The 64,078-nt window shown below is 41.7% G+C and overlaps 2 protein-coding genes across 2 annotated transcripts; both read left to right on the top strand.

The window, feature by feature from the left end:
* The first annotated feature begins 8,729 nt into the window (after positions 1–8,729).
* Positions 8,730–27,665, top strand: CHIC1 (cysteine rich hydrophobic domain 1). Its single transcript, XM_059824507.1, has 6 exons — positions 8,730–8,893; positions 16,111–16,165; positions 22,975–23,130; positions 25,916–25,972; positions 26,237–26,296; positions 27,099–27,665. Exons 1-6 carry the CDS (start codon positions 8,730–8,732, stop codon positions 27,147–27,149), a joined length of 543 nt encoding a protein of 180 aa, XP_059680490.1. The 3' UTR covers positions 27,150–27,665.
* An 8,428-nt stretch (positions 27,666–36,093) lies between these two features.
* Positions 36,094–63,770, top strand: LOC104264557 (pre-mRNA 3'-end-processing factor FIP1). The gene is made up of 16 exons (XM_059824365.1): positions 36,094–36,187; positions 37,067–37,106; positions 40,101–40,185; positions 41,479–41,585; positions 42,632–42,690; positions 43,750–43,860; positions 46,350–46,480; positions 47,261–47,385; positions 49,032–49,137; positions 50,581–50,779; positions 52,750–52,776; positions 55,304–55,361; positions 55,912–55,967; positions 57,349–57,547; positions 59,517–59,675; positions 62,462–63,770. The coding sequence occupies exons 1-16, from the start codon at positions 36,094–36,096 to the stop codon at positions 62,592–62,594; spliced, it is 1,689 nt and encodes a 562-aa protein (XP_059680348.1). The 3' UTR covers positions 62,595–63,770.
* The last annotated feature ends 308 nt before the right edge of the window (positions 63,771–64,078 follow it).

Raw genomic sequence — 64,078 nt, 5'->3', positions numbered from 1 at the left:
TAACACCATGCTGATATCAAAAGAAGATTCTGCAGCACACAACTGTCTAATTCCAGCAGCCGGCAAATCCCTTCTGACATTTATTTGAATCATCTTTATTCTTATGGGAGTACTGTAGAGGTGCCAAAGCTTTGGGAACAATTGCCTTTCTCAGTCCCACTATCTATAAATACTTAATCAAGCAGGAACACTTTACCACAAACTGTTCATGCTGAGACTCAATGCAGCAGCACAGTGATTTGGCTTCATTAACTAACTTCTAAATATTGATCTGTGGGAGAAAATACAGAAAATTACAGATGTATCTGTAGTTACAGTAATGACACATATTTTAGATTAGAAATTGGAAAGGACCCTATTATAATATATTTTAAAAATTGTGATTTACAGGGAAGAGAGCGTAACTTAAACCCCTAATCGGCTGCTTGCAGTAGTAATGCAGGTCAAATAAAAACCTGGATCAGAAACTTGAAAACCTCTTGAAACCAAGATTACTTTTGAAAATTGATCTACCTCTACATTAGGCATTTTCAGTACAGGCAGCACAGAGCTCCATACCCCTGCACAAAGCCAAAAACCTTCTAGACATTACAAAATATTTGTATTACAAAAACAGTTTCATTAAACCTTTCACATCACTCTTGACTTGCCTTTCTTCAACAAATGAACATATCCAAATTTGCCTAATGAGTTACACACTTCTGTTTCTAAACAAAAGAATGTGAACATGTAATGAGATGATGGATGCACCTGGAAAGGGAGAAAGAATTCTGCTCAATGCAACAACCAAACCCACAGAAATTACGGGGGTCTTTTTCTCATAATAAATTCCACAGCATTAAACAGGATCACCTATACATTGGTTACGGTTCCCAGTCAGAAGTTATGCTTTTATTTCCCCAAGAGGAAACCAGTAGGTAATGCTAACATTTTGGGAGTTATTTCAAAAAAGCCTCAGGTCCTTATCAAATAATGTTAAAATGTGTGGTTAATATTCTTTTTAAAAGAAAATATTATTTGCATTGAAGGAACAATTTTTATTATTCCATGGATGCACTAAACACTAGTGATCCCACTGAAATTATCTGCAGGATATGGTATCATGCCCTTTGGGCAAAGGTTTCATAAACTGAGAATGAAAAACACTACCACAGGTGAATGGCTCAGCAGAGCGCTGAATGCTAGATGGCCAAGTTGTAATCATGGATCTGAAACCCATTATTACCTGCTGCTTCTCAAGTGCAATTGAGGTTAAAAATGTTTGAAATGCCTATCAACTCTTATCAACTTAACATTTTGATCCATTAACTGAGACTCCCTAGAGCCTGATATTCTTCCTATTGCCCCAGATATCAAAAGTAGAGCAAATAAAATACGAAACATTGAAATTAGTGAAAACTTAGAACACTGCCTATGGATACCTCAAAAAGAGACGGGCTATAGAACAGCAGGCCAGTAAAAATCTCAACATTTCACATGGTTGTTTTCTACAGGTTGCAGGATTCCTCTCTGAAACCCCTTATCAATACCAGTTTTCAGGCAGCCAGTGCAACTGTCTCTGAATGAGGAATAGTTCTGCCTCAAGACCCTGGCAAGAACATGCGTGATTTTAGCAGCATGCATTTGGCTGATAGCTGTAGCTCTAAAATCCAAACACTGCAGCATCTAACAAGGCTGACTACAGTAACCAGAGCAGCAACAAACACATTGTCCCCATCTCACTGCACGGCTGAACTAAGAGGTAACAAGAACATAGTGAGGATGAGAAGGACGAAAATAATTCAGACACATACCTTACAAAAGGGTCTTAAATTTTCAGTGTTTGACACAATTCCAAGCTGAGTGATGCAGCCATGCAGGTCTTCCAAATGCCATTATGCATCAGAAGCTATCAAAGGGAACAGTCCAGCTTCTTAAGGTTTCTCCCCATTAAACCCTGATCTGTTTTTCATGGAATAACTTCAATCAGATTCATTTCTCGACTTGGGAAATTAGCTAGTATTAGTGAGAAAATAATACTTCAGGAGTATTTTGGAATTCCAAAATGGCTAAAAACATGTTCACGGACATCTGGGCAGAGATTTCCAGTACTGCAGAGCTGGTTCATCAGCATGAGTATTCCTTTATCAGTTCAGAAGCACAAGTGTCCCAACTGCATCAGTGAAAGTCATAGAATCATATCCCTCCTGCAACAAGGCTCAGAATCAATAAATAAAAAGAACTTCTGATATGAGCTATCCTGTTGTTTAAAAGCTCTTTAAAAATGTTACTAGAAAAAAGTTACGAGGTTTTCAGTGATAAAGATCGTAAAAACATACTTGTAATCACTTTCTATGCCTTAAAATTCAGTGTGTAATTAGAACCACCCTAAGCTTAGTTATTGGTAAACTCATTTCCATGTTAAAAACTCATCGGTTAAGTATGCATTACTATGTTCAGGAATAAACCTGCCCTAGGTCTGAAGTAAAAGGGTGACCTAGAAAAATTGCCATTTATGGTAAGGTTTATACACTGCGCACTGGCAGAGTTAGAAGCAGTTCGATATGAAAGAGGACATTTTTAAAACTGGGTATGCAAGGAGAAGCTGAAATATAGAAGAAAACAATTCAGACCTGGACGATAAGTACATAGATAGAAGTGTTCTGAACAGAGAAATACACCACTGCCACTGGGCAGGCATTTGGTAGCGATTCTTTGTACTGAAGGTAAGAACAAGACCACGTATTCCCAGGGCCGCGGGCAGCTTGAAGGCTCTAAGGGGCAGCAGGCTGCCTGACAATGTGATGCTATCATACAGTATTCAGTTTGGCTTTTAGGGGCTCGCAGCCTCCAAGAAAACCAAACAGACTCTGGCGTTTTGGCACAAACCCATACGTAGTCATTGACCTCGGTCTTCCTGACATCTAGTTCATCATCCACATCCAACACAAAACACACCTTTATGTTCAGTCATGTGTAAAAATCCTGTCCAGTCCCTCATACCACAGAGGGATGGCTGGAGCACAGCTGGGCTGCCAGGTTTGTATTTAATACACTTGCAGGCCATTTTCAAGCTTTGTTTTCATGCAGTTCTGTACGCATTCTGCTACAGAGTTATATGATATGTATACATGTAATATATTTATATAATACTGCTTACTGCCATGGCAAATTCTTCAAGTGTGATGCGAGTTCTGTGCTCAGATAGGACCATTTACTGCATCTTCCTCTCTTGGAAGAGGAGAATGTGCAAAAATCAATTTGGAAGGCAATATAAGTCACCAGCAGCTTAGCATATGCAGGACAGCCAAGAAAACAGAAAGCTTAACTGAAGCAGGTTTGAAAGCAGCACTGAAAGAATGTGGCTGTTTGCCAAAACACTATAAAGCATAAACACAGATGTTCTGACACTACCACAGCTTAACTTGCTCCTGCATCAAGTTAATCCTGATTCCAACTGAGGTAAGTTCTCCAAAGTTGCTCACGTGTCACATAGGTGGAAACAGTTCTTATGAAAACTGCTCTTTTTACATCACACAATGATTTTACATCAATGGAAATAATTTGTACCAAGAGACATCTCATTACTAACCACCACATCCTACCAGCTGATTTCTTCTACAAGTTTATTTCAATCTTTCCAGAACCTTTTATATTAGGAACTGAAGAAACAAGCTAACCAGGCAATAACAAACAAAACACCAAAACCCCCCAAAAAATCCCCCAACACCCCCCACCAGCAAAAAACTCTCAAGAGCTTGTATTCGGAACTCTCTATCAAAGGAATCAGTAATCTCAGCTTGTACAAACTGACTCAGGAAGGCGGTACCTTACAGGTGAGGTCCAATACAGTTTATTCTGTTCACTCTTTCTGAAAAAGAGAATACTTCCGCTGTATCAAAACTGAGGCATTCACATCTCCAGGGAGGCCCTTCAGGGAGGCCCTGAAGTTCTGAATCCCCTCCACTTCTTGAGCCGATGTTGATCAAGAAACATGATGGTTCGTCCACTAGCCTTAAAATACATTCTCCAAACTCCAAGAGTATATTCCTATTATCTAACAACCTCTTCCTTTGCGGAAACACCTAAGTGTCTGAAATGAGTGAATTATGACAGCCAACATGACACCTCTTGTTGCATATTCTTCCTTCTGAATAACGATTCTGTGGTGGAGATTTATATGGAACAAAGAAGGAAAAAATATATTGGAAGAAGACTCAGTATCTCTCAGGCCCACACTAGCATTCACTTTCCATGTTCTCTCAATAGTGCTTTTATTTAATATTGTGCTTTGTTTTAACTCCTGTCTTTCCTGCACTCTCTTTTCACGTTTCACACTTTATATAAGAACACTTTTTATTCCAGGAAAGGAAGCGATTTGGTTGTACAAACATTGTCAGAGACCATCATCTCTCCACAAATCATTCAGTTTTTATGACATAATCGTTTCTTCTAATAAACAGCATCCTAAAAAAAATATTGAAAATAAGGCATCTGAATACTTCTTCCTGTGAAGCCATAAAGTTTGATAAAAAATTCCATAGAGTCTGAATCTCAATACTAAGCAGGCATTCTTCAAATACAGACATGGGTTACAAAAGGTGTTTTTCTAAAATGGTCTATTTTTACTCCAGATAGTAATCATCCCTGACAGGAGAGAACACCCCCCCCACCCCCCCCCCAAAAAAAAGTCTACTGATACTTCAGCTGAACTTTGACTTCAACCTATTAATTAAAAAGCGCAAGATGTTAAATATGAAGCTAGTATAGCAAAGTACCTTTTTCAATTAAAGAGACTTCCTTTCTTGGTTTGCTAATACCTCAGACACTCATTATAAAGAGGTCATGCAGTATATTGTGCCAGAACTCCACACTTCCTCATTTTATGCTTCAATTCAGCAAATTATTTTACCACCTGTTTGAGCACCTAACAGAATCCATGCCTTAATTCTACCAAATGCTCACTTCTGTCACAATGTCCATTGAAATGTCTGTCACATTAGCTTCTTTATTAAATTAGAACACAAGTTGCATTAAAAAGTAGGCTTTTCAATCAAACATGCATGATGCTGCTGCTGGATCTCTCACTGTTCACCACACCTTTCCCTACCACCTGCATCTCATCATTGTCATTATCTAATGTTAATGTTGTAAATCCTTGCAGAGAAGTATGTGGTTTCTTTATTTCACTTTACAGCACACATGCTGCTTGCCTCTCATTTTTTCATCCTTCTAAAATTGTCAACAATTTTGTATTTGAAGAAAACTGAACACACGCAAGGAACAGGAAGTGGGCTTGGCTTTATGGCATCCAAGGGGGGTCCTAAGCGCTCTAAAATAATCTAGCACAAATCTTCTTAAAGGGCTTGATCCACATCCCAAGTCGGTGCAGCAGCGCTTATCCCAGTGAAAGCTGGATCATGCCAGTAGGGCACAGTGCTGTGACCATGTGAAATCCCAAACTACAACCCTCACAAGTTGCCACTTTCGCACAAGCAGGCTGTGGACTGCTCCTTAGCCACCTGGAATCATCTGTTCCCTGTGGTTTACCCTTCTCCCTTATGTATCTAAGTGTTATGCAGAGCAATGCGCATAAATTGTCAGACCAGGCTGAAACAGGGTTAACTCCCTCACCCTCCCTACCTCTGTGCAGCATGGAGCCAGTTTTGCCAAAAGACAGTGAGGCATCTCAGCGGCAAACTTATTCACCCTCTTATTCCAAACAATTTACAATCATGTTGAAAGCACTTACAGCTGTCGGACTTCATTAGTAATCTTTCCTTGTTACAAGGATTGTCTTTATCACTGTCTTTTGTTTTCTGTCATTTAACTGGTCATTAAGCTATCCTTCATCTCAAAACAGCTTAGTTTCAGCAGTTTTCATCTATACGGAAAACTATTCCGAAATCCAAATACCCTGTATCAATGGAATCACCATGAGTGTGATTTTAGTTTTATAAACACACGCGCGCGCGCAAAACTGCACATCCTTTAGCAGATAGGGACAGGATCTCTCAATTCATAAGGTTACAGAGATGCTGTTACAAGCGGTCAAGAAATCTTCAGTATTTCTTTCAAGGCCAAGAAATCTTTGCTACTGATGTACTCACAATTCCATTAATGGGAGTATTGCAAAGCCACGGTGCAGGTGAAATAATGATGATAATCAAGAAGTACAGACACCAACAGTTAGTTAAACACAGAAAAAGATGCCAAATATCTTTACAAACATGCCTTAATCTAATTATTTAAGACAACACATTTTACATCTATCTGGGTAAGAGTTTTGGGGTTTTTTTTTTTTTAACATGGAAACCCTGCCTGTGGCCCTCTATTCAAATTACTCCTTTGAGTATGGAAGCACCTATAAAAACTCTTCACTTGTCAGCTTAAAATATTCTAAGAAATAGAAATATACCAGCAAGGTTTATAAAAATCAGTGGTCATACAAAGCTTTGAGAAAACAAGAAGTATTGTAGCACTGTGAAGAAGATAAAGCAATTAAGTTTTCACTGTTTTATTCAGCATTCTGCACGGACAGTGCTGGAAAATGCTTCCGTAATAAACTAAGAACATGTTCCATGGATTGCTGTGAAATAGTCCCAGAGCTGTCTGACTTCTGCTCAGCAACAGTGCACAGCCTTGAACCCAAGAGCTTGCGTTTAGCTCTTTCTCATAGGAAATGCTGGCCAAAAGGACAGCAGGTTACATCCCCTGCAGTTATATTTTAAATGTAATTACTTTTCTCATGGACAGTTCACCAAAGCTGTGAAGAACTAAAATAATCTCAACTAAATATTAAAGCCTGTAATGTCAATGCACTGCATCAGAATTATCATTTCTTAGTGTTCTCAGGTCTGATTATAAGTTTTATCTTATTTTGACTTTCACATCAGTTAAAGCAGACATCCTGAATTTAATTGAGAGTAAAATAAAAGCCAGTACCTTATTAGTAACCCCATATATAACTTCATTTCAGTGGTTTCAAGACTTTCTTTCCATCGGTTGAGAATGGCAATCATGTATATACAAATGAAGACGAGTGGAAAAAATATTAGATCCTCAATTATAGAATTATTTTCTTTTTTTTTTAATGTTTCTAAACAGTACATCTTTTTAATGTTTGGTCAATGACAGTGAGATATATTCTATCCAATACTTACTTTCTCTGCAATTTATTGACAATATTCATCACTAAACATGAAAAAAATATTTTTACAAAAATGGGAGAACATAGAACATGTATTTTAATTTCATTTTATAACAACAACTTGTCCCTTAGTTATGACTTTGTTTTTATCAAGTCATTAAGAGCGTGATTTACCTTCAACTCCACATAAGTTGGATAACGTGCTGAAGTAAGAGTATGTGGCACTGATAAACTGTAGCTCATACAATTTTGCTTTCGGAAGCAGCAAAAATTTTCACAATCAGGTCAACTGCATTTTGCTGCAGTCTAGAAAGTCCTGAAAAACAGCAAAGACGATTTATGAGGGAAGTCTTTTCCTTAAAACAGCAGACAGGGATGGAGACCCATTCTTCTTTTAGGAGGAGGTGAGTTCCCTTCCTTAGAGTAGCTATGGGTCAGGAATTCAGATTTGGCTACATGCCAGACCCAACACATCACTTTAAGGTAGCTACACAAATATTTAAAAAAAAAAAAGAAGAAAACAAACAACCCACAAAGCCTCTCGGAATTTTGTTTCTGATTCCTATATTGCAATTATTAGCACCAGTACTTTTTTGGCTTACTTTCCATTTGCAGTGGGTGACTAATGAGGTGCTTAAACTTACCTCAGTAATATTTTACACCTGTGTGTGGGGAGGAGGGGGGGATTTCTCTGCTCTAAACTATTCTGAGAGATTTTCCTTCCCCAATTTTGGTTGTCCTTCTACATGGACTTTCTTCCCTTTCACCACTCCATTACCCTGCACGGAACTCAACTCAATTCCCAAATCGACTAAGAAACCCCAGACAACCACCTCAAAGCTTTGGGAAAATTCAACAGCCACCGGCCTCGTCATGAAAATCGTCCCCTCCTCCCTCACCTTCACCTCGGCCAGCCCGGCGAGAGGCGCGAGCACAACCTAAGCAAGCAAGCGACAAAAAATGAGAGAGGAAGAAGGGAAAGTATCTACCCGCCTGTTTTTATTAAAAACGCCACAGAAATACACCTGAAAAGGGGTTAAACCGAGAGGATTCACCTGCCGCGCCGACAGGCGGGCGGGAAGCGCTCTCCTTCCCTCAGCAGCCCCCTCGCGCCGGCTCGTGACCCCCGCCCCGCGAGTGGGGGGTGGTCAGGAGCCTCGGCACCCCCCGCGGTGCGGCGGGAAGGGGCGCGCGCCCCTGAGGCGCGGCGGCAGCCTCCTGTCAACGGGGCCGGCAGCAACTCCTCCCCGCGCCCGCCCGCCCGCCCCGGCGGGCACCGCCTCCCGAGAGACCGCGGCAGCTGCCGGGGACACCCACGTCCCCTCAGCAGGCGCTCCCGCCGCGGGCGGGCGGGCGGGCGGGCAGCCCGGCGCTCCCCCTCCGCCCCGCGTGGGGAGGCTGAGGACGTGCCCCCCTCCCCCCCCGGCGGGGGCGCGCTCCCCTCAACGCTCCCACAGACACACGCGCGCGTGCACACGCCGCCTCGGACTCCACTGCGCTTGCGCGCCGGCCTCCCGCCGCCGGTGGCGGCGCACGGGGCTCCGCCCCCGGCGCGCAGTGCGCAGGCGCGCGGCGAGGCCGCGCTGGGGGAGGGCTTGAGATGAGCGTACTACTCCCCAATATGGCGGACTTCGACACTATCTATGAGCTGGAGGAGGAGGAGGAGGAGGAGGAGTCCGAGCCTGTGGTGCGGAGCCAGGAGCTGCCCCGGCCCCGCGATGCGCCGGATCCCGTAGCGGTACGGGGCGCCGGGCACATCACCGTGTAAGGAGTGGGGGCTGGCGGCGGGCACGAGGCAGCGTGACAGGCCGGTGTGGCGGGGCGGGGGCGGTGGAGGCGGCGGCCGGGCGGGAGCACCGTGCTGCCGGCGGCACCGTGCTCCCGTGGGCACAGTTGCCCGCTGGCGGTGCCGGGAGGGGGTAAGGACACGAGGAGGACTGTGCCCATCCCATTGTGCCCCGAGCCCCCCTCCCCCGCGGACGCGAGCTGCCCGCGGTACCGCGAGCTGCAGCCCTGCTCCCTCAACACCCCCCCCGCCCCCCCTCCCCTCCGTCAGCTGTTTTGTGAGGGGAGTTTTGCTTTTAACGTGTTAAAAGGGGAAACTTGGTATTTTCCAGTAGCTCGAGGCAACCCAAAGTCACGAACAGCTGAAGTTCAGTTGGCTGTTCGGTGCAGAAGCAGCAGCTAATCAGCCCTGACAGTCCTGGGTGTACTTCTTTTTCCAAACAGTCTGTTAGATAAAATGTAAACGCCACACGATGCGAGGATGAGCAATCTGTTCAAACGATTTCACCGTGACCCTTCTGTCTCAGCTGAGCCGTGGGGCCCCCACACTGCACTGCAGAGGAGGCACATGGCTGCTTTGTAGTTTATCTTCTCCAAACTTGTTGTGAGTTTGGTTTATGTTAAGTGTTTTTATCATTAGAATGCAACATGAGCCAGAATGTTTGCTACTCATTTAAATAGTTGGAACAGAAGATGAGCAAATTGTGTGACCTTATATGTAATGTTTACCCGTAGGGATTTTCTTAATATTCTTACTCCAGCAAGTGAAGGAATTAATATAGCAAAGTACATCCGTAACAAGTTGTTGGTCGTTACATTTATTTTCATGGCAGGGAGGGAGGTATTGAAATTTTTGTATTGCAGAGATCCATCTCAAGCTTGTGTTGCTTTGGGTCTGTCTTTGGATTGCATAAAAGAATGGACGCTTCTCTCTGTAAATAGGTGCAGTGTGATCTAGCTATCTGCAGCAAAAAGGCTCTCTCATCCTAAGAAAACTAATGTTGGATTTGATTCTGGGTCTGTCATGTAAGTCTAAATCAGGTTTGCATTGAGCTAGTGCCAGTGAATAGTTGCTCTGCTGCATCGCAGTGTACTTGCTTGTGTTGATGGAATTTCTTTCTGTCCCGACCCCGAATAGCATGCGGCCTGACTAAAGGAGGGATGTAACACAAGCAAAATGATCAGAATACCACATAACCCCTTTATTAGTTACCTGGTTTTAAGCGCTAAACTGGAAAAAATGTTACACACTTACTTGCTTTGTCTGCTGTGATGCTTTTTGTGTATGAGTGATGTTCCTTAAAGTTCCTTCTTGGCTCCAGCATCTTTTGGGGATGGGCAGGAGCATCTTCAAGAACTCTGTCAACTAGCGATGTCTACATCAAAAGAAAGCAATACTTGTAAGTGATGTGGAAATCATGAGCTAGCGTACATGCCCTTCTAACTACCTGAACTGAATTCCCATCCGCCTTATTTTCCTTTTCTTCCACTCCTCCCAGCTTTCTTCCTGTAACAAGTATACCTACCTGAATGGTAGAAGGCAGCTTTTATCAGTTCATGATGTATTTTTAAATCTCCTTATATTAATAAAAACAGTTAGTGGATGTTATCAATAAAATACAAATAAACCCTGGACACTATAGTATGTAATCCTAACGTCCTTACTAAATGGGAAATATTTTGCTTCCTAAAGAGTTTCTGGTTAGTATGTATCAGCTCTGAAATTCTGTCACTTTTTGATCACACAGATGCTGCTGCTTTTGAAATCAGTTGGCTTCAGAAGCAGCCTGCTCTAGTTACTGAAGTGAGATACATCATCGAGTAAAACTTGTTTTCTGAACCTGTCTGGAACATTGCTGATAAAAGTTTCTGTCCTGACAAGTCAGACACTCTATTTAAAAAAAAAAAAAAAAAAAAAGAAAAAAAAAACCAGTTATTTTTAAAAAGCTGTTTTCCTTGGATTTTTGTTTCAGATGCCTTCTGTACCTGATTTGACACTGGTCTTCTTGGATAGTTTTGGTATATAGAAAAGGGATAATTCTCTAATTCCAGGGTCATCTTCTGGTCCAGCTTTTCATGTACAGTCCTCTTATAAAACTCCCAAGTTAGTAGATTCGAACTACTTATTCGTTTCTTGCACGAGAGTTTTTATTCTTATGACCTTGTCAGTGAGCTGCTGACCCTAACAGAGTTCTACTGCAGTATCCAACAGTACTAAATATAAATTCCAAGAATCTTCTGAGGGTTTTTAGCAGGATCTTGCTTTTTCCACTGACTATTTTGCTAACCCTTTCACCCCTGTGCATGCTAAGAGTGGTCACGTAAAATGTATTTGTTTCACTTTACTCACAGAGAGAGAGAGAGAGAATATATGTGAGAGAGGTTAGCAAAATTGATGCTCATGTTGTTCAATGCTCTTTCACTCTAGAAGATTCTTACTTTGAAAAAATTAACTACCAGTCATATTTATTGTTTTCGGAAAGCTTTTGAATTTTAGCACAGAGAAATTACTAGGACCAAGTAAATGCCTTTTCTTTCCTTCTGAAATTCCATTTTAATGAGTTACAAACCCATTGTTCGCTGTTTCTTGCATAGTCAGCGTGACTTGGGTTGGTGTTTCCAAATATCTCAACATAAACATTTTCAGTGAAGACTGAGTCATATGCCTACCAAAGCAACAGCAATAACTTTAAAAAAACAAAGCAGTAAACAAACTCTAACTTGGTTATAAGTTTTTATTTATCTGATGTAATTTTTCCATATCATTACGTCCATGTGGATGGATAGTAATGAGGTAATAAAATAGCCATTAAACCTGTTTTTGCCTTTAGTATTCAGCTTGTGATTCCTGCTCAAGTCTGCAAACCTCCTAGTTTTGGATACAAGTTAACTTTTGTTATACCATTACGTTTTATTTAGGAGTGCCCCAGGGATCCACTATCTGGGTGCTAATGAAAAGCATATAGTCATAAATTACAGAAGGCAGGGAATAGCCAGGTGCTCTCAGTTGTGATAAGATGACATTTGGTTATTGTCTTGATAATACTCCATCTTCCGCATTCTTAAAATGGCAGAGTCCACCTATTTAAAATAGCAAATGACCTCAGCCTTCCACTAATTATAAAAAACTTAGTTTTCCAAAACATCATCCATGGGTAAGGATGCTCTTCAGTAGTTCTGTTGGCTTCATAGGAAAACATCCTAGACTATGAAGGGAAATGTTAAGTGTTCAAGGAGATTTCATTCAGATCAGGACTCTTGATGAATGTTTTTATTCTCTAATGCTGGACAAAGCTAAGACGATTCCTCCTGAAGAACAGTATGTAGGATCTGAGTTCATCTGTTCAAGATAGGCTAAACTTAACCTGGATTAGGTGTGGGGAAAGGAGCCATGCTGAAAGGAGGTTGGAGAGCCTATTCTACGAGAGTTGACTAAACGGGTTTAGCTTGTGTAGTCTAGTAAGACTGATTACTATCTATAAATACAGTAGTAGGATAAACAAGAATGAAGGGCTATTTAAGTAAAAAGAAAAAAAGGTAAAGCACCTATAAATGTGTCTAGTCTAAATATGAGACAGTGTTTTCCAAAATCTTCCTGTTTCAGTTGTGGGGACCAGAGACCGTACTTCCTTATGCTTTGCAAACTAATGGAAATAATTTTATAATGTGATACCTGTTGCAGCTGGGGTTTGCAACTGGTGATTCAGGGTGTTCCTTTCAGTCTTTAATTTATGCGGGATTTATGAATATATCTTATTAGAGCTCCCTATGAGAAGCTGCATTCTGTCCACTTTACAAATGGTGGAAAATGAAATGTTGGGACTTGCCTGATGCCATACGTTAAAACAGGGAAAGAGAGACAGAAGAACTAGAAAGTGAGGTCATCCTAGTTCTATTCCATTGTTGTTGCCTATAGGAAACAGTGCCTTGCTTTTAGAGATATTTGTCATCCAGCGAGAAAATTGCGACCAAAGTACGTGGGTGGGTGACTTATCTGAGTTTCTAAATGTTAGACTTTGGGCAGCTTTCGCTGAGGAGACGGAGACCTAGCCCAGAAATAAGTTGCCGCCAACTGATGTTTTAAATGATGTAAAGGACACGTACTGGAATTTATATTACTTACCGATTTTTAAATATACTGAATTTTAGAAGACTTCATAGGCCAAATCATGCTAGATCGTTAGTCTGTTGCAGAAGGTCTAATGAAGTTACTTATCTCTTAAGATTTTAGGTCTTAACTTTTTTACATTAAATGTTCTAATAACACTTCAGTACTTTTACAAAGTAGCTTGCAAAGCTGTAGAACTATACAACATTCTGCTTTAATGTTTCTAAAAGAAAAAATTTATTTTTTTATTAGGTTCTTGAATTCCAACACCACCCCACCCCCCCCCCCCCCCCCCCATCTAATAGGAGTTTAATGTTTCTGAACTATGTGGTAAATCGTCACAAGGATAGTCTAAAACTTCTAGAGACGCTGTAGTAAAACTGTGCTAACGGCCATCAGTGATGCTGACTAAACGTAGTATTATAAAGTAGCATAGTCCTGTTTTCAGTATAGTCAAAACCTTTTATATTCTTTTAGCCATTTTGCAGGTCTCAGTGCAAGAGATGCATTTCTGTAACTGAGCTTTCTTGGATACGTTAAAACTGAATGGAATGTCTTGGCAACTGATAAAAGTTTTGGGTTTTAAATATGTTTCATGACATTATCAGCCTTCACATTTAACATAATAAAATATATTGTGGTCTTGTGTTCTTAATAGATCTAAATTAGAAAACACTAATTTATGTTACTCTTAATGGAAATTGGCGGTACAATGGGAATTTTAATGAGTCTGTGTGACTAATGAGGTAAGACACTACCTATGGCTTAGGAAGTTTTTGAACTATGAATTGTTGAGGGGCAGAAGAGTATTCTGGGGAATACTAGTTCCCGTTTGCATTTTTTTTTTTTCCCTTTTGCTGATCCTAGGCATCTGCTACTGGCCACTGTAAGAGTCAGTGTTCTGGCCTAGGTGGACCTTTGGCATGATTTAGTGGAATTAGTCTGTTATATGGGTAGAGTAAATAATTCTGCAGTATTACCTGAACTTTCAGTAGTTATTTTATTATCTTGTCTAATTGCTACAACTTTGTGATCATTCCAGGTAGTTTCATTGCTGCTATGCAGGGAAGTCTGTATTCCTCAAAACAAGCTTGTGTATATGTTTCATATCATTAGTCTTTTCTGGATTTTTTTAAAGACTGAAAAGACTACCTCATTGCTCTTCAAGCTTCCTTAAAAATAAATATATAATATAACAAAACTTGGAAGATTTCAGCTTAAAAAGAAAAGCTACAAAATGTGGAGGCTGACTTGCCAGATTACATTACAGTGAATGGAAGCGTGCTTATATTGATAACCTTTGTTCTTGCCTAAAATCTTACTGGTTTTATTGTTTGTTTTTGTAGCACTAATTTAACATCGTGGTTTTCCAGTTCTCTTGAATATGCAGCAGCCCATGCTGTGCTGATGTTCGGTTCACTCACATTCACCCCTAGAAACTTTGCAGTGAAAATATGTTGAATGAAACAAACACAAATAGGTGGCAATTGGTTGTACTGCTTAGAATAGGTTAAGAGACAAAGGTTGAGGAACACTTCAATTAAGACCTACTCTTTGGGGTTTTTTTTAATGTTTTACACAACTAGTGCTCCAATATGCTGCTCTTTATAAGAGTCAAGGTTCTGACTTAAATTAGCTGCTGAAGAACTTGATTGGACTTCACCAGTATTGTTGATAAGCATTTTAATTAGCTTACTGGATTTCTAAAGACAGCACAAGTTCTTTTATTATGCTTCTCTCTTCTTTAAGGTTTATTTTACATTTTTGTATACTTCCAAACAAGTTACATTGCCAGGTTTGGATATCTGAATTATTACGCTGTGCACATGAGTATGTATGTATTATATAATGATGGGGGACTGATGATGTTTCATCAATACTAGTATTTGTGCGAGTGACCAGCAAGGAGTACTTCAGGTATCTGTTTGACTCAAAGCAAATACTCTCTCTCTAGAACGTTTGTTTCTATGATAAATATTACAATACCAAATGTATTTGTGCTCCTCTTTTTGGCTGTGATCCTTTTGGGTTTTTTCTTTTTTTGAACAAAAATACTCAGGAGATAGTTGAGCAGGGCTGACAGTGAACTTGATGTCCAGTGTATTTAACTTTACAAACTTAACATTCAGCTCTGTTCAAACATAAAGGTTGTAGCTGAGAGGCCAGCTGCTATTGTATTTTGTTAAATTACTGAATTACCAAGGTTAAAGATTTCAATTAAGGTAGAAGGGATGGAAGATCAGAGTTCTTGTTCTGCAGAAGCTAGCAGGTTTAGCACCAGAGCTTAGTTAACTTCTTGCCTACTTACACGCTTTAAATAAAATAAAAAAGTCAAGTCAGCTTGCACTGTCAGTATCCTGCTGATCTACAACACTAGCTTTTTGGAAATTTCAGGTGGTTCAGTAGTTTTGGAGCTAGTGGTAACACAGGTTTACAAGCAAAGTTGAGCTCCCTGTAGGTTTCACTCACTGTAATGAAGACTTAACCTCTTGCTCAATGAAGAATAGTCACAGTGGTACCTAAGACTTAATTTTCTTGAAGTTCATAGATGTTTTAAAACTGTTCTTTGTGTAGGCTTTTACATGTCTTGCATGAGATAGTTTAACTTGGCCCAAAGCAATTTTTTTATAACTATGTGGTTTTAAATGTCTAAGATGATGAATGAGTTCCTTATAACTAGCTTTACCTGTTGCATGTGAATAAATTGCATGAATAAGACAAATAGCAGTAAAAGGATTACTGAACCCAGTAAAACTGGAATTTAATAGTTGAGGTTTTTCCGTTAAAGCAAAGCTTGAAATTTACTGCCTTCCAATCGTAAAAGAATGTTTGCGCTTTTAGCGAGTTGAAGGTATTGAAATAAGGCAACAAGCTATATTTCTCTGTCTTATAAATGACATTATGAATGATATACAAGACCTTATATAAACTTAGATTGAAAGCTCATGAAATAATGTAAATGTAAGGGCAAAAGAAATTAATAGGGTGTTTTGGTTTTTTTTAAGTACAAAATCTATTACATTTTTTTATTAAGGGAAACAAAATAAGTTAGGTGGAATATATTTTGTTTGTCTCTTTTGTTTTCAAGGTTTGGCTTGAGCAACAAGTTTGATACAGAATTTCCTTCTGTTCTGACAGGGAAGGTAAGTGTGAGATTAAACTGTTCTTTTAAATGGAAAGATCCAGTGCATCCAGTGGTTTCTGTGTTACAAATGCGTGCTTGTTAATCCACGGTGCAGTGCAGGCCAGCACTGCACTGAAGACTGTTGAATTAATTCTGTCCTGTACGAACTAGCTGGTTGATGACCAGTCCCTACAGTGTGCTTTGAAACAAGAAAAAATTATTTGCAGTGATTGCTATCATTATTGACATTCTAAATACAGAAAAGCTCAACATGGTATCATGCTGTTTTCACGTGGGCAATCGACATGAAAGCAAGACTCGCTTAACCTTGCTTTAGAGATAGCTGGAATTTGTGCTACCTCCTGTGTGAATTAGATTATTTCAAATACTAGACCTTTCTTTTTAATATGCCTGTCAAGCCTTGAGTTTCTATTTAGACAGATCTCTGGAAGAGAATCTGTTTTATCTGAAGCTTTAGGGAACAAAACATTATAGTGTTAAATCTACAAATTCAGTAGGTTTTTAGTACATTTTCAGAAATAGAATTGTTTAGTTCTGAAAATTAGTGGTGACAAATCTCTTGCTTTCTCTGGAGTCCTGTCATCTTACTAAATGCAAGTTTAATAAATACTAATTTGTGGCTATTAATTAATGAAATATTGTAACAAAATTCTTGGTTATGGTTTTAAATTATTTTCAGAATTGGATTTTTTTTGTAGGCTTCTAAATTTTGAATTATTTTTCTCTTGGATTTTTTTCTTTCTGCTGTTTCACTCTCTAGTGCTTTTCTTTTGCTTCATTTTATATCCCCCTTGTCTATCTTTTCCAGAATTTTTGAGGAGAAAGTTTATTTGGCTCTTACTACTTTCTCTAATGTCATACCATACAGCTACACTACCTCTGCAGCCTCTTGCAGTAGCTGTTGAGTCATATTAACAGTATACTAAAATGCAGCTGGATGGTGTCTCCTGGTTCTGCCAAATCCATCTGGGGTTTTTCTTCATTTTCACCCAGGAGTATAATGAATAAAGTACTTCTGTTGAATTTTTCCAGCTTTTTTGACAGCAGTACAATTGAAAAGCAGGTTGCTCTTCGGAGTTTTTGGTTGTTAAAAGACAGCCTTGGAACTCTGGCCTTGCTTCAGAATCTCACTGAGCTCAAAAGGAAGAGTCTTGCTGATTCCACAGTGTCTAATGTGAGGGCTGGTGATAACACCATTTGCATTTCACTACCTTGCATGTCTAAGGTTTATTCTTTTCTGCAAAGCTTTTTCTGATCACTGAAAAGCCACAGAATACTTTTTGGAAATAATGATTTTTATGTTCTTTTAGTCAAGTTGTAGTTTGTTATAAATAAGCCTATAGAAAATATCTAGCAGAAAATGTTAAAACTTAATTTGATTATATAATTTCATTTCTTTCTGTAGCTCTAAAATATGTTTGTGTGTATTTAAAAAAAAAACCCAACACAAAGCAAACCCAAAACCCCAAACCTACACTTTTTAATACAAGCATCAATGCCTGTCACACTTTCCACTTAAATGTCATCCTCTTGTTAAATAGACAGTGAACAACAGTTTAATTGAAAGTTCAGTTGACTGCTTGGACTTAATTTAGCAACAAGAGGAAAGAGGAAGTTCTACTTGACATTTACCCTTCTTGTTCTATAGAGCTAATCAGTGACAGCATAAATCACATGAGCAGGGATTTGCTGTATATAGGTATGCTTCTTCTGTTGAGAATCTTGATATCCTGTTAATCTTTTTCTCATATGTGGATTTGAGGGGCTTTCGGAGTAAGAAGACCTTGAAAATAAATTAGTACCCTTTTGTGAGGGGAAAACACCAATCAAATGAGGTAGAAAACACATTTTTCTTACTGCCTGCCACACACTGCCATGAAAGACATTTAAAAAACACCGTTGTGGGCTTTTTGGTTTTTAACACTTTTGTGAATTGCAAGAAATAAATAATCTGCTTCTTCCACTGGTTGTGGCAGTCAATCACCTTTACCCCTATTGAAAATGAAAACTCAGTTTTTTCCAGTAAGGAGGTTTTCTTCAAATACCCTGATAAATAATTCACAATAATAAGCATTGTAGTCAATTGATACACCACTGCAAGATCTTTTACTGTTCTTAAAATACAAATTTTTATTTTTTATGAAATCACAATTTATAAATAGCATAGTGACTGTTTATATTAACAATTTGTGATTAAAATGTTACTATGAACTTGCATTAGTACACAGCTAGTATAAGGCAATGCCATTCTTTATTCAGAATGTCTATGTAACATTAAGTTTAATGGCTTTGTTGTCCACTGTGAATTGATATTAATAATATATCCCATCTGCTAATGGAGTGTGAAAGATGAAGAAGCCATTAGGTGGGGTTGATCGATTTCTCTATGGTATTGTTTTTCTTTTTAATAAATACAGATGAAGATCTAGGTTTTTAAACACGGGATGAAAATCTATCCAATGCACGATAAAAATCCTAAATAGATAAAACTCTTAAGTGCTAACTTCTTGGATTTATGCTGCTGTGTAGTCTTAGGGATTTACTTAAGCTTCCTGACCCTCAGTTTGCCAATCTACATAATGATGATAGTAAACCTTCCACTAATTTTCTTTTTTAATAATCTGAATTACCTCTCCTTCTTCACCCACCTCCCCTACCTCCTTGTCTCCCCGTTTTTACAGAGTCTGGATAGTTATTGTAAATTAGCCTAGAGCTAAGATGGAAGTAATTCCATCTTAAATATTTAATTGAGACATGTTTGTTGCTTTTTTTTGGGAGAGGTGAATGTGTATATTTGAGGATAAAACAGACAATAAGGCAATAAAGGAAAGGAAAATATCAGGTAGGTCAGATGTGGGGCCTATGTACTTCAGCTAGATTGACTTAATATTTATCTTGCAGGATGAGACGCAAGCTTCAGCTGATTTATAAATACTGAGCAAGGCTTTTCAACAGTGCATTCTTTTCAATGGAATATTTGAAGAAAAGATTTGACTACACTTAATAAAGAGGCAATATTTCACTTTTAATAATGTGATTGGACTTTGGCCTAAATTTAAATTCTCGCTAAATTTGAATTCTGTGTGCTACAGTTTTACAGGATTATTAATTCTTTTAAAATGTCATTTAAAAGCTTGTAACAAAATATTCTTTGTGATATATGGCACAACAGCACACACTGCTCCAGGTGACAAGAAAATGATGGAGGCAGTGAACCTTAAGGAAGAAAGTGGCGTTTCCTGCCCTGATCTTAAAACAGTAAGGGTCCTATACAGAGATTACTGTGCAATGCAGGGAAATGTAAGCCATAAAATGTGGTCTTGGTATTGTGATCCCATTGCAACATGTGATTGATAGGGTTTGTGATCATGCTGATTGAAGGAGAAAGATCAGGCCTGCTGGGCTTTACTTGCTCTCTTCCTGTGTTTGTAGATTCTCTTGCATCCTGTTGTAAAATATTATGACACCCCCTCCTTTCCTTTTATGTTTTTTTTTTTTTCCCCTCCCTTAAATACCTAAAAGGAACTGATGTCTCTTTACAAGGTGTACTGCACAGCCAGGAGCAATGTACTTATCTCATTCTTTTCAAGACCCAGACAGAAACTCTCGAAGAGACTTCCCAAAATTACTCAAAGCTTCGCTTTCTTAGGGAGCTTCCTTTGTGCAGGAGGCGCTGTTAATTCTCTGTTTGTTTGAGATATGTTAGTAATTTCATATTAACCTTTCAATATCCGTACCTGCAAGAAAGGCGAGATTTAAAGTTATTCCAGAAAATCAACAAAATTCTTTGGTGACTGTTTCATTTGGCTACCATTTTATTATTAAATTAGAACAGTTATTTTATTTACAGATATTTCGTTCCTTGTCACTGTGTAACAATGCTTAACTGTTACTGAGCTGTAAGTTGAGAGCAACAAAACTGTATTTTGCTTCTGTTTATCACAGAATGAGGCTTATCTTGGTCACTGATTCCTTTAGTTTCAAATGAAGATGTGTCATTGACTGAAAGAAATATTAATTGTGATTACATTTCCTAAAGGGAGAAATATCCAATAGTTTGGGTTAGCCAAAACCATCTTAAGTAATTTCATCTTATGTTGCAGCAAAGAGATTCGCCTTTACATGAAAGTATTTGGTGCATTAGCAGGTAGTAGAGGTGCTTTTGTAATACTATATTAAGGTAAACATCATACCAAAATTTCAGAAATAGACATTTTCTCTGTTTCTTGGTGGCATCCAACGTTGGTTTCTAGCTTAGCCATGTGCTATGCTCTGCAGGAAAGAGAGTACTTCAATGTTGTTCTTACAAAGTACCATCAAACTGTTAACCTGATGTGGACAGTGACTCCCTTAAAAGTAGCACAGAAATAGGGAATCTCACCATCCCAGTGCTGTCTTATTAGGTCCCGACTTTTCTGACAGCTGTGGTCTAAGAATCTGTTTGACTTCTTTTCATGTTTGATGTTATCACTGATGATAAGGTTTCTTCATGTTAAACTAAATTCTAGACTGTGCAATCCCATTGTCTTTGGTCTATTTGTACAGCTGTGTTTTGGGGTCAGGGTGTGGTGTTGTCAAGGTCCAGTAAACTTTGGGTCTAACAGAAAAGGAAGCGTTCTCTTTTCTTAGTGGGATTCATTGCAAAAGTACTGATGGGGGTCAAGAAAAAAACCTACTTATTTTTATCTTTCACATAAACAAACAGAATGATACACCTACGAATTTCAAAAGACTTATGAAAGAAAGTGCCATTTGTGTACGTCTAAATGTTAAGAACATGTAAACTTGAGAATGCTAATTTGTTAATGTACGTAATCTCAATTTACTTTGAAGCATGTCTGACTGCAGAAGCTGTACAATGTTACTCATATTGCATACAACCAACCCGATTGTACTTTACTACAAAGCTTGCTCCCACATTGAAGATGAAATAGTCTTACTCACATGCATCTGATATTTGTGGTATCCTAAATACAAGAGCCAGCGTTGCCAAAGAGATCTGTAAAACCTTCTGTTTCAGATACATGCAAGTACAGGCTAGTTTTCTACACTACAATGTGATTTTTGTTCTGTTCATTGAAAACATCCCAATACATGGCATTTCTGGGGTTTTCTTGCCATTTTCTTTCTTCCTCTTTTTTCCCCAACTAAAATGTCTGTTGTAAAATATATTTAAATGTTGATGTTCCAGCCAGTCTAAAGAAAATTGTTTTACTTGCTCCATTTATATATGCAAAAAGAATTATAAGAAAGTCTATTTTATATTGAGGGGTGGGGAATCTGTATAATTTCAAAAGAAATACTTTCTGTATACTTATTAATTCCAGCTATAAAATAATCACAATGTTAAATTATGTTCTTATATTACTAACTGTAGGCCTGGCTTGTGTACAAACCCAGATGACCTCTGACTCGATACTGCATTGCGATCTGAATGGCCAGGAAACAGATGTTGTATTTATTTACTCCCTTTCCTGCAATGTTTTAATGAATTTAGCTCTTGTGAATAGGCGGAGGTAGCAGAATCAGGTCCTCTCCATTTCCTGTCCCATAGTTTTGCTCCTTTGGTGAAAGGAGTCTTTGTCATTAAATTAATGCTTTTGTTGTTGTTGTTGCCCTTGTTTGCAGAATCAGATGAACGGAGTTGAGCTTGCTTGGTTGGAAGGATTATGTAGTAGTTACACAGCTTTGTATACAGACTCATTCTGGGGCAATTTTTTTCTTCAACAGGGCAAGTAGTTAGGAAAGATTTTATTTTTTTTTTTTTTCCGGAGTTGTGTGCCTTACTGGTCAAGTCTATTGAAGTTGGACCTGATTATTCTGCTTTGTGCGTTGGAATGCTGGATTGTGCTGCAGTTAAGAGTGCCATCTTGCAGTCAGTACCGCAAATCCATATTTGACTTGTCAGATATAAGTTATTTAGATTCTGTAGAGAGATGAGGGATTTGGGGTATGTAAATAGGTAAGTGCTCTCACTCTTTTGTAAGAAACATGCTGCTATCAGAGAAAGGAGCTTATTTCTGATAGCAAATGTGGTTTTCCACTGTGGCTCTGCAGTGGCAATATATAGAAAATACTATTTTGAGTAAGCTTTGCTGAATATTCCTTGACTTAAATAAGTAGGTTTTCAACAGATAGGCTTTATTCATAATCCTGTAAAAGATGCATTTCTTTGCCTTGAGTGTAATCCAGTATGTGTCTTTCTGGGCTTCCCTATTTTAGGAAGCAGCCACAAGTGAAGTTGTGGCCTCATGTTGATAGGGACAACTTCAGGAATTTGTTTGTGGGCAGAGGTCCACCTTCACCCAGGCACAGTGTAGGCTTGCATTGGTATGAAATTAATTTGGACAATATTATCCTTTTTTCTGTGTGACACAGAAGTGTTTTTACTACAAAGCTGCCCCGTACTCCCTTGGAAACCAGATATCTGTCATTCTCCCATTTTTTTTTTTTTTTTGGTCTGCATAGCCAGTGCATATGTTGCACAGCTGTGTCCCACTTCTAGTTTTGTTTGGGGCCACTATGCTATCAGGACAATTGATTTATTAATGGTGCAATAAATAAGGATGAGGCTGTTCATCTAAGCGATGTTAAGCTTTTTAATGCACGTTTCTCCAAAGCATGCACCATAAATAATTTGTTACAGGAAAGTGACTTTTCATGCTCACTGGGTGACTAGTGCTTTAGAAGCTAGGGTCATATTGTGTAATGGTATTATGGTTCATTTACATTTTAACCTGTAGAGGCAATTATTGAGAAAATACAGCTGTAATGGCTTTCCACTGACGTTCAGCACTTCTATTGCAGGTTGCCCCAGAAGAATTCAAGACCAGCATCAGTCGCGTGAATGCCTGTTTAAGAAAGAATCTCCCTGTCAATGTAAAATGGCTGCTTTGTGGCTGTCTGTGCTGCTGCTGCACACTGGGCTGTAGCCTGTGGCCTGTAGTCTGTCTTAACAAAAGAGTAAGTACATGTTTCATCCTTCTTACTCTATTTATTTTGCAATTACTGATAATATTAAATAATGTTTAATAGTATCATCCCCATTTCAAAACCCTTTTTTTGTCTTACGTGCATTCAAAAGGTTATTCAGTTTTCCATTCCTTAGAAAATAGAAAAAATATGTTTGTTAATTAGGTAAATGATACCAAATTACCAATTGAATTGATAGCCTTAGGAATAGCTAATCCCATCTCAGTTTGAAGAACAGGATGGAGTATATTATAACCTAAATTTCCAGGACTTCGAAAGGTCTAAGAATTGAATTAAATTGAATGAGTGCAAAACTGGACATTGACCTTCAAAACTGCCTGAACTGGAGTGAGAATTACTTTTCCTTTTCACGCACACACCAGAATAAGTGGTTTTTTGAAAATTAAAAATCACTTTTTTGTATGTGATAGTTACCATAACATTTCTGAGTTGTGGTTTATTCTTTTACTGTGCTGTTTCTATTAAGAGCAAACACAAATTTGTTTTCTGTTCGGGAAGTTCAGAGTGTTCCCTTTGTTTATGTATTTATTTTCAGTAGAAAGTTGGCAATTCTTGTAATCAGGTCCAAAGTAATAGTTCTGAAAAGCGCTTTAGCAATATCAAGTAAACATGATCCTAATTACCTCTATGGTTTATGTTTAGAATTGATTTATCACAGCATTAAATGTTTAGGAAATAATAAATAGACGTAGTGTAATTCTAGTCTTTGCAGCTACATAGTTTGTAAGACTTGTAGCCATAAAATCTTATTATTCACAAATGTAAATAGCACATAGGCAAACTAGGAAAAAACCTCTCACACGTGTCAATTTAATTATAGGAAAAGATCTTAAATAAAAATCTGTTAAAAAGTAATGCGTCTGGCTTTTGAGAGTTTATGATCTTTAATAAAACAAACTGAAAGCAAAACCAAGGAATGGGCATTGCTTTTCAGAGAAAATAAAACAGAAGTGTTTTTCCAAACTTTCCAACTTGCTCAAGAAAATGACAGTTGCACTGACTGGCATTGAGTTTTTGGTTTTTTTAAAAAAATGAAATGCACTAAAGGCATAATACGTTAACTTGTTGAACTGCTAATCTCTGAAGCCTAGATCACTAAAAAGTTACAGGACTTGTTTTAGCTCATTTTCGCTACCTTTATAAACATTCTTACTGCAAGGAATATGCTTGAGATATACAGATGGAATATTTGCAGTTTTAAAACCCTATTTACTACTCTTGTGCTAGTGAAAATCTAAAGAAATGCCTATGTGATGTTGTACCCTTGTAATTTTCAAGGGTACAAATAATATGTACCAAGTAGGAGTAGGGAAGATCATGTTACTTCTGTGGGTATATGTGTGTGTGTGTAAATACTAGAGTGATTTGATCACTCTAACAATCACAAGTATAAGATCGTTCTTAATTTTCTCTTGTGGTGGGTTGAACCCAGCCAGCAACTAAGCACCCACCAGCCACTTGCTTACTCACCGTGCCCTCCCCAAGCAGGATGGGGGAAAGAATAGAAGAGCAAAAGTCAGAAAAGCTCATGTATTGAGATGAAGACAGTTTAATAAGTAAAGGAGAAAAAGGGAAGAAAACCCAAGTGATGCAAAGGCAAATCACTCGCCACCTCCCACCAGCAGACCGATGTGCAGCCTGTCTCTGGGCAATGGGCTACTTTGGAAAGAACAGCCCTCAGTTTTATTGCTGAGCATGACATTACGTGGCACGGAATATCCCCTTGGTCAATGCTGTTCAGCAATAGCTAAAATATTGGTGTGGTATCAACACTATTTTAGTCATAGATCTAAAACACAGCACTACACAAGCTGCTGTGAAGAAAATTAACTCCAGCCACGCCAGTCCCCTTTTCACTCATCTAGCAACAAAAGGCATTATGAGATCCAAAGGCTGGAATACAAAACTAAGTTGAAATAGGAAACAACATGTGCTTTTTAATTCCAAGGATAGCTTTGTCACTGGAAAAACTTAAAAAGAAGTGGTGGATTCTCCACCATTAAGTCTTTGACTCAGGATTGGATAGCTTTGTATCTTTTTTTAATGAGATGGTGTAGCTCACCTGGCATTGTTAGCCTTAGCAATGAAATTGGTGGATGGAATTCTGTGGCATACCATGCAGGAACGAGAGTAGATCATCACAGTGGTCTTTTTGTGACCTTAAAAATCACTGAAACTCAAAAAATCTTCTCTCCCGCAATTGTGGAAAGAGCAGAACATGAAGGTCATATGCACTTCGGTATCCAAGGGTTGAAAATACAGGCACTCGTTGTTGTGAGCTGGAGTTCTGTGGTGTTGAGTTTTTTTTCAGGATTCAGAGGACAATTACATTAGCAAAATCTGGAAACTAGATGTATGTAACTTGCATGTTGTCAGTAGACCAGCTGTGGTGAGTGCAGTATTTGGCCAAGAGAATGTGGGACATTCTGTTTTGTTGGCTTGGCTATGGTAGGCAAAAATACTAAATTCAAAAGGATCTCTTACTAAGTAAATGAATTCTGCGAAAGTTGCAGTCCTCCTAAGTTAACAAAAAACCCGTGGATGTTTTTTTTTTTTTCTGAAGAAGATCTGATGCTGAGGAGTAGGGAGTTGAAGTGGTAGGACTTCCATTTACAATTTTTCTTTTGCTTGATTCTACTTTTGTAACACTAACTTAATTTTACATTAATCTTAAGCTAGAAATGCAATAGTAAGATTCTTCTGGATGAGGCTGGCTACTGAACCATTTATAATACAGTTTTGACTTACTTTTTAGACTAGAAGATCAATTCAGAAGTTACTAGAATGGGAAAATAACAGACTATATCATAAGGTAAGAAAAGTTAGAGTGCTTGGTTTTTTCAGCTTTAAGAATAGTAAGGTTTTTCTTGCATAATTGGAATATAGGAATTTTACAGTCTTGTCATAATTCTGTACTTTATACTGATCTTAAACCTGTGTCTGAAGCGTTCCAGACCCTAATAACCATGTCTGAAGTGTTCCAGACCCTAATAATTTGATATGGCTAATGTTTGTTACGTTACTCATCAAAACAATGCTGTGGTATCCATTAATCCTTTGATAATTATTTTCTTAGCTTGGTTTGCACTGGAAGCTGAGTAAAAGGAAATGCGAAACTAGCAATATGATGGAATATGTAAGTATTACTTCTGTTACTTATTTAGTATCCAACATATCTGGGATTTTATAGAGAAAACCCTTCACTTACTAGACTGTCACCTATCCGAAAAAAATCTCTCAGAAAAACGTGCAGTCACGTTTGACATACACCCGTGAAGGCCACTTTTAACAAGAGCAGCCATGGCATATATTGAGACTTAGAAATTGTCTCCGCTAAACATGTTTTCTCTTCATAACAATTTTACGTTTGCACTGCAGGTACGCTTGCTCTGGTCTGTAATTTGTAGTGAGGGAGACCCACTGGGACTTTGTGCATTGGTGTGATTCCCATACCAGTCTATAGTTCTTTAACGCTTACCCACCTTTTCCATTAGTATTTGTAATTACATTGATTCAGATTCTTTGTGCAGAAATACTGCATTTTTATAGTAGTGTGGTTTTTGTCTGGATCTTTTTTTTTCTTTTTTTGCTAGCTCTGAATTTCATAAAGGTTTAAGCAAGACAGACAGTCCCTTTAGGAAAGCAGAATTCAAAATATTTCTGTGGTTCTACTACTCCCTCATCCACTTTCATGTGGCTGTGAAGACTGTGTAGGCTTGAAGAAAAGAGATAGCCCAAAAAAGTCGAGCATCCAGAAGCCCTGTATTTCAAAATGACTGAAATCTCTGCTTTGTTACTCTGGGAAACATTCCGTCCTTACAGAATATCTCAGATATGTTTAGTCTTATGTACTGGCTAATGTTGTGTAGAAATTGTGCTGAAGGTTTGAACTTTTTGGTTACTGTGTTCTGTTCTTGTCTCTTTCCCTTCTTCAACAGGTAATATTAATAGAGTTCTTACCAAAATATCCCATATTTCGACCTGACTGAGGAACAGCATTTGATCTTTCATGTTACCTGTCATTTTCTACCCTTAGTGCCTTGTAGATGATTTTGGAAAGAAGATGGTCTACTTTGCTGTGACTTAAAAATGTTCTTCAGTAGAATATCTTCCTTGCTATGTTACTTTCTTTTGTTAAGAAGAGAACAATTTGCACATTTTTTTTTTTATGTTAAATGAGGCTTCTATGTTGCACTCTGAATTTTTAACATTAACTGATAATAGTTGCCACTAGGGATCCAACATCAGTGCTGCTTAAACTTGTTCTGAGCATGCGGCCTTATTAATTTCTATATTTGCTGTCCTCAAACATGCATCCTAATGCCATGTCACACTATATTTCATTCTAAACATTGCAATCCTGTAAACCCTCCGTAGAAATGTCCAGGTAAGCGTCTAGTAGTAATAATTTTAGTATAACTTGCTTGCATAGGACTTGCAATCAACAGCACTGGTTTTGTCCTGCACTTTGCAAAATCATCAATTACATTAGGGGGTTAATTATTTTACTCACTATGGATTTGTAAATATTGACTCTTTGCATAATGTAAAGTGTGGTATGCCAAGGTTTACAGAATGTAATATAGCTCTTATTCTATTGCCAACAGTCTGACATAGTTTTATTCATTACATTTGCTAGTATCCCTCTGATTGTATAGACCCATTCACATGCTGTTTTTATGGTAAAGCCATAATGAGTTTGTACATACTATCAGATGTGTAGGGCTCAGTTGCACTTTGTTTAGTAAATGGATGACAAATGCATAGCATTTCTGTCTTTTTTTTTTAAGTATTTCAGGTGGTGTTTGTAGCACCTGAAATAGGAAGCTAAAATGCTGTTCACCTTTGAAAAAGTTGCATTTGTGGGGTATATGGCGGCTGCTGTTAGCAAAATATCCTAAAGCCTCTTTTTAAGTTAGGAGTATATGGATGTCAAGTTGTGTTTTGTTTTTAGGTAAGGAAAAAAAAATGTTTCATAATTGGAGACCTTCATTACTAAGGAGAAGAATCTGGAACAGCCAAATCAAAGCTGAAGTAACACTTCCGTTATTTTTGTAGTGTGGTAGTACTTCAGCATTTTAACAGTTAAGTGACACGGCATCCTTTCCGGTGGAAATAGATTTTGATCTAAATCAGAGCAGAGTTTCAAAATATGCTGATGGGAGGAAGTGGATCAGTTGAAAGGGTTCATGCGTATGTTACGGTGTTCAGGCACAGTCTGAAGAGCCACAAACGCTTTGTGGAATTCACAAGTATTTTTGGATTCTTCCCTGTTTGCCTGATCTCAGGAAGGGAAGTAATTGTAGAAGAACTTCCTGTAGCGGCTGGCCTAAGCAAGACCACTTGATAATAGTAAGCAAATGAAAATCAATGCAAGTTCCCTCCCTTTCCTAACTAGAAATAAGAAATCAGAGAAGAAACAGCAGATGACTGAGCATCTGCAAGTTGTGATGAATATCATCGTTAAGTGTCCAGGCATTTGTTTGCAGCAGCTTGACTCCTTGCGACATCATCCCAAGTTGCTTCTTAGTTTGAGGGTGACTTGGGATTTCCTCTGAATGTATTTGCATCTTTTCAGGATGCAATATTGTATTAAAATATAGTATTTGTAAGACCATTGCATTCTAATAACTAGTAGGGCAAATTTCTTGTATGCAGTGTTTACAGAAGGCCAGTTTTATGCAAGCTCTTTGAATCAAATTTCGTGCTATTCTTACTGTACAACTGAGGAGTGTCAGACTCCAGCGTTTGCAGTAGTTTCCAATCACAGACTGATGCTTCAGATTCTGAAATCTGTACACGTAGTGCAGAGGTTTCATCTGACTGGTAGATCGGTGACAACTAACTGTGTAATTGCATTTGTAACGTAATGAATAAAAAACTATTGTGTTGTTTGAATTTAACGTTAGCTACATCTTGCAACTCAGATTTCTGTCACAGAACCAAGCAAAGTGTTCTCTCCAATTTATTTTTGTAGGATGAGTGTTAACTGAAAGCAGAGAAAATACTTAATGGCAGAAAAATTGCAGTGTAAACCAAAACTGAAATAGCACACCCAATTCTATGTGTTTCCCTTACAAATAAGTTTCTGGGGTAAACAAAGGGAGCTTAGCTTCATTAACAGAACAATGCAAGTTTCTTACTGCTATGCCAGAACTTTGTTAGTAATTTTGTTTTTTTGTGTAAGAAGCTCAAGAAATCTCAGCAGGTTCTTATTTTCTTCTTTATGTCACTATATTTTCAAAATGTTCTTGTCCAACTGAGAGAACAGGCAAGCTGAATGAGAGTTCTAGTAATCGCCAGCGGTGAATGCTGAGCAGTCTTCAGTCTCGCTGCTAACAGAAATCCTCTTCAGTCTGTGCTGACTTCATCGTATTCAGTTCAGAATTTCTCAACCTGATTTGTCTTGTTTCTGTGAAGTGCTGTGCCAAGCTGAGAGAATACCCCGAGCTACAGGAGCCCCCAGTCCCTCCGGGCTGCTCCCCGGTCGCCCCGTACTGTGCTGTGACCAGAGATCCAAGGCAGAACAAGTTGGTGGCTTTGCTTTCCCCACCCTTGTCCCTTTGTCCCCTTCCCGCAGGCCTGGCCGTGTCCAGTGCTGCAGGCTGCTCTGCCTGCAGCAGGTTGTCTGCCCCTGGGTCTCTCCCGGGCACCGTGAGGCACTTAAGCACAGAATATTAGTTTTTAAAGTTTACATTTTAAGTATGTAAATTCTATATGTTTTACTTTGTCCTTAGTTGTTAATTGTATAGTCTTCAAACCATGAAAGGGTCTCTCATTTTTGTGTTTTAATAGACATTTAATGTGGGCCATCAAGCAACTAGGAAAGAGTATGAGAGCCAAAACTGCCATTTACAGTAATCTCAATGTTTTAATAAGTAGATAAATTTGCATTAAAATGCAAAACCAGCACGCAGTATTATATTTGCATCTGAAAGACATAGGTTCCATAGCTCATTTAAAGATGAAGGCAGCTGTTAAGTACTGCTGGGAACTTTGTGCACTTCTGTTCTGCCTACAGGTTCTTTTTTGCCTGGGCTATCCTTTGCTTTAATATAAAAACATTCAGGGGTAATTGTATCTCACGAGACTGAAAATCTCATTTTTTGACAATAAGAAGTCAGCATGAATTGGTAAACCTATTTATGGAGGATACTTGTTAATTGGAGAAAGAATTTGTGGCAATATAACAGAGATTAATGTTAGCAAAGTGTAGTGGAAATGGTAAAGAAAGTGCCTTGACTGGTTCCAACAAAAGCGAGAACGTGCAGAGAGTAAGGAGAAAAGGGAACTAGTAACTATCAGTAGTGTGAGTTTGCAGCAGATTTTTAAAAGCAGTTACTGTCTACTAAGTCAGTGTTTTATTTTTCATATAAACATGTTGACACTAACTTTACTTTCTAGTTTTTATCTAGGAAATATTTGGGTTTGTATCTAGGAAATATTTGGGTTTGTATCTAGTAAGTTTTTTGTATCTAAGGAGTATTGTAGTATTAAAGAATACTGGCAGAGCATCAAAGCTCTTGCCTACTGGTTCCCCACCTGCATCTGTGAAGTTGTTTTACTGTAGGAGGAAGAAAAAAGTCTTCCAAGACATGCACAGACAAGTCTAGGAAGTGTGGATTCAGTTGTAGATGGATAGCTTTAAAACAGAAAACATTTTTGCTAAATCTGGTGTGGTCTTGCTAAATTAACAAAAAAGTTCCTATGCTTTCCTTGATAGGTACAAAACTCCATATGCAAAAACATAAATACGTGTTTTATTATTGTCCCACTATGACAGTTTGCTACATTTACTTGTCAACACACTACCATTGGAGCAATAAAAATGTCAAGCTATTAATATTCAATGTAAATAACTTATCATTTCAGTAAGCAATGTTATGTGATTCTTCTGCCATTTTTTTGTTTTCTGCTTTTGGTGTTCTTGTGGTGTTGTAACATTACTTGTACCGCTTAAGAAAAGTGGGTTTGTTTAAGCTGTATGAAACTCTGTATTCTTAACATTTTTATTCTGTTTACAAGTGAACAGCCACTTTTTTAATAGGACCTCACATCTCTAAGAGTTTTCTCTCTTTTTTTTTTTTTTTTTTTAATTAAAATAAAATTCTAACTGAGCTCGCTTTCTACAATTTACTGCACTGGCTTGTGCCATTCAAAGAAGCTGGAAGTCAGACGTGCTTATTCACTTTGAGACATTTTTCTTTAATTAAATTTAAAGATGAAAACCTTTGAATAGTGCAATGTGTTTATGGGAAAAAAAAATAAATCTTTTGCGTCTCTCCCTGTAGCAGCGCACTGATCAGCTGTGAATGGAATGGCAATAGTGTGTGGGGGGGTGTCTTTAAATGAGAGACATTCCTGATGCGGCCAGATCAGGTGCTTGTGTTGGGACTTCAAGTATGGTTTGGCTGGTTTAAAGGACAAGACTTGGAAAGCTTAGGAAGGCTTTCCAGAAAAGAAAACTGCAGAATGATGATGACATTTAGTCTTCCAGATAATTTGTTTGGTTGGCTTACAGACCCTCTGTTGTAAGGACTTCTTGTAGGATTCTCTTGCTGCAGCGTTCCTCTCCGAAAAGCAGAGGGTTTTCTCCTATGCTATTGTAGTTGCACCTCAAAGGGAGCCTAACTGAGCATGGATAGTGTGCGTTAGCAAAATAAATCATTGGCTTATATAGAGGATTGTGAACGTAGGACTATGCAGCCTTTTGTGTGTGTTAGCAGGCTGGCTTTGTAGCTGTGAAAGCAGGACTTAAAATTAAAGCCTTTGGCTCATCCCTGAGGGAAGAATACTGCATTCCTGAAATGGGCACGTGCAATGTTTTTGTTGAAAGCTGGTGTCCTCAGTTGTTTTGGACAAATACAGGAGCATCTGGGTTGACATGCTGTTTAAGCATGGAACTGTTGCTGAATATTGTTTGAGAAATTTAGAGAATGTTACTGTGGTGTTAGGCCAAAGGTAGGAACATTGGGCTGAGTCATTAAGTTAATCCCCTATTTGGGTTTATGAGATGTAATTGCCTAGACTACTAGCAAAGGTCCATTTTAAGAATATTTGGGATTTGGCCCCAACTTCTACTATTGGAAAGCAGTTTCAGAATTGTTTGGTAGTGAAGCTTACTATAATGTCTGTGCCAGTGTATTTATAATGCTATACATCTGTCATGTCAGTATTGTTCTTCACCATCAATAGTTGAAGTGTTCCAGCTGAGTTTATTTTTCTAGTTAAGCTTACAGAGACTTAAACCCTCTTAGTCTTCATTTGCTAGACAAGATGAAATGTTAGTCTCCTCTCAAAAGCAAAGTTCTCCATTTCTGATCATCCTACTTGCATTTGCTTGCATTTATTCCAGTTTGAATTAATTTTACTTGAACAGGGGTGACCAGAAACAATCAGATATGCCAGACAGTGCCTCATGGTTAAAGAACCAGGTATTCCAATGTAGAGAGTTCCCTCTCTTCTGTGAAAATAATGTGATTCATTAAATTTAAAGGATCACATTTGCCTCCTTAACGGCTGTATTGTATTTCTGATTCATATCCATTATGTGACAAATTTGGGACTTTCTTCAGTCCCTTCTAGTTTATACGAGCTCCCAACAGACACTCTTGCTACTAGTCTCATCAGTCCAGATTCATCATTTGACACTTTGTACTGTTGAATTTCTTGATACTTGTGTTACAGTGGTCCTCCCAGTCCTCCAGCTCTTCTTGGATCTGCGTTCCTGTTCCTCCTGTAAAAAAAAAAAAAAAAAAAAATCTTTGTCATTGACTGATTCCATCTCCAAAAATGTTTTTCCTAAAAAGATTAGTTCCAAGATTGACACCTGAATTGTGCCTGTAATTTTCTAAAAGCCCTTCTACTTAGTCCTTTACCTGATTTAAGGTTTTCTATTATATCTCCATTCAACTGAACCAGTAATTTCCTTGTTGTAGTTTATCTGGTATATCTAACCTATTTGGACTTTGTTGATGTACACCTATTTATTTTGTAAACACATGAACAGGGCAGATTGGGTCTAGGCTAAATTGCTGAATTTTCTGCATTTTCTGTAATCACTGGATCTGTTTAGAGGATTATTCTTTTAATATATTCACATTTTATTTCACATTCTTTATATAAACCATATGATCCATAGTAGCCTTTTTTTCATAGTAAATTAAAATTTCTGCAGGAAATAGATTTATGTATCTAAGTTCACTGATAACAAATATGACCTGAGATTTCTGCTAGAAAAAAAACCAGTTTTTAAGAACACTCCAGGTTACATGGGATATGCAAAATTGTAATAAAATTGGGAGGAGGAATTACAGTAGCTCTCAGACTAAAAAGAATTTAAAATTAAATTAAAAAGCATATATTAAACAAAAGGTAATGACTGATCTGTATTTAGGGTGCATTATGTGATGTGCAAGCCTAAATGAGTAATTGAAAATTACTGGTTCTCCAGACAGTATCTACAGGGTTATCCTTGGATATTGACGACAATGAAGTGTCTGAATAGGGGAACAAAAGTAAAAAGGAGTTCTCATTTTGGCGGTATTGTAGTCAATGCACTAACACGCCTCATGGTTGTGATGGGTGCCCAATTTGAGATGCTTGAAGCCATACAACTTGCAGAATATGGTCTGTTAGGACTTTCTGCAAACAATAGCACTACGGCTGTGTGCGTAAAATGGCTCGAATTGCCCAAATAACAAAGGCAAAGGCTAGGAGAAACCCCAGCGACAGGGTACAGCTCAGCAGTGCAGGGCAGCTCGTCAACTTAATTCCACACTAGTTTCCTACATACCTGAACATTTCATCCTTCCATCAAAGACAAATTTATTCTGACCTTAAAATGACAGTTTGTTGGATGGTGAAATCCGTAGCCACAGAGGGTCAGTCCATGTCTTAATTTGAGCTGGATTATGAAGTGCAAAACTGTAAATTGAAAACTAAGAAGCCAGTTATCCTAACTGCTGTTTCCATCAAAGTACAAATAAGTTCCTTTCAAATCTAATTTAATTCCCATTGGGTTTTATTTTTTTTTAGGTAATTCTCAAGTGTTTGTATGGGTCAAGTGCTATTTTGGGACCATCTGGAAAAAAACAAACTACTATTGTAAAACCTGTGAATAGGCAGCAAGAGTTGTTGGCCACTGCTGAGGCTCTTTGTACGAGTAGCAGTTTTCCACCTCTGCATGAATTAATTGGAAACAGTCAGTAGTGTGTGACCAGGGGTCAACTCTCAGTATACTTCGGGGGTCCTGTGGAACAGCTGTCCAATTCCTGTTCCAATTGCTACAGTGAGCATTTGTTCAGCATTTCTTTCCACCTGTAGCAGAAAGCAGGGGACAACGAGGAGGAATGGATCCTAGCCGCACTTGAACCACAAAGAGAAGAGACACTTCTGAGGTAACTTTTTGATACAGTATTTTTGTCATTGTTGAGTGCATGGAAAAGGTAACTTGCTTTATGATTCTTTATAATTTTCAGTAGCATTGAGTAGTGCTGAAAATCACATTGCTGTAAGTTTCCATGTAGTACTGATGGAATTAAGAGCTTTGAAACTCGGAGAGAGGGTGATACTAACTGGTACAGCTACTCTAAAGCAGAAGCTACCAGATGGCTTTGAATTGCAGGGGAATAAGCAACAGGTGTTACATCTTGGTGTAAAATGTGAAATTCACGGACGAGCTGCAAAACCAGAAATGGGTCATGTAAATCCCACCCAAAAAGTACTGAACTCTTTCATAGCGTCACCAACTGTTTTGTGAATACCGCTATATTGGCAGAACATGAACACGAACAGCAGCATTATTTGCCTCCAGTCACTTCCAAAAACCTCTTTGGAAATTCTGCTGGACTCCTCGAGCCCTTCGGGGAGCTCCTAGCAGGAGGCCCACGGGCGTTGGGCGCAAGAGCCACGCTGTCTGCTCCCCACCTTGAGCTAGTTTCAGTAGCTGAAACTCTCCGGAGTCTCAGTTTTACCAGACTCACTGTGAAAGGCTGAAGAAAACTTTGGCATTTTAGAACAGTCTTAGATGTGACATCCACGTTGTCCGATGCAGGCGCTCGGCTCCGCTTGGGGAGCGGTTGTTGAAGCAGGCCTGGGGTGCGTGTCAAGGGCTGTGGCTGCAGAGCACCACGCCACATCTTGTCGGTGAGACTGACGACGTGAAGGTAAGTTGATGGTTGGACTTGATGATCTCACAGGTCTTTTCCAACCGTGGCGCTTCTGTGATAAAAGACTGACGGACTCGGCGCTTGGTGACGGTGAAACCCCGTGCGGGCCCTCGGGACAAGGCTTGAGGCTGAGGGGAAGACGGAAACCTGCTTGTTCAGCTGCCAAGCGTCTGGTGTGGCTGGGGGGCAGCGACCACTGTACCCGCCCCGCCCCGCCCGCCGGGGGTGCGGTACCGCGGACGGCCGCTCCCGCGAGGCGCGGGCTGAGGGGGGCCGCGCTCCCGCCCTTCCCGCGCTCCTCAGGCGCCGCCGCTCCCCTGGACGCATGCGCCCTGGCGCCGCGCATGCGCCCGCGCCGGCCCGTCCTGCGCCGCGGCGGCTGCCCAGGGCCCGGTGCCTTTTGTAACGGCGGGGCGGGCGGCGCTAAGGCCCGGCGGCGGCCTCCGCGCCCACGCCGGGGGGTCTCGCCCTCCTCCCGCCTCCCCTCCCCTCCCCGCCCGCGGGAGCCAAAGAAAGAGCAATGGCGGCGCGTTAGCGAGGCGTCCTCGGCGCGGCCCGGCGGCTGCGGACCTCCCCGCCCCGTGCCGACCGCAACGGATGCGCGCCTCGCCTCAGGCCCCGGCGGGAGCCTAGCGGGGCCCCGGCGGCCGCCGCCGCTTCTCCTCCTCCTCCTCCGCCGCCGCCTCCTGCTGCTGCTGCGGGCGCGGGGGAGGGCGGGCAGCTCGCGGCGCCCCGCTCCCCTCAGCCCCGCGGCGCGGCGGCCATGGCCACCGAGCTGGAGCCGCCGGCGGCTGGCGCCGTGCCGGGCGCGGCGCCGCTGGAGGCGGAGGAGGACGAGGAGCACTGGCTCTACGGGGGTAGGTACCGCCGCCCCCGGCCGCGCAGCCAGGCCTCGCCCCGGGCCGCGCCGCGGGGGTGGGGGGCAGCGCACGGCAGCCGGCCGCCCCCGGCAGCTCCCCCGACCCCGCCTTAGGGGCCGCCCCCGGGCTGGGAGGGGGTGTCCGCACCTGCCCGCGGTGTGCCGGGGCCGGGGGTGGCTCCCGCCGGGCGGCACGCCTCTGCCCGGATGCCGGAGGGAGGGGGCCGGCAGCCCCCCGACCGCGCTCCCCCCTCGGGGGCAGGCGCTTTAACTGCTTTTTTTTGGGGGGTGGGGGGGGTGTTATTGTCCTTTTAACAATAACACCGTGATGCGAAGAGGTTAACGCGATGCTTTGTTACAATTTCGGTTTCCTAATCGTCCAAACCTTACTAACCCGATTGATGCAGGTGAACCTCCGGGCTGACGGGACTGGGGGCGGGTGTGGGTCTAGGAGAAAGTGTAGGACTTCATTCAAACGCCTTTGTCCTCCTCACAGACTTTCCAGCTGAATGCTTCTATGTTTCTTCTTCCCTGGCATGTTAAAAGTCTCCATAAAGACCTTCACAGCTGACTTCGGTTCCTTATGTGATGTTTGCCTTTACTCCTTCTCCTCTTAGACTTTGCATATGTATTTTGGATTTTGTTCTGTGTCAGTGGTGTGAGAATTCACTTCTGCAGATAGGTTTTGGTTGTTTGTTGTTTTTTTTTTTAGTTGCTCCATTTCTAGTTGAACTTTGTTGAAAAGAGAACATTGGGGTTACAGTGCCTTGGCACTACTAGGTATTTCTGTAGCTGTGATGCATTTTGTGCTTAAATTTAGCTTTTTTTCTTTCACTTGGGTAATTTTCTTTTTTTTTTATTATTATCGTTTTTGCAGACGACACCACTGGTAAGCAAGAAGATGGACCAATTTCTGGGTGAGTCCGAAGACTCTTTATTCATTATAACAATACATGCTGCAAGGACGATCAAGCCATGTTAAGCGTAGCTTCGTGAACGCTTTAGACCAGCGCTGTTGCCAGGAACAGCAGCCTATCCTTTTCCCATCCCGTGGGGTCATCCCCAGCCGCCACGCTTGGGCTGGCACAGCATTTATGGATCTGGAAGGTGAACTGGATCAGTCAACTGGTTTGACTTAAAACTAACTTTGAATCCTTTTTCCCCCCCTCCCCGATTAGTTTTAAATCAGAGCTGTTTTCCAATTTAATTCTCTGGCAAAAATGGCGCCTCGAGGATTGGCCTTTGTGCTGGCCTGGCATTGCTAAAACTGTGACCTGTGTGTTAGCCTGGGAAAGCTAAAAACCTTGAGCCTAGGTGAAAATCTTGATGTGATCGAATCAGCAAATTATGAGATCTATGAAATGCATGTGGTTTGGGTAAGACTCTCAGATAAAAGTGTTGGGGACAACTGAATGATCAGTTTTGCTTTCTATGTACGGAAAATATTGTCTGTCCTTGATCGTAACTCCCCTATATTTGTATCGGGGCGTTTTGCACCAGCAGAGTTTTCTCAGCAAAAATATCATCCACTTGCCGTTTTTAAATGATGCATGGTTTTCAGAAGTCTTGATCTTCACTGGACTTCTGTGAGCTCAGCACCTACAAAAGTTCAGTTTAATATTTATTGTCCTTTAATGTCATTGTCAATTCAGTATCTGAAATTTCTGAGATTGTCATGGATACTATCCCACTTCTGTAGTAAGTATCCTCTGCTTAGGGAGTATGAGAACTTGTTCAAAAACAAGTTTTAGGCAGACTTGGTAAATTGTTACCTAAAAGTATCAAATGAGCTTTATGAGAAGGAATAACTTTTAGTTTAGATAGAAATTTACTGCTAACTTGCATAAATCTGTTGTTCCTCGTCACTTTCATCTGAATGTAATTTTACTTTACAAGCAGGAGTAAAAATCTGCATTTCCAGCAACTGTCTCCAGTAACCGCAAGATGCGTGAGGGAAAGTATTAGTGGTCATGCTAGCTCTCCTTTTTTTTTCGTTTTTTTTTTTTCCCCCTCTTTTTGGTTTTTTTCCTTCTCTTTGTTGCACAATGAGAATCTTCCTAAATGAAGAGCTGTGGGGTGTTTTTTTAAAAAAATGACTCTTTGTCTGCTATGTTGTCGACGGCTGCAGCGCCAGGGGTACATTGCTGGCTTGTCTAGAGTATCTGTCTCTACCCATGAAGCAGAAATCAGTGTAGTGCAGGATGCAGTATCCATTAACATTCCTTAGCCTAAAGGATGCATTAAATACCAGCAGTCTGCGCAGGATGCTGTTCCGTCAGCAGCGCACAGGGTTATGTTGCCATTCTGGGGAAATTAAATAGCTGCAACGTTTTTTTGCGTGCAGATGATGGCCGTGGACCTGTCAGATTGTTCATTCCTGGGAAGCAAACAGGTTAGGGAAAGACTGTTACTTAGCAAATGTTTGTTTGAACTCCGATTCATAAATTTTAATGCACACCCACAGATACTTCATGTGACTTGAAGCTGAAGGTAATACTTGTCACTCTTCCTTAATTCAGTCATCTTGGATTCTTAAGAAAATTCTCGGGTTGAGGTCAATGTTACAGATTTCTTGGACTTGGCAAACAAAAAGCAAAAGGTTTTGGAGCCATCTGAGATTTTCTGGTCCTTATGTAACAGCCTATGTCTGCAACTTAGAAATACTTTTAGAGGCTGATTTTCCCTTAGACATCTTGGCTGCTTTTTATAACTTAAAGCCTCTTCAGCTGTCAGCTCAGGAACTTGGCGAAAATGGGACCTGTGCTTCCTTGGGTAGCTGCTGAAGCTTCAACCCTTTTTGATCTTGGCTTGATTGTTGAATTTCTTTGTATATGGGGCTTTTCTAATACGGGAGCTTCGGTAACTGCTCAAATTGTTCTTCTTTGTTCTTTTTTCTATGCTCAGTAACTGCTTTCTGAGTTGCGTTAGCGTGATCTTTTGGCTTACTTGTTTGGTGTCTCCTTTCCTGCTGCCTCTGAAATGGCTTTAATCTGACCAGTGTTTGGATTCTGTTAGGTGTTACCTATGTTTCTTTTTGAAGATAATCTTGTGTGTGCTGCTTATCCAACATGGGGTTTTAAATTAACAGCAACGTCTCCACAAAGTACTGGTGGAGAATTGGGTTTCCTGGGCTATTCTAATTGTCTCTTATGAAAAGCCAGAATTATTCTGAAGTTCTGCTAGGTTTTACTTATGACATTAGAGAAAAAAGGTCTTTGTATTTTAGCTTTCTAACACTTAGCATACTCTTTTCTAGCACGTGTATACCAATTTGACTTTCTTGCTTGGCTAATGCAATAAACAGTGTTAACATTGGTACGAACTCTTTAATTGGAGGTAGATCTGAACCTGACCATTGCTGCTTTAGGACTAATTTGTAATGAATGAGAAGATTGGATGGATAATTATTTGTCTCTTCTTCTCTGAATTTTACCTCCTCATTAATGTAAGCTATTTGTAGAAACACTAAAATCACTTTTTCCTTAATTTCTATGGGACAGATGCCCTTGCTGCTTATTAAATATACGTATAATTATTAGCATCCTTAAGGACGAGGTGAAGTTTTGCTTACTATAGTCGTATTCCTATCAGTTGTGCTTGTGTTGAACCAAAGCTGAAAGCTATTATAGTTGCCACTTACATATTAGCTGTTAAGTGGTGTTTGGCTGGATAGCCATGCTATCCGTCAGGTGCTCTTTGGAAGCACTAAACTGATTCTTTCCAACAAAAGCAAAGCCAAGCAAGGATGATTAATTTTTTGTTGTATAGTTGAGCTAACTGCCAGCAGAATAAACACACTACATGAATAAAGCCATTATATGAAAGTCATCTGGATGAATGTTTTAGAAATGTTTATAGGTGAACTTCTAGATTGGGATTGTCGACTTTCTTTTATCTGTCACGTTTACTAGACATGCAGAATCTTCTCATCCTTTGCAAGATGCTCCTCAGGAGAATCGGCCTGTCAGCAATGAAGACCGAGAGATGTCGCAACATGTATGTGTTCCACTGCAAATGGTAGACATAGTTATTTTTGTGCTTCTCAATACTCGTGGATAAAAAGATGTAAGCGTAAAGATGCTGGTGCTGCCTAGTACGTTACATTTGTACTGTAGGAGTGTACTGACGGTCAATTCCCAATGCTAACTACAGCAACAGGCTTCTCTTCTCAGCCTACCATGTGTAGTGGGTAGTGAACCCTGATCTAAGTATTGCTTCTGCCCACTGAAGAGGCAGGTGAGGGCCTCTGATGCTGCAGTTTGGCAGGAAAAGCAGAACGTGATGTTACCTCCAGCTCGATATTTAGTGTGACTTCTCGAGGGTCAGTAAAATATGGGAAACACTGGGATAGGAAGCCCAAAGTGCTGGGAATCAGTTTTGATTCAAGCTCAGACCTCTTCGACTGCAATCTAGTGGCTCCATGCTGAAAGAGTAGGAGGCTTGCTTCTCCACCCTCTCTTCCTCTAGTCTTTTTGATGGGTTTATTTTCTGCTGCTGTGGTATGTCAAGAGGGCTCATGCAGAGTTCTGACAAGCCCGTGTGCTGTGGAAAAGGAGGGAGGGTTAGGAACACCTTCCTCATTGTCTTTTGTAGTGGTGAGGTGTTAATTCAGCTCATGCATCTTGTAAAACTGCACTGCTGGATATCTGGAAGATTTCCTTTGCTTTTGTGCCCCAGCAGTGGTGCTGCACTGGAGTCAAATCGGCAGCTGTAAAGTTCTTATGTAAAGTTAAGTGACTTGGGGACTGAATGTGTTAAATAAGCCACGCCGAGCTACTCAGGAGCTTCCTACCACAAAAGTTGTGGTGAGAGAATATTTGCTCCAAGGTTCTTAGGTGAAGCTGGGTGATTTGGGTGATTTTTATTTGTGACTGTATACTTTAACCATGGACCTGTAAGGGAGATGTGTCAGAAAAGCCCTAGCTCTTTCAAAAAGAGTAGGGGAGAGGAACGGTGGGACATGATGAAATTCTTAGAACTGAGCTAAACCTTTCCCACCTCCAGAAATCTTGTCCTGATTGTCATGTAGGGTCACTTCTTCAAAGGACATAGCAGTTTCTTTGTGGGTACCTGTCCATTTATGCTGAAGACTGGTTACTTCTCTGGTTTTTGCCTCCAGAGGCAACTTTGTATAGCCTGGGAGTGCAGTAGGAAGTTACGTCTTTATATCAGAATCATTCTTTCTAATAGTCCTTCGTCATACAAGCTTTGTAAGATTTGGCTTACTATCCCAGGGAATTTATCAGTTTTATGTATTAATGAGCTCCTGTGTGCTTTTCTTGTTGCTAGGCCCTTCCAAGTGGTGAAGATGATGAAGATGACAGCGATAGCGACAGTGATGATGATGACGTGAAAGTTACTATTGGCAACATTAAAACAGGAGCACCATCGTACATGTACGTATTGCTGATTATGGTGTCAATTTTTGATCTGAGGTAGCTCTAGCGCATTGATCAGGATTGAAAGTGGGGATGAGAGTTGATCTGTCTTCTGGGAGACGTGGGAGTAATGGCTAGAACACTGGAATGGGATTAGAAACTGATGGGCAGCTCTGTCCTGCAATGGCTTGTTGGAGAATCCATCTATAAAATAGGAATGATAATTCATGGGTTTGCTGTTGGAAAATTAACCAAATAATTACTATGCTTCATCGGGCAAAGTCAGAGGTGGGAAGTTACATGTAACTCGTCATCTGTGAAAACTTCAGGAACCAAAGTCTGTATGGATATTTTTCAGCTGTCTGATTTTTTTCATGATTCAGAAATGGTGAGGCTGGATTTGCAAACCAGGAAATTATGTCACTGACTTAAAATTCTACCTAATTTGCATTGAATAAAAATAATAAGACAGCATTTTTGCTTGCTGCTAGCAGCCTTCCTCTTAAGGAAATGACTTACATGTGCTTTGCAGCATATTCTAATTTTTCCACTTTATGGATAATTTCCGTCTCTTGTTGTAGAGGTGGTTTCACTCTGATGGATTACTCTGAATAGCAGTGCTCCATCCGTTAACAGCTCACTAGATTTGGCAGATATCCTTTTCGAAATCTCCTTCTACCTTTTTCTCCTAATTCTGTGATCTATGTGCAACTATGATTTCCATGTTGTTCAGTTCCGTTTAAATACTAAGTACATTCCTGGGCAGAATGGTAACTGCCACTCTTGGAAATAACCTTGCCCCTCATGTTCAAGACAATCCCCTTGTGTTCTGTTGTTGGTCAGTATGTTTGCTGGGTGTCTGTAGGGTTAGAGAAACTGATGCGGCAGATGAATCTCACTTTTAAGGTGTTGAGACTTAGTACTAAAAGTCGTAGGGAGACATGAGTAAACTCAGGTGAACTAAGCATCTTCTAAAGGATGTCAGGGGTTGAATGCATGTTGCATGAAAACCTTCAACCAAGTAATTTGTTCAAATACCAATGTAGTGATTCTTTTCCATATAGGGGAACTCCTATGAATCTGAACTTAAAAACGGGTAGAGGCTATGGAGCATCTGCTTCAGGTATTGTTGTTTTATCCTTCACCTTTTGCAGTATTTCACTTATCTGGCACTGGCAGCTGGAGCAGCTGCAAATCTTGGTCTCTGTTTGGAAGGATATGAAATTAGTGCATCTTATTTAAACTAGGACTAGTAAGTGCATTTCCTAAAGATAAGTGCTCCTAGGACAGTCTGAGGATCCAGTGTGCAATGGAATGATTTAATTGCCCATCTCGGAACAAGCTGATGATAATTCTGTTTAAACTAGAAAAAAAATACATTGATTATTAATTTTACAGTAAAAATCCAGACTATTTCTAAACTGTGTTGTTGCACTGGGTCCAAACATTCTAAATTGCCTGGAGAAGAACTTTAACTCTGTGGTCAGTATACTGAGCTACTTGCAGTGTAAGATACTAAAAGAAGCACTCTGGCCTTGAGTATCAGCTATGCATATTTCTGCAGATGAAATGTTCCCCACCATTCAGTTTAGTTTATACTGTATATTGAGACTTGGATTCTGTCCTTCCTCGTGTATGAGACTGTCCTTTCATGGGCTTAATATACCTCCTTCCATTAATTTCTTGATGCAAATGACTTATCTTCTGATTGAGAAAATAAGAACAAATTCCCCTTGAAGATTATGTACCCAACAGATTTTTGCTGACTCCAGTTAGTACACGGTCCACTTGAGACTGATCCTGAAAAAGTCTCTTGTTATGAGAAAACGTGTATATTGGGAGGGAAAAATAAATATTTTGCCTGGGGAGAAAAATAATTTTTTTTTTTATTTGGTGTAAATTTCATGCATGCTCTAATAATTTATTCTGTTTGTCTGTAGTACCAATCTGGGTTGAATTTGCCTCTCTGCTGTTCAACTGCAAGTGCCATATACCCTGGCTACTTATTTATAAAGTAACTGAAGTAATTTTTATTAAAAAGCTGATTGTGGTTACCTACATGCTATAAAGCCAGCAATGAATTCACAGTAGTGCTTTATTTTTGACTGGAGTAATTTGCTCAGCAAATTAGTGGATTAAAGGCATTGCATTAAAAGTAGTAACGGTTTCTCTCTCTCCAAAGCCAAGTTGCAGCCCAAAGGTATTGACTTAGATGCCGCAGGGAATATAAATGGATTGCCTGTTATAGAAGTGGATTTAGATTCATTTGAAGACAAACCGTGGAGGAAACCAGGTGGGGCCTCACAGTTCCTTGTGGTAAATATTCTCTGCAGTTTTAGTTGTCTCTCTAATTTCACATGTACTTTCTGGCCATTTATTGTTGCCAGGGAACAGGGAAGTCGGAACGATGCGTATTGCTCAGCCTCTGATGCCTGTCTAGACAGTGACATTTACTGATTGATCAAGCCATGCTTCTACCTAAAATTGGGTTGTATTTACTCTATTAATTTAACTTCCCTAAAAGGAACAACTATTTTTTTAATGTTCTGTTTTATTAATTCCCTCGTTCCAGAAAATATTGCATGGATATCAATACAATAATGTTTGTTGGCCTTAAAGTCAGTTGAGTAGGATCAAGATTCGGCTGTTGATGATGCGTGGTCTTCTCTTCATGTGCAGCAGCTTGCTTATTCCCCGTGCACCCTTCTCATTTGGGTCCTGGGGATGGCCACACTTCTGCAGGAAAGTACCCTTTGCAGAGGGCAGCAATGGTGGGAATTACCATGTGAGCACATGTCATGATAGGAGGGCCATCTTTTTGTGTTGAATTCTCCTGCTGCAAACAATTGGTTAATAAAAGGAAGGAAAAGACTGTCTACTCTGACAAGACAGGCTAAGATTTTTCTTTTAGAAAAGCTGCATTGCCTAATTCTTTGCTAGATTCTGCCCCTAGGTCCATAACTGTGAGTGAGCAGTCCCCTCTGCTTTTGGACAATAGTATATAGACTGTGTCCAGACAAATAGTACTTTGCACAGCAGGTTTTAATATGTACATGGTCTTTATTGTCTTCCTGATTAGTATTAGGGAGATTTCTACTCGGAAGCGACTCTTGCATGGCAACTGTAGGATGCTACAAATAAACTTCTGGGTTTCATCTGAATTTGATACAAAAGTAAATGGAGGAACCAAAGAGATCCAAATTTTTTGCTGTGCTACTCATAAAACGTGCTATGATGAAATGTTAACTGAAGCAAAAAATCCACTTGCCTCTTCTCAGAAGTAATTCTTCTCCCCACCAGCCCTTGTACTTTATTTATCTTTCAGAAAGATTGCTATGCTGAGCAAGTAGTGCTTTTATAAGGTTGTCTGTATTGTGTTTTTGGTATGAAGGGCATCAGAGTATGTGAAGTGCTAATAACTACATAGACGTTGTTCAAGGAACGTGTGGACAAGGCATTGTGGGACATGGTTTAGTGGGCATGGTGGTGTTAGTTGATGGTTGGACTTTTGATGATCTTACAGGTCTTTTCCAACCTTAGTGATTCTGTGACGTATCAAACCAGCACTAAAGCACTCTGTGATGAGTAGTAGCTCGTACAGACATAATAGAAATGTAGCCTTTCTTCTGCAGGGGATTTCCCATCGATTGTGAAGTGAGAAAGAGGGGGCTAGGAAGAAAATAAGTTAGAAGGAAAACAATGAAGTGAAGTTCAGAGATAAAGCATGGAAATCACTGTGGTCATGCTGACATCCCTGGACCAAAATGAAGCCAGCTAGCCCTAAAACAGTGTTGAAGTACAAATAGAGGGAAGATGTCTGCAGAGGTGTGGCCTGTAAGTTTATTTTAGATGGCAAGTAGCTTCTTGCTCAACGGCCTTTCAGGTTTATATCCTTTACAGTTAATTGTTCAGCATGTTGGTATCTCTTTAAGTGAGGGAGAAGAAGAAGAAATATGGTGTGGAAGAACTGATAGAGGGCTGAAATATAGGCTGATAAAATAGATATGTAAATGTCATGTTGCTGAGCCTGTGTTGGCGAAATTTGCATGTTTGGGTGGTACAACAGGAAGAGCGGCCTACCTAGAAGATAAACTTAACCTCGCTGTATAGATCCAAGCTCAGCACGGTCAAAGTGTTTTGCTTAGCCCTTATATATCAGCTCCTTGTTTTAGAATTGGTCTGTCTAGGAATGCCTTTGTGAGGAGGATGTTTGAGGGTCACCTCAGCAGGGCTGGGAGATGCTTTGTAATGCTTCCTGTTGTGAGGTGTGCCTTACAGAGCTAGTTGCAACTATGTTTGTCCCTCTGCATCTACGTTTTCTTGGCACGCAGTTTGTGGCCACCTCTCTCACTCAGACGTGCTCATGCTGAATTGGCACATTTCACAGAAGACTGTCAAAGTAAGATAACAATCTTGGAGGGCTATAGTTAGGATCATGACCGAACTGTAATTACTTGTGTAGTCTGAGACTTATCAATAAAAAGCTTCCACTTTAGCCCTGTTTCACAAAATGTGTGAGTCCCAGAATCTCTGCTCAAAGCAGCAAAGGCAATGATGGTCAGGAGCAGAACGTGTTGGCTGTTCAGGCTGTAGTCCCCCTCCCACCGAAAGATGCAGCCATCTCTGCTGTGGCACGCGGCAGCTTTCTAACAGAATGAAATGGAGAGTAAGCTGTGCTCTCTAAAAGATTTTTGTTTTCTTAACTCTTCATTTAAGCAGTTAAAGGACAATTTGAGAATGCAAATCTGCTAGAATCCCTGGGTTAACTTCTGCCTTTGTCAGGTGCTGATCTTTCCGATTACTTTAATTATGGATTCAATGAAGAAACGTGGAAAGCTTATTGTGAAAAGCAGCGACGGCTTCAGCTTGGACTGGATCCTGCTCCTCCAATCAGCACTGAAAATAAGATCACGGTAGGTGACGTGTTACTCCTGCTTATGGCTACAATAAAACTGGGGCTTGTTTTTGTAATCACAGCAATGAGAGTATAAGAGCAGAAGATACCTTAATACCTATCTGTCCTGTGTTCCTCTCAGTGATGGGAAATGCAAAAATGTATCTTTAAAGATTAAATCTCTCTGCTAAAAATCTTTTCTCTATGGAACGAACAGTTCCAGCTGCTTGGCAGGTTTGAACCACTACAGTAGCAAGACTTGAGTGAATTTCCAGTTGACTTTGAGGCTACCCAGCTATAGGGATGTGTGGTTGGAAGACCCTGTGGATGTGGGAGGTGTAGAGAGGGGAGCTGGGCATCCATGGCTGTTTTGCTTGTTGCTGTTGACCGTTACAGTTGTGTGGCTGCCTTTTGTGTTTGGAGGCTGCTTTGGCCATCAACCTTTGCAGAAGTCCATCAGGTGGCCAACAGGTCTTAATCAGAACTTCAGCCAAAGAGTCAATACAGCAAGTATTACTATTTCCAGTTTTTACTTAAGAACTACATGAAAAAGGATATGAGATTGTTAAACTTTTGGACTTCTAACAGGAGATAGTGGACAGCAGGCTGAGGCTGGAATAGCCAACTAGTTTACAGAAGTGTCTGCCGCCGTGATTGAAGAATAGGTTTCTTGTTTGCAAGAGCCCTGGGATTGTTCCTCAAGGGAGCTCTTTTCCTTTGCTGAGGGTTAGTCTCTTGATGCTACATTCAGTTGAAAGTAAGGGCATTAAACCCGTGTGTTATATATTGCCTTCCATAGGTTCAGCAAGGAAGAACAGGAAATGCTGAAAAAGAAGTGGAAAACAACATCATCAAAACAGAATTCAAAACAGACTTCTTGGCTCTGGTGGGAGGACGCATGAAGGCTGGGCCTCCTCCTAACAGGTAAGAGATGATGCAGACATAAAGCCTGGGTGCGCTGTGTTCTTCATGGGGGTGGCTGGGATCCACCTGGGCCGTATCTGAATCTCCTCAAGCCTGAAAGAGAAGAAGCGTTTAAACTTTACAGGAAGCTACTGTGGTCAGTCATTAACTGTTGTCTTCAGCAGTACTCTCCTGAGGGTTTTGCAACCCCTACCTACCCATTTCCCTCTTCTTGGTGAGATCCTCACTGTAGGGCTGCACAGGGAGGGAAACCTATATCCCAGCTGAAGGGCCACATCTCTGGGAGTAGAAAAAACAAGGCAAATACCTCCGCTTTGAGGGCTTACCTTGCTGGCTGGTTGTGCTTACTTGGCTTATTCTTACTCCCACGATGTTAATCTTTGCCTCCTGAAGTGGATTACATGTTTGGCAGCTGATAAGAGGAGCTATTGGTTTCTGAACCTGTATGCCACGCTGCTTGTTGCATGCTAATTAGTTATTTTCTCCAGTGAGAGAGAGGCTGGACAAAGCAAAACAATTGAGTCATTTTGATTGGCAGCTTCTGCTGGGAAAATCACTTTGACCTTATGAGGTTGATGGTTTTTTGTTAAAAGCTTCAGAAAAACAAAGCTGTGAAGAAGAGCCAGAACTTTGGGATCTGGGTATTTCTATTGCTTTATTCACATGACATCTTTTGCACACCTGTCCTGCCGAAATCAGTCCTGCATTCCAACTTTCTGCTTTGTCTGAGAGAGAACCAACTATAAGCTTCAAGTATAAGCTTTAAAGCTCCGCTTAGTCTGTTTGCATTTCAGCACTTTGCTGGCATTTCTGTCCCCCTTCATAGTGCCATCAAATCAGGCAGGTTTGTTTCCAGCTGTTACGCATATCTCCTGAGATTTTTCGAAAATTGGCACCACTGCAAAGTAAGCTGATGCTATTATAACTCTACAGCATTTTTGTCCATTTTAACTTGCAGTCTATAAAAATGTTCTTCCCCCAAGCGTGACCTGGGTATGGAGATAAAAGAACGTGGAAAATTGTAGGTTCTGTGACTGATTTCCACTGGTGTGTAGACAGCACTGTTTCTTAGCTACATGAGTATATTTTTGTTCAAGGATCTAGCCTTGATTTCATTGAAGGCAGCGGCAAAACTTTTTACTATAATGGAAACAGGCCCCAGGGAGGTGGGCTAGAAAGTGTCTGAGAATCCAATTTGTAAATCACTTCAGTAGTATCAGCAACACTTGGGAGACTGGACAGAAGGCAGGAAAAATCTGGGCTGATAACGTTAAAGGCTTCTCCTGATAAATATTCTCCACTTTCTCTGGGCCTGATCTGGGAATGATTATTCAAATCTGGAGAGTGAGTAAAGGATTTCAGCTCTGAACCAGAGTGTGCAATCCATCTTATTACATCCGTATGTGGTGATTCTTTGGATCATGTTTCTGGGTGTTCAGAGAGACCTACCTCACCCCTGCAAGCAGAGCTCAAATTGCTCAAAAGTGAAAAAGGACTTCCCATTCACCTCTCGTCCAGTTTGAGCGCTGCCTCTAGAGATTTTTCCCTGGTGGAAAAGAATGTATGAGAGAAGTCTGTCTAATAGTGGGGAAAACTGCTCCTTCTAATGTCCTTGAGCCTAAAAAGATGCATCTGCTTTGTACCAGGAAGCTGGGTGGGACAATTGATGTGATCGGTGGCCAGGCAGGCACAATTAGGAGAGTGGAAGGAAGACGTCGTGATAAGCATGCCTCTGAGGAAAACCCAATTCAGGTAAATGTTTTGCACAGTCTTGACAAATTTTTGGTTTTATTGCACTTCTAGTGAACCCTGAGCAAATGTCTGTGCATTCCTGACCTCCTATGTCACTGTTTCTGTCTGCAAAGCAGTAGGTAGCATATCAACCCCGTCGAGACGTATGCATGTATCATTCCCTTCTGCAGGTTGAATTAACTTATGTGTTAAAAGCTTTATCTTGCTAGAAGCTGGGGATTGTCCTTTAAAGACTAGCCTTCCCATCTGAATGGTGAGGCTCAAGTTCCTTTTCTCATCAGCTCTCCCAAAGTATTCCTCGGGGTGTGTAGCTGGGAGGCTCTTACGTGGATTATTCCCTTCCCCTCCACTGTCGAGTTGGAATCTCCAGTTCTGCAGTGGAGGACTTTTACTTGGGGCTTGTGTTTCTTTTTACTTTGAAGTAACATTTAGTCTACATCATTAGATGCAGCCTACGCTTCAGACGTAGGGTGGGCCTGTGTTACTGGATCTTGTCCCTTGTAAGAAATAAAAGCCTGGGGTTTAAAACTGGAGTCAGTTCTGATCTTGCATGTCCAGTGTATGACCGTAATGTTCTGGCTGGCTTCTTGGTAGGAAGGTGTAGGGTTTGAGGACCGTCTGCCAAGAACTCTTCTCTCTTAACCACCTTCCTTCTACCAACCACTCCTAACTTACCAAAAAAAACCCTAAATATGGAACCTTTCCCCCGTCTAGCTGCAGTTCCTGGTTTTGTTTTGATATGTGTTTTTGTGGTCTGTTTATTCTTTTAGTGGTCAGCTTTCCAAATTTTGCCAACAGAAGCCCAAAAAAGAGTTTGCCTAAGAGAGAGAATTTGCTGGGAAATGGTTGATGTTCCTCCCACTTACAAGCATTAATACCTGTATTTCCAGGTCATTCTGGTATCTCTGCATATTGATCATTCCTTCAGCAGTAGTGAGTACGTGACCTGCTTTTGTCAGACAGATGCGAATCCAGTCTTCCTTTGACCAACGTGGGCACAATTTAGAGCAGAATTTGGCCTCTTGCTGCCCTCAGGAAAGATAAACTGGGTTAAAAAAAAAAAAAAGGAAGCACTACTGTGTCACCCTCAAATACATCAGCTTTTAATCTGAAGCCTGTGTCAGTGGCAGTTTCCATGAACAAAAGGTGTTCATACCACTGTGAAATGTCAACTGTCTCTCACAGTTGTGTATACAGCTAGAATCTAGTCTCGCTGCTGTTCTGCGTAAGAGGCGATACCTTGCTAAGCACACTGATTGCTTTGATCAGCCTTCCTTCCTCCCCAAAAAACGTTATCCCCTGGGTATTGCATAGCCTGGTCTTTCCAGGTATCACAGTGCTGCCTGTTTTGGTGATGTGCTCCCTTCATACCAGCGCAGTGAGGTCTTAGCTGCAGGAGCAAAGAGATTAAAATGCTCTTTTCTCGTTCCTCTGCCTTCTAAGGTCCTTGGAGACCACGGAAGTAAGCCACAGCCCCCACAGCAACCCCAGCAGCCATCTCAGCCCCAACAGCCACCTCAGCAACAGCCGTTTGCACCACCAGCAGGCCCACCGCCTCCCCCGCTCGCTGGGCCACCTCCACCACACTTCCTCCACCCTCCTCCACCAGTTACTTCTGTTCCACCTCCCCTGCATCCTCCAGGTATGTGTTCACACAGCAATATACGGCAGTCTGAGGCTGCAAGTTAGGATGTCCCAGGCTTGGAGCAAGGCAAAGGTTTAATCGTTAAAAGCTGTGGGACAGTTGAGTAATCAGGTAACAGGTCCTTAGACCTGGCCAGTCTTTGTTCAGCGTCTCCATCAGCCTATTTAACATTTGCCCTTGAATACTTAAAAAATGGCAGCTGTTCCTTGAAAAAAAAGGCTTTGCCTCCATTGAGAGAGCCTTTGGGTGCTACCGATCCATTTGCTTTATTGATAAATGTAAAGAAATGGGTTCCTGTTTATCTGTGGAGGAAGCTAAGGACATAGGAATTGCTATCCTGCGTCAGATCAGGCTGTTTAGTTCAGGATCCTGTCTGGCTATGACAGATTCCAAATGTTTTGAGGGTGATGCTGGAATTGTTAGAGCTGCTGTTGCAGAATTGCCAACTTTCCTCCTAATCCAGGTCAGTTCTTGGTTGGTTTATGCCTTGAAATGCCAAGATTTGTATCTTTCTGTGTTTGATTCTGTGCGTTGTATTGTACCAGCTGCCACTGCAGGATGATTCTTACTGCTCCTAGAAGAGTCTAGTGTCCAGTGCAGACATTAGAGCGGTGCTTCATTTTAAAAGCAAAATACAGATAATATAAATGAGGTCTTTACCATGGGTTTCTCGACCATTGGTTGTGGTCCGTCCTCAGCATTGGCAAGTTTGTGTGCTCTTACCAATAACCGGATGGGTTTTTATTGTGCTAAGAGCACTTGGCGCTTGAGGAGACACTGTCAAGATAAGTCCTGTGTCTGCAGGAATGCCCTTTGCCTCTGCAGTTACAGTCTGAGTCCTGAAACCTATTGAGATAGTGGAAGTAAAATTTCTAATTTTTTTCTATTTCATTGTCTTGCGCACCACGTTAAAGAACAGTTTCACTGTCTCTTCTGTGCATGTAATAACTCAGTTTCCATGAAGTTTCTTAATCCATCTGCAACATGGAGGCCAGTCATACTCTTTCTGGCCACCAGACAAAATAGGGCAATGCTGGTGGAGAGAACAAAGAACTTTGCAACTGAAAAGCCCAAGTATACGTACTCATACTCATGCATAGGGTCCTTTTTCTGTTGACCCTTTTCAATGCAAGCTTACAGACATATTGGCCACGGCCTAAGACACATTTTTCTGTCTTCACTTCCTACTAAGTCTGCGCATCTTCTGACCCAAAGCGAGTCATGTCTGTGCCCCTGTTGCTTCTGGCTTAACTAGCGCATCGAGGTTGAAGTGAAGGCCACGCTCTGGGCTTCCCCTGGTCCTGCAGGCAGCCCCCAGACTTCTGAGAAGTCACCAGGAGCATGTCATGCAGCTGCTCCTGTATTTTTGCACTGGCTCCACATGCAGAAGATACAGAATAAAAAAAATGGTCAAGGCTTTTAATCTGAGGAGGGTTATTACTGCAGTACTTGCTGGTGGACCATGATAGCTTTTCCTACTGCCTTTCATTAAAGCGATTGGCAAAATCAAGATAAATTGTTCACTCGTTCTTTTCTTTGTTGACCAGGGTGTCTGATTTCACTATGTAGTTACGATTGACTTATTTTTTTAAAGTTTAAAAAAACCCGACCAACCACAAACAAGCAAAAGGACACACTGGTGTCTGCAGCAGGTTCTCCTCTCCAGCTCCTTCAGTTGTTCTGAAGGCCAAATCAATTGTTTGTTGACACTTGGAAAAGGAATTCTCTAGTGTAAGAGAGCAGCAACATTTAAAATTACAATATAAAGGTAAAGAAATCATAATTCGGGAAAATGATATCGTTTGTAGGCTAGTTACTGCTTAATAGCACCAATTTTTCTGCTGGTCTCTTTGCTCAAATATGTGAAATTTATTCGAAAGTGTGTTTTCAGGTTTAGCTTGAGGTACAGAGATGACGTGCTTTACCTGTTGTCCTCACTTGTTTTGCTTGCTTGTTTATCTCTGTAGGTCTGCCACCACCCGGTCCTATTCCAGGTAGGTGTTAACTTGCTCTTACTACCAGCAGTGATTCTGAACACGCAGATAGCCCTACCTGAGCGTTTGGATTCAGTAACATGAGACAGGATGACACCAAGGCCCATTTTAGAGCGCAGTTAATTTAAGGCTAATAAACTCCAATGCAGCGTTGAACTCCAGCTGCTTATCTTATATTCTGGACCTAATCTGTTGGGTTTCTTAATACAGATTATAGATTTTGTCTCTGAAGACCAATGTAGAAAGTGGAATGGAGACCTTCAGATGGCAAAAGCCACTTAGATTTGAAATGGTTTAGTTCTTGTTGTGGCATTTTCACAGCAAAAGCCTGAGTGACAAATTGGTGCTTTGTGTGGGAACTTGGAGTGTGAGACTGTGCAGAATGAATGCCATTTCCATCAGAAGCCTTTGCTCCCTGGTGTGCAGCAGAGATGGTGAATACTAATAAAGAAATGTAACAACCAGTCTTATGCATAAGTTAAGAACCCCACTAATTCAGAGCTACTATAAAACTGAGTTTCCTCTAGCTGTAATTTTTTTTTTCTACTGGAAATTTTGCATAGTCCAGGGAAGACAAATTCAGCTGTTTGTGTAGCAGACCATTCGGAGCGATAATTCTGACCAGATGCCATACGGCTGAAAATCCAAGGCTGGTGGTGACCGCGTACATGCAGTCAGGCCACTGCCTCTGTGTTATACTGTATACTTGATTCGTGTACTTGCAAAAGGTCTGCGCTCAGAGCGCTTTGGGCTTGATGTGCTTGTCCTCACTGTATGTCAGACACGTTGGACCTGATGCGCAGCTTTTGTGTCCGTGCTTTTGTATTCATGCTCTGCCCTGGGCTTCCCAAATGGAAATATGGAAAACCTACAGTAGCTGGGCTGTCCCTCAGACTGAGAAAATTCCTGTTTTTGTTAAAATGTCACTTTTCATACTCCTCTCAATGTACAGTAATATTGCAGAGCTGGTTTTCATTGTTGTCGTAGAAGGAACCTGCTCATAGTAAGCTTGGGTTTAGAAGAACTATATTGTAGTGAAACTGGATGCAAACTGGTCTTGATCGTAGACATTGCAGCGCGCAGTTGCTTGTCACGTGCATTTAGATTAAAGTTGTTTGGGAGGAGCGAGGTGGACGAAATGACCAGGCTGTTGCAAAGAACTTCCACTTCAGGTAACTGGGTCGGAAAGGGAGATGAGGGAGAATACCTGCTAATTATGATAACGATAATGGTCCGCCACCATTAGAGTTAGGTGCTTATAACAGTAGTACTTTGAAGTACTTGCACTCGGTGAGAGCCAGTGTGGGTGGAATGCCCTAGGCATTGCATTTTATTGGAAGACCTTAGGAAAAGGAGACGGGAGGGAAAGCATCTAAGAGTGAGACGTGTCCCCCAACTTGTTTGCAGCGTAAATCTCCACTAGCTAAGCTGGAGACTTCGGGCTGCCTCTTTTTGCAGTGAGATGCTTCTAGGGAGGGGTTCTCCTGCCCCATTTTAGGTGTTCGAGGTAAGAGGTGACGAATTGTCCCACGGTTTTATTGACTGTGCTGGCTCGATCTCCATTCCCTTGAAAAGGAACCTGGAGCTGTTAGCCTCAGTGTAAATGACTGCAGCTAGTCAGATGACTCCTATCCTTTGTATCAGTACAGTTTGGTCCTTTTTTTTTGTTTGCTTAATAATATAAACAGAGGAATTTTTATGCAAAGTCAAGCCAGTGGGTGGTTAGTCTGTTCTTGTTGGCATTGGTAACTGCCTATAGAAATAATGGTTGCTTATAGTTACGGAGACAAGTTTAAGAAGTTCCCTTAAGAGCAGTCAGCACATCCTTCTCACTTTCAGGTTGGTCAAGGTTGAGGACTTTGGTTTCCAAGGCTTATGTCACTTCTGGAAATGGCCTTCATAAACTTCTGCCTAATTCTGCTTTCTTGAAGATACTGCCTTGTGATTTTGTATAATAACTCTTCGTGTGTTTGACATTGAGCCCGTTTTTAAAGTGTCAGACCTTGCAGACAACTCTCTCTGCATCGTTGGTGATATGTCTTCTCATGATTTTTAAATGCATCTGTGCTCAGAAAATTGGCTTTCATTATAAACGAACAAAATCAGGTGAATTCTATGTTACGTGCTTTGTAAGAGACAAAGTTACTCATTTTCATCAATGGAGCAATAAAATCTTTGCTGTAGTTGCAGCGTGTCTGCATCCCAAGAACCAGGCTTTTGTCTTCCACAGGACTGTAAGGTTAATGTTTACTCCTTAATGATTCTTATGTTTGAGATGAATTAGCGAAAATAGAAGGTAGTTCTTCTTTTATTTTTCTTTCCATACCCCTACAGAACTAACACAGCTGTAGGGTTTCAATTTTGGTAGGAGATACAACCCTGAAGGAAAATTATTCCATTTCAAACAGGGCCTTTAATTTAGAGTAAAAAGATGCTTTAACTGCTTTTAACTGTAAACAGCAATGAAGTCTTGTTCCCTCGTGGCAAGCTGTGACATCTTTGTGATGACGTACGCTTCTGTGTCTAGGGTTGTTCCCGCCGCCTCTGGCACCACCACCAGCTCTCCTCATTCCAACCTTGGATGGGTAAGACCACACCTGGGCTGAGCCATCGGCACAGCTCCTCCCTAGTGAGGAAGGGTGGAGGATAGGTCTAAAATCAGTGCTTGTAATTCTTAGTCTGGTCATGGATCAGGGTGGGGATGAGAGCAGAATCTGTAGGGAATCCTCTGTGCGTTTACCTTGATTTGTCATGTTTGTGGCACTGGCAGGAGTCAATAAAATCTAGGCGTGTGCTTAGGTCTAGTGCAGAGTAGTTGATAGCACGTTAATGTTTCTCCAGACGCTTTCTATAAAGATTCTCCAGGTAGTATGTAAGCACTGGTTATTTCCCAGGAAGCCTGCCTGATTTACAGAAGGGAGGGGTAAAGCAAGGCGAGCAATTGAGTTACAGCAGTTTCAGAAGCTGCGGCAAAGCAACCGCACGTGTATGCGTTTCTGATAGCTTGCGGTGCAAAGTGAAAGAGATTCAGTGAAACCATGGGTTTTTCAGAAAAAATCGGCTAAACTTGCAGCACAGACGTACCTGCAAGGGGTCACTGATGTTGGTAACATGCATCCTTTTCTCTCTCCGCAGCCAGCCAGCCAGCTACAATAACAGGCAGCCTCCTCCATTTGGCTACAACTCTGCAGGTGAGTGCTGAAGATAACAGTCAAACTGCTTATATTGCTCTTCTCTGGTGCTGGGTAGTTCGGGTTTTTCTTAGGCTGAGGGTCATTGTGCTTGCTTTAACTTTAGGGTCTTGCTTGCGCCCCAAACCATCCCAGTCACTAGACACACATGCAGAGTTTGACTGTGCCATAAAGTGTTTGGAAAGCTGAATGTTTTGCAGCGACGGTGAGTGCAATTTTGTAGTTGAGTGCTAAGCCTCAGATCGCTGTTTTCGGTGCGGATACCCGACAGCAGCGAAGCTTCCCCACCTGCCTCAGCAACATGTGCTTGTTTGCAGACATACTTGCTCCTCGCACTCACTGACGCTCTCTTCCTTTTCCCGCTCTCAGGGAGGAGCACAACCATCAGCTTGGCATCTCCTCCCTGAGCCTTTGGATGCTCTCCTCCCCTCCGTTTAGCATCTTCCTTGCCTACAGGCACATGCAGGCACCTCCTTTTGTTCTGTAATGGAAGAGGCAGTGCCAGAATTTCGGCAGATTTCCTTCCCTCTTGCAGCCCTGCCAGCCATGCCCATGTCCTCTCCCATTTCCTTAGTGACCAGCACCTGCAGCGGCACCTCCTCGCTGCGCTGCGCTGAGCAGACGGACTCGCAGGCAGCACCGCGCTGTCTCCTCCGCAGGAGGCGGTTGGAGGTTGGAGGAGTGGGCAGCGTGAGGCCTTCCTGAGAAGGAGGAGCCTCAAGGGCTGTCGTACGCGCAGCTTTTCAGCAGCTGGTACTGCGATGGGATATGAGCTCGCTGGTCCAGCTGAGCAGGCCCCAGCAGGCCAGCACCTGGATGGGGAAGCGCTGGTGGCTCTGGGCTCATCGGGTGGCACCCTTCATTAACAGGTTGTGCCCCTGGCCCTCCCCAGCTGCCCTCTCAGGCGAGAAGGGTGAGAAGTGAGACCTTCCAAGGGTGGCCCAGAGCCCAGGGCAGCGGGAGAGGGGTGCCTCAGCATTGCAGCACCTTTGCCCTCTAAGCCAGGATGTCTGGCAGGGATGGATTGAAACTTTTCTCAGTGGAGACCTTATAGCATGTGCTATATAGCAGGACCTATAGAGAGCGAGAGCTGGGGGAGTACATAGCCCTTGCAGTAGTGTGTTGCGTAAGGGGCTGGGGAGATTTTGCAGTGACGTCTGTAAGTATCTGGTCTTGCTTGCGTCTTCCTCAGGGAAGAGGTGTTCCCACGTTCTTAGCAAACTGCTGAAAGTAAAAGGGGAGAGTGAGGACAGGAGGGAGCTGGGCCATTGTTGTCTCCTTGGATTCAGCTGTACCTCCAGAGGATATCTTTGGAAAGGGAGGGCCGGAGAGGATACTGTTAATGCCTCAGATGAAGAAGGATTCTGCTCTCTCGTTGCAGATTCAGGTTTTATCAGCTACCCACCCATCTCCACATCCCACACGCCCTGGGTGACGACGGTGGACAAAGGCACAAGCAGTTCCAGCAGCAGCCATTGGGAGTACTCCGGCTCGAGGCGTGAGAGGGAGAGGGAGCGTGAGCGGGAAAGGGAGAGGGAGAGAGACAGAGACCGCACTCCCACCACTAGTGAATACAACAAGTGAGTGCTGGTTTTCTGCAGCTTCTGCTCACAGCTACCCAGTGGGGAGCTCTGGCCTTGCCCTGGAGCACAAGAAGGTGTTTGATCAAGGAATGGGATTATAGATTATACCAGTTTTAATTTTCTGAAATGTCTGGGGCAGAGATACTTTGGATCAATAGCTAGAGGACAAACTAGGAGCCGCTGTCACTGGCTGATTTCCTGTGTCTGTTTTTTGTTTAAATCCAGCAGAACCAGTTACGCTTGCTCTCCCACCTGTAGTGTGAGGCCAGTAAATGAAATAGCCCCTCTCTGTTTACTAGGTATTTCACAGCTCAGTGTGAAACATTGGCCATAGGAGCTGCTGCTTCTTGTCTTCTAAATGCAACTGTCAGATCAAAGGAGAAACCACCCGTGCTTTGCTCAGCTCTCCTGTAGAGGCTTTCGGGGCAAGGAGTGCCATTCACCAGGAGTCAGCCGTGAAATGTAAATCCTTAACCAGGCGTTTCTGCCAGCAGTGCTGGAGACAACCACCTTGGTGGGAACTGATGTGATCTCAGGAGACAGCAGTGCTGGGAGCACTTGTGAAAGGCGGCTTTCAGGCTCCCGGCGTTGATCTAGAGAGCTAAAGTGAAGGACAGGCTGCAAAGACTCTTTCCGAACCCATCACTTTTTTGTTCTGTCACAGGCAGCGTCAGTGTTTTGCAGGCTTCAGGCTCAGAAATGCCAATAGTCATTCAAAACATGATCAGAATGCGCATTCCTGCCAGAGGGGTGCTGCCTGCTGGGGAACTTCCCAGCCCAGGGGGTGAGCAAATAGGGCAACGTTTTCCTAACCTTTCCCCCCCCCTTTTTTTTTTCTCCTTACAAGCTTGTGGGCACTGTGGGTGGAAGGGGGAGGAACAGAACAGAAGACAAACTTGCTACAGTTTGAAGAGCTCGTACTCCCACACTTCCTGAGCAGATTCACGCTGCAGCCGAGTCCTGTGATCAGCACTCCTGAGCACGTTGTTAGCATTTCTGGGCGCTCTCGAGCGTGCTGACCTCTAAGATCATGCTCGCCAAAGCAGGGCAAGTAGCCGTGCTCAGTGGAGTCCTTTGGAGCCCTCCCAGGCGATTGATACTGGACATTTATTTGTCTAGCTTGTTTCCATGAGTGTTAGGACGATGTTTCAAACGTCCCTTCTCTCAGAGCCTGAATGTTGTTTCCCACAGTGGGACTTGTTAACCCTTTAGATTTTGGCTTTCAGAAGTTGAATAGGGACTACGAGATGTAGAGGGAAGGGGAGTGTGGGGTGGATCTGAATTTGGGGGACATCATGCCCACTCCCATGTGTGGATTGAGTGAGGGGCCTTGAGCAGATAGGTGTAGGCAGAAAGACCATGTCAGCTGTACTCACAGTTTGAGTTTTTGAGCTTACGGGGAAGAAAATAGTCCCTTAGTCTAACTCGCACAAAAGAATTACAGGTTATCTGGGACAATAGTGTTGTGAGGTAAAATCCAGCAGCAGGGGAGGCCGAATGATGCGAGGAGGATGTTTCTGTTGTTTTTGAACAGGGTAGCTGGATGTCTTGGACATACTCCAGAAGGATCGTGAGGGCGAAAGCCCCGAGACGCTGGCCACGTGCCTCCTGCTAAGGTACTCCCTTGGCAAATCCAGAGAACAAATTTTGCAAAGCCTTTGCCTTGAGAGGCCGGGAGAAAGCCATGGCATTCAGCTGCTTGGGCTTGTGAGCTACGTAATAGGCAAATGGAGAAAGTTATCTCCCTGTGGTTAGAAACTGGGATTGGGTTCAATCAGCAGCAGCAGCAGCTTATTGTTACAGGTTTTTCCAGGAGTGTCACAAATACCTCAGCCTGTTGATAGCGTAAGAGGTGACAGATTTTGTTGGTGAGGATGAGGTTCTACAGTCCTGTAAACATGGCTCCTGACTTCCAGGTCTGCGAGTGGTGTGTTCCTCTGCCTCACTTCTCCTTTCTCTTCTTAAGTGATGATGAACGATACCGCTACTACAGCCGAGAGCGCAGCTACGACTTTGAGCGTGACTACCGCCGGAGTCGAGACCGCAGCAGGGAGCGAGAGGATCGTCACCGAGAGCGCAGGCACAGAGACAAAGAGGAGAGCAGCAAGCATAAGTCTTCAAGACGGTAAGAGCTGTCTGGGGTTGAACTGGGCTGTTGGTGGGAGCACACCTTAGCTGCAGACGAGAAGGTCGGTGTTCTCAGAGTGAACTGTCGCCCTGGGTCCTACTGGCTTCCCGTGACCTGCTGATGTCCTGCGACGTGACATCCAGTCAGAGAAGGTGCTCTCAGGCGTCTGCCTGGGCAGGAGGCCGAGCTGGCTGGAACAGGGAGCGGAGTCCTTGGTGTTTGGAAGTTCTCAGGCAGCTGGCAGGATGTCAAATCGCTGCCAACAAAATTTCGGCACTGATTGACAAAGGAGAGGTTAACCTGTGTTAAACATCACGTCAGAACAGCACAGCTCCCACTGTTAAGAAAGCACACACAAAGTAAAATGCAAAACCGTAACGGAAGCACCAGCTTTCAGTATTGCATGTTCTTGTGCTGAAGAGAAGAGCTTTCTTCAGCCTGTAATCTGAAGTTTCCTCTTGGAGCAGGAGGCCGAGCACTGCGTGATCGGAGCTGTGTGCCCAGTGCTTCTGATAGGGAGGTTGATGATGATCTGGACAAAGATGAAACACTTTTGGAGTGGAGAAGGTTGTCCTAAAATCCCAGCTTTTCTGGGAAAAAAAAATGTATTTGCTACAGATGATCTTCCTGTAAGAGCATTCTTCTAGCGAAGTAACAGCTCCGCTCTGTGGTCTGAGGCAATGCTCAGGTGCTGTGTCAGTTTACATCCTGGTAACGACTTGAGCAGACTTGCTGGGTTTTTTGGTGCTTCAGTTTCCTTCTTTTAGATGAAATTGATGTCAGCTCTGTAGGTAACTACCCTTATTTTGACATTGGTATCAGAAAAACTCCTACATAGTGACTGGAGGCAAAAGGCTGTTCTCATCCTAAGGGAGATGGGTAAGTTTTCAAAAAAGGACTGATTGCTGAAGGGTTGGAAACAAAGTGATAGGAGGAGAGGACAGGACCATAATGAAAATTGAATACAAAACAAATGGAAGCTGAGCTGATACCAGACTGAGAAGCTGATAGCTTTAAGGGTTATTTCTCAGCTTCCTCTACTCGGAATTGAAATCTAGTGTTAGATGCCTGACTGCATGAGCAGGATGGAATTCACCAAAGCAGTGTCAGAACCTGCTTGAGAGCTTGATTTACAGAACTGGGCTGCTGCAGGTGGGAATGAGGTGACTTCCTCTGCCCCTTAAACCACACACGGATGCTCTCTGTCTTGCTCGAAGCAGGAGGGTGGGAAGTGTTTGTGAGCTAAAGCAAATGGAGGAATCCTTTTTTGTTTAAGGCCGCTTCGAGTGCATATTGGAGTCCCTGCTTGAGGCAATTTGAGATTTGAGCCTGTTGAAGGCATTTGCAGGAAGATGAAAGCGTTTCCGTGTAGTTTCCAGTTTACTGCAAATTGACCGGTCTGAAGGAAATCGCTGACGCTTGTTTAAATATTAAAGGACTGTCACGTTGTTCAAGCATAAGCCACTGCCGCGTGGCTGTCCACAAGGTGGCTGAAGGTGCGTTGGGGAGAGGCAGCAGCCTTTTTTAATGACTATGAAACCGTTTATTAAACAAGTCAGAAAATTACTCGAAGCCAGGAGCTTTTTCAGCCGGGGCTTCAGTGGTTCAGCCAGTTAGGTGTCTGCTGCTGAACTGGTATCCCAGCTGCGGTAGGAATTTGTCTCTACATCTGACTCTGTCCCCACTGGTGGAGCTGTGTGTCTGTACTTTGTGACCGGACATCTTCTGGTGATAAATTTAAGCCTCTTTTTCCTGTGCTCTGTTTTAATTCTGCCACTTTCACACCATGCTCAGCTCTAGACACCTCACTTGGTTTTCAACCTGTGAGGAGAAATAATTGCGTGTTTGAGAAGCAGCAGAAAATCCCCTCCCAGGAGGGGCCAAGAACTGGAGTGGGCAAAACCAGAGCTCCCGCCCTTCCGCTTTCCCTGATGAGGGACGGAGGCTGATCTCTGTGTGCGCGGGTCGTGTCGGGCACACTGTGCGTACGCAGCGCAGCAGGCCATGGGCAGCGGTGCCGGGCTTGGGGGCATGCACAACCTAGTCAGAGTTACTTCTGCCTGGGGTTTGTCACAGAAATCCTGTACAAACATCCACAGCTGTCCAGCTGCATCTGCAAAATAATTCCGGGCGAGGAGATAGAGGAGTTTTAAAGCACAAAGCTAGTGAAGTGCCGGGTTGTTTATGAGTAAGCGGTAGTAGAAACAGGGTCTGCCTCCCGTTAGGAAACCCATGTTTCTCTAGCTACGTCGATCCCTTTCTTGCTTCTAGTCCCAGGATTTCCCCAAGATGTTCAGAGGAGTGAAAGTTTCAAACGCCTCTCAGATTTAGGACTCTTCCTTCTCTCAGCAGCCTCAGTGCTTCACCTTGAAGCTTGAGATGTGTCAAAATTGTTAGAGCTCCCTTAGGAGTGGGAAGGACACCGAGATGTTGCTTATAAAAACTATTCAAAAATTATTCTGCCAGCAGTCTGTCTGGTACGCTGCCTGCCTAGACTGTGTGCTGAAGCAGCATGTGGTGTGAAGCAACCACCTCCAGCGGTTTGCATAACCTGCCCTCGGTTCAGCCACGTGTGGTATCAGATGGTCCCAAATAAACACGATGAAGCCTTTCAATGGCACCGTGATGCCCTCAGCAGATTTGTCTCCTGTTTATTCTAGATTAAAGCACTCTCCGTCGCCAGACATGCCGTAGAGTCAGTGCGTTTGGGGCTCTTCCGGGGCAGAGCTGCGCTGATGAAGGCTCTGATGTAACTTTCTTCTGCCCTTTCTTCCCCACCACAGCAAGCAACACGAGAGCGAGGAGGGGGAGAGTCATCGGCGGCACAAGCACAAAAAGAACAAGCGCAGCAAAGAGGAGAAGGAGACCAGTGAAGATGGTGCCCAGGAGGGAGAGGAGCAGGATGCCAAGGAGTAACCCAGGCCCACCGTCAGCCCTCGGGAGGAACTTGCTGCTTTTGAACCAGCGTGGCATTGGTGATGTTTTGTTTCGGGGCTCTGATTTATTTTTTTATTTTATTTTGTTTTTTCCAAGGGAGGAGAGGAGGCTGACTCTGGGTGAGCAGTGCATCATGTGGCAGTGGCTTGAGAGCTGAGGCTGCACATGCAGTTTAACTACTTTTTTTTTTTTTTTTTTATACGAGACTATACAGCAGTACTAGTATACAAAGCACTGAGCTACTCTACTCATAAACATCCCTAGGGAGAACTTTGTTGTATCAGATCCTATGGTTTCTGATGGAAGATGGCTTCAGCTGAAACTAACGCATTTAGGTAATAGTTTTTTGTTTATTTTTTGTCATCATCATTCCTTTTTGAAAAATAGGACAGTAAGTGTGACTTGAAATTTATTGTCCAAAGAAAAGTGTGATTTAGATCCTGAGAGCCAGCTTAGAGTCTGGCTTCTAGTGGTGAAAAGTCTCATCCCCAAATAAATTTCTTTATAGCTACAAAAATGTCTTCTGATTTCTCTGTGGCCAGCCGGGCAGCACGTGAGGAGGAACCGCTTTTACTGGCGGGTCACAAGATCCTGCTTTGGTCTGACAGCTTTGGGAAGCTGTCGGGTGTCTTTACACGGGGTGTGCAAAGACTTCAAACCTAGCTTTTTTTGGTTTTTATTTATCCGTTGCAAAAAGTTCTATTGTATATTACACCTATAAGTGGGAAGACCCATAGCAAGAGCATGAGTTTCTCCTTAATTAGTTTTGATTAACTGTTGGTTTGTTTTTTTTAACTAAGAGTTGCGCTGAATAATCTAGCACAGTAGAGAACATGAACTCCCATCTAGCAGTTTGCCCTCATGGGGTTGGCTTATTTTTATTTGGCCATCACCAACACTCCTGTGCAATGCATTCCTTCCCCTGAGATCTCAAAATAAAATCAGTCAAATTCCAGAGTTTGTTTGGACTTAGTGTTGGTTGGGGAGGAGGCACCAGAGATGTTCCTGGGTGGGAAGAACAGGGGAAATAATTCTGAGGGGTTTTGGTATGTCTGGTACTTAGGATACTGCACTTCTGTTCGTGTGTGGGTCCACAAGTGTCTCATTTTTAAGTATTTTCCACTACTTTGACTTGTTATTTAAAACTGTCTTAAATCTTTGCCCTAAAATAATACGGTTCTGAAACATTGTGTATTTTTTTTTATTGTAATCTTGCAAGTCTGAGTGTCTTGTGAAGCTTACAACCTTGGAGACTTGAGCTGGTAGAGCACTCTGATAACAGTCTGTGTGCTGTGGCAGTGTATTTGACGAGTCATTAACTGTAAAACCTGGGGGGAGAAGAAAAAAAGAGTAGGTTTTTTGGTTTATTTTTTGTTTTTAATGTAGCTTTTTAAACGTGTGCTTTGAGATGATGGGAAATGTGTGTGCACTGAACCAGAGTTAAAGGGCAGGGCCTGGAATTG

The sequence above is a fragment of the Gavia stellata genome, chromosome 14, assembly GCF_030936135.1.
Source record: "Gavia stellata isolate bGavSte3 chromosome 14, bGavSte3.hap2, whole genome shotgun sequence".
NCBI classification, from domain to species: domain Eukaryota; kingdom Metazoa; phylum Chordata; class Aves; order Gaviiformes; family Gaviidae; genus Gavia; species Gavia stellata.
The sequence above is the reverse complement of the archived record's forward strand: the minus strand, read 5'-3'. Positions and strand labels throughout refer to the sequence as shown.

Coding starts and splice junctions, on each gene's coding strand:
- CHIC1 (XM_059824507.1), top strand. CDS start 8,730: ATGAGCGTACTACTCCCCAATATGGCGGACTTCGACACTATCTATGAG. Junction 25,973..26,236: donor ATAACAGACTATATCATAAG/GTAAGAAAAGTT, acceptor TTATTTTCTTAG/CTTGGTTTGCACTGGAAGCT. Junction 26,297..27,098: donor CTAGCAATATGATGGAATAT/GTAAGTATTACT, acceptor CTTCTTCAACAG/GTAATATTAATAGAGTTCTT.
- LOC104264557 (XM_059824365.1), top strand. CDS start 36,094: ATGGCCACCGAGCTGGAGCCGCCGGCGGCTGGCGCCGTGCCGGGCGCG. Junction 43,861..46,349: donor CAAACCGTGGAGGAAACCAG/GTGGGGCCTCAC, acceptor TGCCTTTGTCAG/GTGCTGATCTTTCCGATTAC. Junction 55,968..57,348: donor ATTTGGCTACAACTCTGCAG/GTGAGTGCTGAA, acceptor CTCTCGTTGCAG/ATTCAGGTTTTATCAGCTAC.